The 72,089-nt window shown below is 42.6% G+C and overlaps 1 protein-coding gene across 2 annotated transcripts; it reads left to right on the forward strand.

Moving 5' to 3' along the window:
* The first annotated feature begins 1,739 nt into the window (after positions 1 to 1,739).
* On the forward strand, positions 1,740 to 56,770 carry fam110b (family with sequence similarity 110 member B). Of its 2 annotated transcripts, XM_044219815.1 has the most exons (6): positions 1,740 to 3,036; positions 3,140 to 3,395; positions 35,384 to 35,525; positions 50,378 to 51,049; positions 53,448 to 53,860; positions 54,403 to 56,770. In XM_044219815.1, the coding sequence occupies exons 4-6, from the start codon at positions 50,927 to 50,929 to the stop codon at positions 55,310 to 55,312; spliced, it is 1,446 nt and encodes a 481-aa protein (XP_044075750.1). In that variant the 5' UTR covers positions 1,740 to 3,036; positions 3,140 to 3,395; positions 35,384 to 35,525; positions 50,378 to 50,926; the 3' UTR covers positions 55,313 to 56,770. The 2 variants fall into 2 exon arrangements, with proteins under 2 accessions (XP_044075750.1, XP_044075749.1); XM_044219814.1 differs by having other exon boundaries at positions 1,740 to 3,395.
* Positions 56,771 to 72,089: the final 15,319 nt, after the last annotated feature.

A 72,089-nucleotide genomic window follows, 5' to 3' on the forward strand; every position in this document is an offset into this window, starting at 1 on the left:
ATACAGAAAGTAACATTTTTTTCTGAATATGTGTGTGTGTGTTGTTGATACATATTGATCAGCAGGATCCTGCCTCCGTCTCCTCGGAGGATTTTTAATGTCGAGCTCTTTGAAATCTGAGATCACAGAGTTGAACTTGTTAAAGGAAACCTTCCTTATTTCACTGAATGCTGTACACTGTAGGAGGAAGAGCGTCTCTGTCTCGCCTCACCTGTCCAACAGCGACCACATGTCTGTCTGTGTCTTCCTGTCTGGATGTCCAGTCTGTGGACACTGAGCCTGTACTTGGTCAGGATCTGACATTCTGCCAGTTCAGATACCTTTCTGATCCACTTTGGCTTTTAGTTTCTTCTGTCCAGTGTTCCAGATAGGTTTCTGTACATTGCGTTATAGTTAGCTTTCCTCTGATTGGTGTTTGGAAAGCAGTGCTGCTGTGAGACTGGTCAGAGTGTGTCAGAGGGTCTTTGGGATGGAGGGGGTGTCGGGGGCTGAATGTTAATTATCAGCGGCTCTCTGCCTGATTCTGCTCCACATGTTGGTGTTTTCTGTGTAAAATGTATCTGCAGAGTTCTGCATGGAGAGACTCTGCTGGATGTTTGTCCCGGCGGGTAACGCTGTGGTGACTGAGTGGACCCCATCCTTCACCACCACACAGCGCAGTGGGCTGGATGACACTATCAGATATTTTAAGACACATTTTAATTGGAATTTGAAAATTATAAAATGTTCTCTTAATTGCATTTAGAGCTGTTCGAGCTTTTTCTTTGAGTGCGTTCACGGCCATGTTGAAACTCCCTGATGCTGTTATGGTTAAACCCAGGTAGGTGTGACTCACACTGTGTTCAATGATAAGATTATTAATGGTAAACTGGTATTTGTTCTCCTGGCATCTGGGACGTTTTTGAAACATCATGACATTAGTTTCCTTCATATTTCCTGCCAGGGCCCAGGTCTGACAGCACTCTTCTACTACTGTTCAGTAGGAGACAGTAGAACAAGGTCATCAGCGTAAAACAGAGACTTCCCCTCTCTGTCTAGGAGGGAGAGGACAAGGGCAGCAGCACGCTGATCCAACTGCACAGCAGGTTCATCTATATACACATTAAATAAAGGTGCAGCCCTGACGAACACCTCTTCTCTGGGTGAAGGATTCAGTTTGTTTGTCTCCGATTTTACAGCACATGTATTTTCCAAATACACTGATTTTAGATCATACATTTTGCCCCCTATACCACAATGAGCCTCCCATATATGGGTTAATATATATGAGAGAGAGAGAGAAACAATGCAAATTCCACATAGAGCTTTAAAATGATAACGATAATACTCGTTGCAGCGGTCGTTGAGCAGGATCACGGGGCAGCAGGTGGCCCACAACCACAGATCACAGAAATACCTGCTGAAAGCGACAGGAGGAGAGGCGAGAGGCGAGAACGCACAGAACTAAATGAACTCTCTTCTATCAGCAGAATTAATAGGACGCAATTTAAGAATAAGTAATGATCTCTATTGATTGATTGAGCTCTATTCCATTGGTGTCACGTCATTTTTTCAAATGATGAGGAAAAATCTTGTGTTTGATTGCAAAAATCACAATATGATCCACATATTATTCAGTCCGGGCTGTTCCATGCTGGAGAAGCCATCGCTGGCATATTCAAAGGAAATGACTCTAACTTTGGGAAAACTTATTCCTGTATTTTCTATATATTAGCTTTTTTGAAAGAGTAGGTAACTGAGCTGTTTAACATTACATGGCCAAACGTATGCTAATCCGTAAGTTTGAGAGGTGTTTTTAAACTTTGGACAGAGCCAGGCTAGCTGTTCCCCCTGCTTCGTCTTTCTGCTAAGCTAAGCTAAGCTAAGCTAAGCATATCCTGACTCAGTACTTTGTACTGTTCCTTTAATACTCATGGCATCAGGTGTACTGTCCGAATACTTCTTTTGGGTGTTACTGAAGCAAACAAAGGCTGTAATTATATGAATTTAATATGCAACTGAATAGCTAATTGTGAATATGTAAAGCTGAATTGAAACGCAGCTGAATTGACAACATTGGAATATTTTACTTTGGAAACCTTGTGTCTGCTTGTTTGTGGTTTGAACTCCCCTCTTTGAAATTCCTAGAAGGTCCACAGAACCAGCTGAAGGTGTAGAGCTCGAAAGATGAGCTAGACCTGGATTGGGGACAGAAAATCGGGACATCTTCTGCATCCGTTTGTTGCATTTTGTTTTAACCTCTCTCTTGCACGTCCACCAGTTTTGTGGGGGGACCGGGAGCCTGCCCTTGAATTGGAGCGTTAGGGCCTCGTCCAAGCCCAGATCAACTTTGACCGAATTTAGTCCAATTTTCAAACACATTCCTTGGGCCTCATCATGACGTGAACAGAGAAACACAGCAGAAAGCTTTGCTCTTGGTTAGAAATGTTAAAAGTAAAAAAAACAACATCACGGTTTTATGTATTAGGCGTCTTCTGGGCCAGTGATCGGAATGGAAAGATTTGCCCTCGTTTGCCATGATAAACGGGAAGCTGCCAGTGTGGTCTGGCGAGCTGTCAAACACAGGACACGCACTGGCCCTTTAACGAATGGACCGCTCCATTCATATTCATAGGGGAGCACTCCCTGGCTAACCATTGCATGTACTCAAATTCCATAAGAAATGCAGAGAGCCGAGGGCAAACAGCGAGGTAAATCCTAACGAAAGGCCGGATATCAGAGTGTGAACGCTCACAGTCGCTGTGTGCTGCCGTGAAGGAGCAGTCGGGCCCGGGCTGCGCTCCCGTCCCGCTGCGTCCGTCCGCCTCAGCGCAGCGCCTGAGCTGCTGGCGGAGGCGTCAAGGCGCACAGCGTTAGTAGCATGACGACCGGAACACAGGGCGGCTTAACCTTCAAAACAAGCTGCGTGCGCGGGATTAAAGCTGTACCTGGCAAGCGACTGCTACGGTTTATTTCTAAACATGCTGGCAGCTTTATAATTACAGCCCATTCCGACTGCACAGAGCGTTCATTAGAGCTGCACACACTGCACATTTTGTAGGTTCTTGTCTGCCAACACCTGCTCAGTCGGTTTCAAGTGCTTCACTTAATTATATTTGCTTGAAATGGACCTCTCCTTTTCCTTTTTTGTTTTCCGTAGGAAAGACCAATGTCAGGCTCTCTTTCTGTTACGTTAGCCAACTCTTAACAAGTTACTGTAAGCCATATTCAAGTCACGTGTAGCCAAGCTCCGAGCGTTATTGTGAAAGTGGTGACCGGAAGCGGCCGCTCGTTGCCGCGCAGCTGACCGCGGAGCCGCTGGCTGGGAACAGGATGCTGGCGGGCCGAGCAGACGCACCGACCTAACGGAGAGAAACCGCAGCAGCATCCTTTGTTTTCTGGAGCTGGACATCCAGGTAGGACGGCTAACTCCTGTAGCGGGGATGCTAAGCTGGCTGCCCGCCATACCTTTAATGATTGAACCGTTACTGAAGCCGCTGACGATCCGCATGCCCTGTTTTTTGTCTTCATTTCCAGTCATGTCGAAAATATGGCCATTGTTCGGCTCTGTGTCACTCATACAGCAGCTCAGGCGCAGTGTTTGGACGCGGCATTAGTCCGCTTAGCTCCGGGGCCTGGACGCGGCGCTCGGAGTTCGGGTGAGGCGGTACAGAGCCGGCCTCTGGCTTCCTCGGCCGTGCTGCTGTTTCAGTGGGGGTTTGGCATTGCATTGCACCACCAGCAGCGCACGCGCGCGCGCACGCAGGTGTAGTCAGTGTTCGTGTGAACTTGTGATGTGCAGCTCCTGACACATGCCGGTCCGGGCTGTGCGGCAGCCTCTGTGCGAGGGCTGGACTCTAACGGTCTCTGGACTCAAGCGGTCTCTGCTCATACGGTCCTGCGTACGTCCCGCTCTTCTTTCTGGATGTGTACCGGGGCTGGGTACTCTCTCTGTTGTCAAGTCTTACACAGTCCAGTAACTAAGTCTCTGCAGCCCTGCAGGTCCGTCTATAGGTGGTTAGAGGCTCTGCGAGGCAGGGGATGAGTCCTGGACGGCTGCAGCGTGTGATCATGTGTACAGGGCCATGGATAAACCCTGGGTGACTCACAAGAGACTGGACCATCATCGGGGCCTGTGGCAGACACACCGAAGTGATGCCATCACAGACGCTGTAGGAGGTCTGATTGTTTTCCAGAGACCACCCAACACTGTTCGGTGTCACTGTCACTTCCTGGGAAACCACAACGCTCCCAAACAGTACATCGAAATGAAACTGGAGGCTCGGCATTCACTACATGAGCTGTCCCTCCAGGGGCCGACCTGAGAGCTGGTGTAGCCTCATCATATAAGGCCTTATGTAACGGAGGCCTCATCATGTCAGTTAATCGTGCTGTAGTGGTGCATACTTCCAAACAAATGTTCAGTGAAATCAGCACAAACCGGTCGACAGCAGTAAGCCTGGAGCTTTTGGAGCCACTGGATTTTTGGGGCCCTGGGGCCGTTGCCCGTTTTGCCCAGCTGGTAATCCTGCCATGATGCCTGGTCACAAAATTTTAACTAGGCTAAATATTGGATCCAACATTCTTTGTACTGCCTCTCCCAGCATGAAGGCTGAGCGATATAAACAGCAGAAATACCGCTAGCAAGAGAAATAGTCTAAATACTTAATTCTTATCATAATATAGGCTATGTCCACATCTGTCGTTTTTCTATGAATTTAATGTTTTTACCATACATCCCAGCCCTACCCTCAGTCTTTCGACCATGGCAGCGCCATGTTTGTGCAGCATATTCAGTTAAAGTGGCTGACTTGAGGACGGCTTCTGAGAGAGGTGGGCTAGAGACTGTTACCATGTGTTAATGTGACTCATTTGTCCTGAGCCATAATGATTTACATGTCAAGAAACAGCTGTGATTACTGATGGGGCTCATGTACTTTATAGCATAGTAGTATGTAGTAGATATTAAGAAAAAAATTATCCCTTTCCCTAGAGACACACTTGCTCTTAAGGGTAGCGTCAGACAGTGATGCCCAGACCTTACTGACGTGGCTCCAAAAAACGATGTATGGTCTGAAAAACAGTTTTAATGTGTAACAAAAGTTTACATGAAATGAAGTGTCATAGAGCTCAGATGCCCCTTAAAATAATTTTGGAATTCCCCGCTCTGTTCAGAGATGAGGCAAAGTGTAGGTCATGTATCAGTCCGTCCTTCGGGCCGTCGCAATAGTCGGCAAAAAGTCAACCAATCAGGGCTTAGTTGTCGCACTGACCGCTTACCAATGGCTTCTGTTGTAATTAGATGGGTTTTCTAACTAGGGTGAGGATGTCTGTATGAAACTTAGGCCCATACATGGTGATCACCAAAAGTCTGACTAAGCTGAAGTAAAAGACTGTGCCGAACCCAACGCCTAAACAGTCAAATGCCGAGTGAACGCAGCATAAAATCACACTCGTCTAATCCAAACAGCAGTAGCTGCACACGTTCCTGTCATCAGGAATATGAAAGGATGTGGTCTGTCGCAGGATGTGCTCCCACGGGAAATACTTCCATCATTCAGCTTTCTAATTGTTCCGCCATGACAACCGTTCATAATGAATGACTGCATTTAAAGTTCTGTCTGAACTCATTGGAACGAACTTGTATGATGCAGCATATTTTTACTACGTTGTAGTGTATCACCCACACCACGTTCAAGCCTGAACTTAGACATAGCTGCTGCAACAGGCAGCCAAGAAGTGACGTTAAACGAAACAAAAGCGTAAAAGAAGAAAGAGTTCCTATTTTAAAGCTGGATTCATTTAACCTGGTGTTTGTTAAAATACATGCTTTTTTACGCGTAGTTCACAAAGCCTGGTTAAGTTGTGCTCGGTTAGTTAACAGGGCACAGCCCAGCCCTTCACCTCATGTGGTCTCTCTTCCCTTCAGTCAGAAAAAAACTTGAATGAAGTGAATTCTTTCTCTCTGGCTGTGTATTTGTTTTTTGGTTATTGAAGCCCTTCGACCTAGTTATAGAGTTAAATGTTATGGAATTTTACATCAGGGCCACAGTGAGAACCTCGCTGCTGCCTGCAGTCTTGATGAGTAATGCTGGATAATTTAGTCTATGCAAACACAAACAGTCAGGGTTTTTCCTGGCTCTAACTGGAGCTTCGGCGTTTGGCCCAGGGCTGCAGTGTCGAGGAACAGTTGAGAGGGTTTGATCCATTTTTAATTTGAAGTGGTCATATTATGCTCATTTTCAGGTTCATAATTTTATTTTGGGGTTGTGCCAGAACAGGTTTACATGGTTTAATTTTCAAAAAACACCGTATTTTTGCTCAGACTGCACATTGCTGCAGCACCTCTTTTCACCCTGTGTCTTGAACGCTCCGTTTTAGCTACCGAGTGAGGCGTCTCACTTCTATTGGATCTTTGTTGGGAGTTGCACATGTGCAGTACCTAGGTAAGGACTACTAGCCAATCAGAAGCAGAGTGGGGCGGGTCCCGACTCAGCCGGTAACTATGGCTCCGGTTCAGCCGTACGTGTCCGAGCCTGATACTGAAACACAGGCAGCACAACCGAGACTGGAGCGAGACGCTTCACAGTGGTCCGTTATTCATTTGTAACTCATTTATCTTTCATAGTGCACGGTTAAAACGTTACCTGTCTCTACATCACAGTAACAACTTTATGCCCATTGGCTGCCTGGAGGGTATCTAACGTTATTTTAATGTCATATTTAGGTGAAACTGCTCAATTCGTGCATTATGAGGCGTGTTACACAGTGATGTAGATACGTTACGGAAGTAAAGGCCGGCCTGCAGTCGAGCTGTTTTCAGGCTCTTCAGGAGCAGAGCTTTCTGTGGGAGAGGGTAACGCCCTTTGGGGTGGACTTTGGGCTTTTTCACTTTACAAACATATTAAATGTACAAAAAAAGATAAATATCACAATAAAGGAAAGGGAAAAAAGCCAGAAAGCATAATATGACCACTTTAACATTGGGGGGTGAAATATATTTCTGAGTATTGTTACGCTTGACTGGGTAAAAAAAGCATGCTGTTTCCCCATGCATAGACTTTGTTTGGGGGGTCCACTGACATAGATTTCCCCCCAGCCAAATGTGTCCTCCTAGACGTCTGTGTGAAATTACAGACTACCAACATGGTTTATGTACAGTCATTCACCACAAACAAATCTTCATATTTACAAATCTTTTTCGGTTTTCAACATAGGTCAGCTTGCTGAGGAATTTTCTAGAATCAAGTCATTTTCTAGGGCAATGATTTATTCCGTCCCGTTAGAAAGTACACATTTAAAATAATTTCAGAAAACAAGGCAAACTGCACTGGGAGTGAAACTGTTATCGACGAGTGTGTTCAAAGATTCATCTTTTAATCTATAAAATGGCAGAAAATAGTGAAAACCGCCAGTCACAGTTTCCCAAAGTCCTAGGAGACCTCTACAAAGGTCTCGTTTTGTCCGACCAACGCTCCAAAAAACCCAAAGATGAAAAGAGAGGAAAGCAGCAAATCTTCACACTTGAGAAGCTGGAACCAGAGAACATATTTTCCGAGATAAATGACAAAGAATTAACCAGCTATCAAAATAGTTGTTTTCTGTCGATTGACTGTTAAATGAATTGACTGTTTCAGCACTGATTAGGCTCCACCCCAGTGGCTCAACTGTGTCTTTAAATTTGTCCTCAACAAACACTTGGGGCTCAGTCTGTAGGTTTTCATCAGGGTTTCAAACGGAAAAAGTTAGATTATTTAATAACAGTAATAAATACCTACAATAACGACAGCTTTTAACGATACTTTTCGCGCTAACACATTGCTGGTTTGGGTCTGCACACACCAGACGTATACTTGAAATCGGCTGAACGTGGTTCCTTCCCAGAAAAAGGTGGATTGCTGGGTACAGGTGAGTGTGGGAGCACCTTACTCGGGGGACCATACATGGTTTGGACATTTTGTGAGGAGACCCGGGCATGGCTTCCTACAGGCTGACACTTTCTTTATGTTGGCTGACTGAGAAAAGAAAAGGAAACTAATTCCAAGGCAGAGTGCAGTACATTAGCTAGCTTAGCACTTACACGGAGATGAAGGACGTGTTCCACTTTCCTTCCCTTTTTGCCTCTGTGTACCAGAGTAGTATAAGCAAAATACAGGCGGGCTAAATGGTTAGAGGAATGGATGTTCCCATCCAAAAAGTGCAAATTATTTTAAGCAAAATGTCAATAAGTCCATAAGAGCTGATGAGTGTTTACTGGTATTGGTCAAATAGTTTTTCTCTGTCCAGCCTTTTCATATTTCAGAAACTGAGATGGTGACCTCACTGCTTGTGAGGCAGGGGGCTGCTGACAAGAGACCCGCTGGATTGCTTTCAGTTGGATACGGGTTCTAGTTTAAATTGAAACGTTAAAACTACATGTAATGGCCTAAGTCAGATTGAGCTATGTTAGCATGTCTTCCTCCTCCATCTCCATCCTTACTTCCCTGGCACCATGAGGATCTGGACTCTGACACACTTGCACAGGATGGTGAGGGAGGGAGGGTTAGGGCTGAATACCTGGCTAACCCGTTGATGTATGGATCAGATATTTTGTTATTAAAAAATATTATCTGGGCCAGTCTTTCCCTGCTGTGAGAATCATGATGCGGTTTCTTAGATGACTGAATTTATTGTAGTATTGATCAGTTCTACAGTCAGTTTTGAAGTGATTCTAATCGTTTGCATCGTTGCTGTTATTTCCCAGGATTAGCCCAGTTTCACAGTGTGAGGTAGAGCGGGTGTGTGTGGGACAGCCGATTAAAGGTTTTAGCTGGTCGTTAGTGTGTGTGTGTGTGTGTGGTTTGCCATGTAATGTTTCACTTGAAGTGATTGTGTGTGTGTGTGTGTGTGTGTTTAAAGTGAGCATTAATAATGTGTAGGCTACACTAGGATTACTTACTTGCATTACTACACTAGGTGGCGCCCCCTGCAGGGATTCAGTACTTCAGCATGCAGAAACAAGGCCGTTCACATTGTTACATTGCTTTAGTGTCAGCTACTTCCAAACATGTATGAAGCCTTGAAACGATGCACTCCGCCTATTTTCCGCATCAAAATCACGTCGCTTGACATCGTCAGTCCCACTCAGCCGTTGTAGAAGGACAGAACATAACCCTGATGTCATCTGCGTTGTATCGAGACTACAAACTGATCATGTAAAACTTACTGTAACCACTTCTATTGCTACTGCTGTTAGTGTCACTTCTACTCCTATTGTTACTGTTCCTGTCACTGCTACTTAGTAGTAAGCATTGGTGACAGAAACAGCGTTTATTGGATTGGACGATAGAGACAGGAAATGTGTGTGCATCCAACCGGTGATCGCAGGAGCTTTTTATTGGCTCCAAACAGCCGATGTACCGCGGGTGGGTGGAGCCTCAGCTGAGATAAACTCCTCAAATCTATGGTTCACGCCTGTTTTCCGCATCTTCCAAACATTTCAAAGATTAGACCGTTCCACCAAAGACCTGAAAACTGTTATTCACACCTTCACCGCTGTCGACTCTTTGGCATCTGCAAAAAATCTCTTTCATATTTCATACCCTAACCCTGGCAGCCCTGCGCTGATTACAAAATCGTACTGATTATTTTTAAGGCCCTGAGGGGCCTCGCCCCAAGTTATATGTCTGACCTTTCAGTGCCTTATGTTCCCCCGTCTCTCCCTGAGGTCCCTAGCTGCCCATCTTCGTGTTCTTCCAAGGCCTGTCACAAACACCACTGACCCGGCCTGCAAATTTAAATTGTGTATTCTGTACTGCGACTACAACCTCAGTATGTGTATGTTTACACCTGTGAAAAGTAAGGAAATCAACCCCCCCCCCCCCCCTCATTGAATACAAAAGTTCAAACAGGCCTCTGTACAACATGACGTTAGTTCTAGGGCTGAAACCATTCAGATGATTTGCATCGAAGCTTCGTGTAACCCATATAACTACACACGCGCGGATTACAAAGAGGAGGAAGAGAGAGAGAACTGAGGGGAGAAGAGACAGGAAGTGTCCGTGAAAACTCTGCACTCTGTTGTAAAACCGAACCGGCCGACCACAACAGCTCGTCTCTGCCCGACGTCAGCCTCCACATCCGCGGCTCGTTAACAGCGTAAATCAGGGTGGTGGCTAGTTATGACCCTGTCCCTGAGTTAGCGGCGAAACTAAAATGCTGCAGTCAGTCTGTGAAGGCCTCAGCTTCACTCACGTTGTTATTATCATGATGTCACAGTTCCTGCTGCAGAAGCCACGAAGAAGACAGTGAAGGCTCACGTTACTGAGCTGTAGTCCGGCTGAAACTTGTAGTTCTTTAAAACCCAGAATGGAATACGGCCCTTAAACGCACCAAACGGGTTTAGTTCTGAGGTTTTCTAAAAAGGGAACCAATTAGTTGTTCATTCTAAGAGACTTGTCTTATTTTCTCTGTTGCATATTTACTATTTCTCTTTAATAAAGCAAAAGTATTTATTTTCCGATTACCTGATGGAATAATTGGTAGAAGACTCGATAGCGGCAGCCCGAATTACTTCATTACAATACAACTGAGAACACGAGAGCCACAAATCACTTCAGTTAGGAAGTAAAATAATCAAAATGCATTTTTGGATTGGCCCCATGGGGCCACTGGCTGATTCTGTTTACTGGCCCCGGGGCCATCGGGCGGTCCTTATTGTTGGACCCGGAAAGCTGACGGAGCCTTTGCTGTCCGGGCTCCTAGACGTTGGAATGACTTGCCTGATGAGAGGTGTGTCTCTGTAAATCACTTTAAAAACCTCTCCTTTTATGACAGCTTTACATTTGTCATTGTTCTAATGATAAAACGTTTGATCAGTTTGTTTAGATGTGTCTTATTGTAAAGTACTTTGTGTTTTTGAAAAGTGCTCTATAAATAGTTTGTAATTATTGTTATTATGATAAGAACCGTATTTTCCCCTGGTGGTCCGCAGCATGTAAATGCTCCTGCATCAGCAGTTGTCCCATCTGTCTCCCGCTCACTGACACGTGTTGGACACACTCTTTCAGACTGTGTGTGCATGAGACACCCTACCTGTCCGATGTGTCAGCTGGTAATTGGTAGAAAATGGGCATGTCACACACACACACACACACACACACACACACACACACACACACACACACACACACACACACACACACACACTGTAGGCTTTGAAGATGCTCATGATGGGTCACCTAAGGGTGAACGGGTGAGGACAAATGCAGGGATGGGGTGTGGGTATGTGTGTGTGTGTGTGTGTGGTGGTGGGGGGGGCTTCCAGATGGCTGCCCCAATCAGATTAGAGATGGTAAACCTTTCTACTTTGCCACCCGGAAAACAAAGGCGACTGTTCTCATCGCTGTGTCCACCGCGCTGAAGTGGACGCCACACGGTAACAGTAATTCTCCCGCCTTGAGATGAATTACTGAACAAATGCTGCAAGTAGTCATTGTCCGAGGGTCAGAAGAAGCCCCCCACCCCCCACCCCCACCCCCAGTCTTCAAAGCCATTGGCCTACATTACGGCAGCTCTGCTGGTGTGATGATCGTGGCATTAAGCTTCCATTTCTATGACTCTAAAGTGTTGCTATGTAACTTTTGAAAGAAGAAATAACACGATCTTCCTCTCACTAATAATACGTTGAATTGATGAATTCATAGAAAGACATGTCAGTTCAGTACAGCCCAAGGGTTTTGCTGTTATAACCTCACTTATGTGCTGTGTAACTGACTTTACTGAGTCAGCTATTAAGCAAGGCGTGCGGCACTACATGTTAGCACATTAACCATTTTAAAGCTGTGACAACACACAGCACAGCTCACCTGGACACCGTGTGCCGTTTCCTGCTTGTGGCCCCATTCCACTCGCTGTCAGTCAGGCCGCCTCATAGCTGATGAGCTGATTAGAAAAGTCATTTAGGTCTTTTTAAGTCTGTTGAACCAAGTCCGAGTCACGTCTCAAGTCTTTGACTTGCAAGTCAAAAAGCAAGTTTTTCCTTAATTACAAGAGCCCAATGGCCAAAACCACATTGTGGTGTTTCCTGGCTTTGATCTGCCACTTCTCAGCTACAGTGATCAGGCAGCGTGGTGCATTGTGACTCAGACTGGAAGCTGCTTGACTAGTGAAAAAAGAATTACTGGAAGTCAAGCTAACTGGCAGCTCTTAGCAGTAAAACCCAACAGTTGTTGACTGAACTTAATTTTAAGTTTGAGTTTTTTTTGAAGTTCAGTTGTTCAGTTGTTGAAGGCAAATCGTAATTAGTTGAGTGCACACACACACGCACACACACACACATATTGGGCTGTATTCAACTTAACTAACAAGGTTCCACTTCAGTTTTAATAGTTAGATTGCAAGATTAAAATTTCTCAGATATTTTTAGCACAAATCCCTCATGCAGTCGGCGGCCGCCCCTCCAACGTCTTGTTTGAAATAAAAAATAGGTTATTTCTAATAATTAGTACAAAAGACACATGAAAAATATATTAATAGTAATTTTAAATATTTAACAAAAAGGAAGATCTCTTTTAATAACTGAAAGCAGGAAGTAGCACATTAATAAGTGATTTGCTCGTCAGACTAGTTTTCACGTCTGCAGGGAGGAAAATAGGCGATATGCTGGAGAGGAGGGGGGCTCTTAAGCTACTGCATTATGTGTATAGACTAATGCATGCAACAGTTAAAGGCTGCTTTCTCTAATCTGAATTTAGAGTTTTCTCCATTTTATTGTGGTGCGAGCAGCTGCACCTGTGGAGCTTGAACTGGGACGAACGATATCACCGTCAGTATGTGTTCCTTTCTGCTGCTAACACATGTGCGTATGTTGGTGGAAATAGTCAGAATGTGTAGTAGGGATGCACCTTTCCAATCCACTCCACCGCTGTCGATTCTGACCTTATTCAGCCAGATATCACCACGTTACCAACGTCATCCACGCCGTTTTCTGTTTTTTTACAGCGGTGAGCTAACGTGCACTAAGCTATCACTAATACTTTGCTACTTCCTGCATGTGCTTCACAATAAATGCATTTTCATGTGAAGGCAGTAGTAGGCTTTTACTGTGAAACCGCAAGTGGTGCCAACAGCTTTAGAAGCCTGTAAAAAAGCTGAGAGAAGCCTTTTCTGTTTGTCGGTGAGCTGTAGTTACAGCCTCGTGTAAGCTTACATATGTTCAAAGCAGTTCCACACAGAGAGGGTTCCAGATTTTGGGTATTGCAATCAGAAGCACAGGAGGAAAAGTGTGGTTGTTTGCTTATGTCGCTCAGACAGCTGTAAAGCTCACCGACACTCACAGCAAGGACGATGCAAGGCTCTATCATGACCACAATGATGTGTTGATCCTGAGAACTGGTTTAGGAAGGACAAACCAGCTGTCCTTGTTGTGTACTGGGCACTTTTGCCTTCCCTAGTACATCACATCTAAGTTTTTCACAGTCACGTTAGCGATAGACCGATTCATTGGGCCGATTATCAGGCTGACACCTGCGCTCACGAGGCTGATGAACAAAAATGTCTGCAGGCAGCCTTGGTAGCGTGGCTGCTGTGGAATGACCCTCGTGAGTTTTGGGAAGTAGTCGTTTCGAGCCCTGTACTACAACGCTCCCGCATCCTGCTGTAAACGTTGGTTTCGTTGATTTCACCGTGGTCTTTTCTAAATGTTAACACGTTGCTCCTAAATGACAGCGAATCTAATCTAAAACCGTTCCTGGCTAGTTCAATATGTCATGTTATAATGTACAGAATAATGCAGTCGAATGACTGAACCCCGCTCTCCCTTAAATACCAGTGAGGTTCTGAAATCTACAGCATAACCAGTGGATTTTTCTATTTCATTAATGAATGAAAATTCCATCGAAAACAACACGTTACTGCTATGATAACATGTATATTGTGTTGTACCGTGCATGGAATAATGGCATTATGCATGACTTTAATTAGTTTTGATATCGGCATTATATTTGGGCCGTCAGCCGCCCTGCTCTCTGAATGTGGGCATATGGGTCGACCTCTACTCTGAATCCTCAGTGTTAGGTCGGCGTTGGCAAAATTTGCTTACCTAAGGCCTAAATCTGCAGTTGGTCATGACTTTGATTCTCTTCGTAGATTTCTTTTTATTGCTTTACTGTATTTAATGTCCATTGAAATGTGACAGCCGATTTAAACAAAAGAAAATGTGTAAAATACTTCTGTTCTCCTCCTCCGACCTGTTTCAGAAAAGGGGGTCTGGGATTGGAGGCCATCTTCTATTCAGCTCAGTATGTTTTTTCAGTGGAGACGGATGCTGCTGGATCATCCACGAGCTGTGACTTCTAGACAGGGATCACTGAAATGTATATGTTCATCAGAGCGTGTGGTGAGTTAATAACATTACATAAGAGGGATTTTTTTCGGTAACATCTGCTGTACAGAGCGGGACCTGAGGCTGCCGAGAACCTCAGCTCTGTAGTTTGCAGGCTCTTCGCAGTATCTGCACTTGGTCACGGATGTTTCCAGGAGGACTGGACTGTTGGACACTGACCCGGTGCTGGCTCCCCGGTCAGTGTTGTCAGGCGTTGGTTTAAGCTCCTGAGTTGCGGGGACTGTAGATATGAGGACTATGATATGCAGCTGATTTTTTGAGGGACTCCAGTTAGGGCCAGGCCCGGTCTTCCTGCTGCACAGAGGTTCTGCGTTATGGCCACAAATTAATTTACGAAGTTACACATCAAACTAAATAAACTGAGAATGTGTGACAGACCATACATTCTACACAGAAGGCAAAAGGCAAGGTAAAATTACAGGATTAAAAAAACACATTTTTGCAACAATGTGGTGATGTGCTGTTAAACTAGGAAATATAATACTATCTGTATTTAAAAAAACATTTAAAAACTGAGTTTACTGGCACAAATTCTAATTTACAAACTAAGGCTACAATATTAACCTCAATTTACAAGCAAGATTTATGAAATGTTGAATAATTTCACACAAAGCTTCTTGTCTTGACTCCATCTCAGAGCACAATTTGTTGTGTAGAATGTCCTGGTTGTCACAGAGCAGCAGCAGCACCAGTAGGGGACCCTCCAGCCTAAATCTGAAAATAGTCACGATACTGATGTGACATAAAGGAAAATGCAAATAAACTACAAATACAAAGCTTTGTCAACGGTAAGAGATTCGACACCCACATGAACACACTGCATCCCTGTTGGATGAGACTGTATCGAGTCTATGCAAAGTACTGTTTACACCTTGCAGTTGAATCAGGTGGCTTCAGACTGTGTAATGATGTGTTGTGTTCAACATCTCCTGCGTGTCTGTGGCGGTACAGTGTGTGTGTGTGTGTGTGTGTGTGTGTTAGTCCCCCTCGCTCTCTGTCTGACTCATTAGTATTATCCACCTTTGATGAGAGCCAGTTTAATTAATTACATATTTATTGTACACTTAATTAGAACTACACTGAATTTCTTAAGATGCAAATTAGAATCAGCAACAGATGGGAAGAAACGTGCCTAAATTCTTCTAAAATTGATGGATGTTCGATTCGTTAATTTGGGACAGTGCACATTAATCAACATCTGCCTGTACACGTGCCGAGTTAACCGAGATTTGAATTTGATGTGCGGTCCTTGCCATATTACTAAAATGGCCTTACCTGCAATAATGCCATGCAAGCCTGATAAAGGTGTTCTGTCAGATGAAGGAAGCTGAACATGCTTATTTAGGTTTCCTCCTCCCTCACCACAAGTAGCTCGATTTGTTCTTCCCTGTTCCACGTTGTTGCAGTTGATTTGAGTCACAAAATACTGACTGTATAAGGGTTAGGGAATCAGTCCAGTCCTTAGAAAGTCCTTACGAGTGTGTGTGTGTGTGTGTGTGTGTGTGTGTGTGGTGACTGGATTGAGGCCACCAAAGCCACAGCGTTCAGCAGGCTAACTGTCTATCTGTGGCGCTCAGAACCCGGCCCGGATTAACCTTCGTGTCGCCTCTGATCTGGTTAGCGGTACTTATGTCGCAGTGCAGCTAGCGCTGCCACTGATCCCAGAGCACACTTCAGGACTGAGCATGATGAAACTTTTTATTTCATGTACTGTTATTGTAAATATGTATTTGTTATACAATTATTACAATTATTTACAATTTTATTTCAAGGGCTGCGGTTGTGCAGTTGATCTCCTGGTCTAGTATTGCTCTCGAGTGTGTCACTGTTGCGTGACCTCGATCTTGTCGGTCTTGGTGATGTGTTGATGATTTGATGATGACAAGTTAGAAAGTAAATTATTCTGAACTATAAGTTCAACTCAAAATAAAAAAGTGGATACAGGCAAAAAGGCGTGAGGCGTCGGCAGGGAGACGGGGAGAACTGTTACGTGTGCAGCAAGCACTCACTGGTCAAATATCCCAATGTCACTTTTAGGCTAACTATATTTCTCTAAGTTAAGCTATGCAACTTGTGTGATAGTTAGGCCAGTCGCGATAATTACGTTTTCGACTTATCATACGATTTATGGATATGACCTCGACCATTTTTGCTGACCTCAGTATTGCCCGTTGTGTTTACATAAGAATGTCACTAACATGTTAGCCGACATGATGTCAGAATAAACAGCAGGGTTTTCCCTGCCGTCAGAAGACTTGGGGCGCAGCGCGCTTTAAGCCGAATGAACAGAAATAATAATATTTTCTGGTCGCACTGCTTCTGTTCTCTCGTCGTCTGTCCTCTGTGTAGGGTTTCACTGTGGGTGGGGCTCCGGCAGCTCCACCACACCCACCCACACACACACACACACACACACACACACACACCCACACACACACACACACAGGCTTCACATGGATTTGCAGTAGGAGTTTGGTTACTCTCTAAAGTCTCGCTGCAGTCATTGTAAATTTATTGGACATGTAATATGTATGTACATATTTGAGATTGCTTCTCTAAAAATCAGTCAGTCATTGAAAAGAATTAGCAGGGCTTGTGTTTGCCAGGCTGGCAACCAGGCATCAGCTTTTGGTTGCCGAAACTAATAATAGGGTTCCATTTTTGGTCACCTTATATTTTGAGTAATGAAGATACTACATAGCTCAATAATAAAAATGTGACATAAAAGAATCTTTAAAAGCTTTGTTACAGTAACTGAACCGAAGTTTGTGTTTTATCCGATACTTTACAGAATTTGAATCTTTTGTGTTATCAGTTATCGTGTCCATCCTTAATTCCTGGTATACAAAACACCAGCGTTCGTTTGTGATGGTGACGGGTTAGCCGAACTTTCTCCCCCGCAGTCAAAAAACTTAATTTGCTTCGGCATTGTCTCTAAAACAGAGTCAACGCACCAACGCACGTGCAGCGTTGTCTGGTTCCGACTGTAACAGCAATATTTAAATATCACTAATGCAACAAATATTAAAAATGTATTTATTTTGGGGTGCACGTTTTGCACCACTTCCCTGTGTGTCCCTCTGGGTGTCTCAAAGTGTAGCTGCAGGACTCCAGGAAGCTACGCTGTGTCTCTTTGAAGGGTTCTTGTTTTTTCTTTGGACGCGCACCGGACTCGCACAAGTAGGCGTGCGTGGAGAGAAAAAAATACTGGGAGAATCGCCGATCCTGCTTTTGATTTCGAAGCTTGAAATCGAAAAGTGGTTGCCACTGATGGCAACCAAAGGCCAAGAATTTTTTTGCCAATTTCTCAAAATGGTTGCTAATGGCAACCTGGCAACCGTTATTATCGAGCCCTGATTAGGGTTGTACCTGGTTTTAAGCTGGAAATCTGTTTCTGATCATATTCAAGGTAAGAAGAACACCGTGCCTTTACTGAATGAATTATTGAAATGAATCAATGAACTAAGATGAATGATTAGTGGTAACGATGACAATTGTTCCTCATTCAATCTGTTTATCGTAGTCCAATTTATAGGATATTCTAAATGTTGTTTTAGAGGCTTTTCTTCCATGACAAGAATACATAGTTATAGTGGAAAACACTGAAGCGACTTCATTTTTGCCTAGGGTTGGTGAAGTTGGTAAGAAGAAGATCTTGAGAGCTACTGACACCAGTCATGATTGACAGAGGATTAAATGTGTTTCGTCACAATACCCCATCCCTTTTGCTCTAGCTCCACCATTAGGCTGCATCCAGTAACGATTGTTTTCATCATTGGGATGATGATGATGATAATTGGACGTTTAATACTTTAGTCTGTACAATGTCTGAAAATAATGAAAAATGGCCATCAAAATGTTCCAGAACTCAACATGAGGTCCTCAGTTTACTTGTGAGTCTGACCAAAACCCAAAGAGATCAATTTAACAACAATATAAAACTGAGGAAAAACAACAGATCTTCACATTTGAGAAGCAGGAACCAGAGAATTATCGCCATTTTGGCATTAAAGGTGCAATGTGTAAGAATTTAGACTACTCTCCACCTGTCGAATTCATACTCCAAAAAAATAGGGGGCAGCATATCACATATCAGGTCATAACTGTTGTTAGCTAGTTAGCTCAATTAGCAGTGTTTGAGATGTTTTTCACATCTAGCGCGGTGAATTAAGGATTTATTTCAGAGTTGGAGTTTGTTGGAACAGTTTAAATACTAACCATGACGGTTTTGGTGAGTTTTATTTTGTTTCTGTCAGAGTTTGAAAGAAGTGTGTTTTACAGTTTAATAGTTCAGTGAAAGAGACAAAACTAGGTGTAAGAATAGTTCCTTTCTTGACATTTTGTGAGTTTATTTTGTTGTTATTAGTTAGACTAAAAAAGCTAAGAGACCTTGTGGAATGTAGCAAACTCGCCGCTCACACGCATCTCCCAGCTGAAACTACCTGAGCTATACTATCGGACTATCGCCTCTAGAGGTACCGAGTGGTATTACGAGACATGACGGGCCGGGGCTAGCAGGTTAGCATGCTAACTTCAGTAGATATCTATGCACCACAATACATAGACGTCTTTGACATAACGTCAAAACTGTTATTTCTTCACATTCTGTTGATATTTTTTGAATGTTTTACACTCTTAAATCTCTTAAATTCTTACACATACTTAGTCAAATTTTCAGTTGACTAATAATTACCTGACTAATAATTCTTATGACTAGTTCATATTGAAAGCACTGCTTCACAAAAAACACAGCCTCCTCATTCATTTCAATGAGACCACTGCATTGGAACAGCAGGGTGAGCTGGTTCGTCGTTCGACAAAGATTTTGCTGCAAAGCAATGAAACATCATCCATCAAGGCGACACTTTCCTGGTAGATTACTTGAACGGAAACTCTAACTATTGTTTAGCTTGCAGTCATTGCGACAGAGGATAAAATGATTGTCACTGGAGTTTCTTGCAGCCTAGTATAGGCTAGGCTGAGGGTTAATTCAGAATAGTTATAAAACTGTTGCCCGGATCTATGTTAGCGGTGTCATAACAATATGCACCTGCTCATCAATCTGAAACCATGAGAGCCTTGGCCATGAAAAAAATAATGCTTTGGACATGAAAACCCTGTGTTACCCTCCAACTGAGCAGACCTTCATTTAAGAACCCTGCTTTTTTTATTTGTGCAGAATCTTTCTATCTCTGGAGCAGATCTTAGAAATAATAAACTCAGTGGACTTGGTTGAAACCCTTTTAAAAGTATTTTTAGAATATTGTCTCTTCCTTGTTTGCTTCTTGTAGGGATTATTCTCTGAACTGATCTTAGCACTGCTTCCTCTGGCATTCCAGTTAGCATCACACTGCAGGTTCTGCAGGGCTACTCTTCTCTCTTCCTAGTCCTTTATTCTAGAGATGTCAGCCTCTGTCCTTCCCTGTTCAAAAGAGGAAGCAGAGCCAATTGTTAGATCAGAAACTAATCCCAAACAAGAAACATGGAAGAGACAATCTTGTCAAAATACCTCAAATGGTTTTTGAGCCTTTTTATTTCTAAAAACTGATTTGACTTCCACAAGGTGGGCTGGTGAATAAAAAGCTGTCCTTGACTATGGTGATTAAGGCAGTAGGGTAAATCTGTCTGTAAGATGTGATCTGTAGCTCTGTGGTAAACTCATTAGCTCGGGCAGACATCAGTTTCGCTCTTGTGCTTCTTACCTTAACCAGGGCTTCTTCAGTGCTCTGCTGCTGCTCCTCAGGGGTTGCTTTCGGAAGGTTTTAGCTTTAAGCTTTCGGAAGAAATTTTTAGCGACACATTCATCTTGGATTTCTTTTGAAATACAGCTTTTCTTCTAGCAGTTTCTTGACATAAGCCTGCTGAGCCCTGCATGCCGGCACATAAATGTGTACATAATATGATGTTAATGGTGGGCTAACTTTTAGCTTATTGTGAGGCAAGGAGGGGACCTACTGTTGCCATGGGCAACAATGTGTACAGTGATTGTGTGCTTCCTCATTCGTCACGTTGTCAAATGCTTGATAACTGTGTGGAGTTCCAGGAACTGCTCTTGTGGTAAGTCAGCCTATTTGAATGTAGTATGTAGAGGTACACAAATGTCTTCGAAGTGAAGAATTGTCAAACTAAACTTGCTCTGTAGCTTGGGAATCAGTCGTTAGAATGTAGGATGCCATGAAAAGCTTATTATGCACGTTTCTGCACTGTATCCCATGATTTCACTGATCAAGAATAGATCAAGCCCATCATTGTCCTACCGTGGTTCATTCAGGTTGCACTGTTGGTTTGACAGTGTCATTAGGTTTCATGGGAGTATTTAATGAAAGTAAACAGGTGTGAGCAGCTTTCATATTTTAAGAAAGACCAGATAATATATCACTTTTTTTCCTAATGAAATAGTGTTAGCCCGTATCATACCAGACCCATTAATTGAGAACCCATTTGTGTTTACAGTAAAGACGTGAGTATGACCGCAGAGCTGGTCCTCTTGAGCAGGTTAAAAGATTTCTCTGGTGCAGATGGACGTTAGCCACATTTTCCAGATGGGACTCGTTTGAAAGAGTTCTACAGATGCTGTTCAGTACCATTCATCATATGGCTTGTCAATGATTAATCACCTCCAAATGTCAGAGATTTCTATATATCTCTCAATCTTAAATCGGTAACGCACATGATCATTGTTAAGAAAAAGTATTTCCAGGCTGACAAATTAGAAAGTAACTTGTACTATAGGCTACATTCCAAATCAATGCACATGCTTTACTTTGTTCTCAAAACCTTAAGCTAAGAAGTTGATATTGTTTGTCAGATGTCTAACCTTAGAGTTTATCTCACCAAATGCTCTGTATGGATACTTAAATCTGAATGGGTTAGTGGAATTTTCTCCCTTCATCATCCCACACTTTGTCTTGAATAATTTCTTGAAGCTACTGATAAAAACCAGATGGCTGAGTTGCCACTTTGACTTGGTTTTTAAAAGTTTCGACACATACATATCTAAAACATAGCATGGGGTAATTCAGCGGTATTTGTCTTTTTCTGTTGTGGGATATGACATTTCTGTTATTTTCCTTTTTGGATTTCCAAAGATTGCTAGATAAGGGTAGAGGAAAAGCCTTGTCTGTGTATTCTACTGGCCAGTGGGGAACCAGGTACTTCTCTTGTCAGCCAATCCAATAATCTCAGCAGATGGAGATTCTTCTTACACTAAAGAACTAAACAGAAAAGCTGAGAGCAGTGGGCAGACAATTAAACTGCCACTTTCAGTACTCAATGCTGCACAGTTAGTGTTACTAATAAAGTTTTGAGGATACACACCCAGCCCTCCTTCCGTACCTGTTGCCTCTATCTTTAGCAGACCTGTAGCCAGAGGAAACTAATTGGATGGGCGTCTTTCCGAGGTAGGGTGAGCTTACGAGCATTTATCGATCATTAAAAATGCTATTTTCTTTTGTTGCAATGACCTTGTTAGACAGGATTCAAACATAAATTGCTAAATTAGTGCATTTGATTTTTTGTGAGGGTCTGCTGCACCTGTTGCATCATAATTCTCATGCAAGATTCACAATATTTACAATTCACAATTTGGTCGACTGCGGTATTTAAATTTGTCGTGTGCTTGTGGTTCATGCGTTTCCTAATCTATAGATGTTTTTTGTTTTTATAAATAAAAAATCTAACAAATACACCTCACCTACGATTATCATAAATATATTCTTCAGTCCTCCGCCCAGTTACAGTCCAGAGCAGCTGCCCCTCACTAATCTCCTATAACAGCTCAAGTCTCATGTTTTACCTGTAACACTCACGTTTTAGTGTCTTTGTTCGTCGTCTGTGCACAGGAGAAAACGTCAGATTTCCACACAGTTGGGTTATAAAATCCTAGCGCACCACGGAGCCTGTCTCCTGCCGGGCTGCCGCCAGTCAGTCACACTGAAGGGTAGAGGAGAGGAGCCGGGACCAGCGTCTGGTTCAGAAGGAGTTTAGCCGACTTCCCTGCACTGAGCCCCGCAGCAGCCAACGGAAACATGTCCCGCTGCTCTGGACCGCATCGCCTTCTCTGTTTCCGTTACAGGTCGTTTTGTAGTTAGGTCATTTTCAGACAAGACGTCAGCAAAGTTTACAGCCTGCCAATCTGTTACACCAGCCATAAACACGAACACAAACTGTGCTGTCTTACTTTGAACCAGGTGGTTTTTCCCACCTTCATCTGTGCAAAAACATCCACGTTATTAAAATCCCAGGCTAATCGTTGTCCATGTGATAGACCTGGACATTTTCGTGGTTCTCCCGGTTCTCAGTTCATTCTTCATATGATCTTGAAAACGAGGCCTGTGTGTCCAGTTAGTATTTTAAAACTCACTGGATTAGAAAAATAAGTTGGTGTGCACTACAGTCCTCCCCGTCTGTTGATACTGTTTTTCTGGCCCACTTTAACGCCCGCACCGCTGAGAGAGAGGGCAGAGACAAGTTGGCTGGCTCACTCTCACTTTCATTTGGGAGGCACAGTGCTCAGGCTGGGGGGGCCCGGCCCCCTGGCGCCCCCCTTATTAATGACAGGTCTGATCTTTAGCTAAGCTTTTGTCTTTTTAAATAGCTGCTACTGTGTTTCGCTTCCTGTTCGCTCTACCATGTTCTACTATCAGCTGGTTGGTTGCTGCTTAGCACCTCAGGGTGCAGCGTTCCACCTCACCTGACGCTGATTCTGAGACCTCGACCCAGGGTGTCTGTTGAAACAGAGTACCGATCTGATACGAGTGCGCTCTTATTCTCAAATTTGACATCTGTATACCCCCCGTGTGGAACTCATCGGAATAATTTATATGTTAGGTAATATTAGGCCAGGGATTGCTGTGGCACTAAGAACTGAGTTTCTATTTTTTCTGGGTATTTTTAATTGCAAAATGTTTTTACATAGAGTTGATGATACAAATTTAGTTTTAAAATGAGCGGTTTTCTTCAACTCTGAACATGAGCATTGGGAATATGGATCTGAGTATGACGAGCGAAGCATAGTAAGAACGTACAACAAACTGTCTTAGTATCTTAATCTCATGTTGCGTTGATTCTTCCTGTAATCTTTTGAGTCAGAGCCAGCACACTGGCAGTCACATGTTTTACTCATGTGCGTCGCAGCAGCCTCCATCAGTACAAAATTTAAGAAAGCATCCCATACACTGTCCAAAACTCACAGCCAGAACACATTAACACACTATCATCACCCGGTCTCGGAACAAATACCGCAGAGGTCCTCTGTGGAAAGAGTAGCTGCACCCAGGTCTCCAACCCTGCTCGCGCTGCCCTCTTGTGGTTGCTGCGTGCTCCGTTCCCATCCCACACAGTTGGTTGAGGTCCCAAGTACATGAGACTGCCAGACCACGCCCAACGCCCGTGATGATGGGCGTGGTAAGTAGAGACTTCCTCACCTTTACTTACCGTGGCGTAGGTTCAGATATAATTGCTAGCAGTGTAGTATAGATCGGTTACACAGGACATATGTAGGCAATGAAACTACATCATAACTGTCATATCAGGGGGACCAGATCCCGTTCAATAGAATATTATTATTATTATTAGCAAACCTAAATATAGGTGTAACATTAATAAATACACATTGTTACATAATGTGTAGAAATGAATTAGCATTTTCCATGTTTGTTGTGGTATTTAGTTATTTATTTAGTTACTTTTATCCACCATTACTGTATTACTGTACGTTTCCCCTCGTTCTCTGCCCCTCTCTCTCTGTTATTAAAAGGCCGACTTGCTCCACTCTGCCTTCGTGGGGATCTCGGTTACATGAAAATGTAATAATAATGCGCACACACACACACACAGCCTGTAATAAGATTAGAGAACAGTAGAACAAACTGGGAAAGTGGGGAGGGGGGGCTCCTCCATTTCTCATTCACAAATAGAGCCCATAGTAAGACACCAAAGCTAATGGTTATACTGCAGTCTGGGATTACACTTTTACACACACACACACACACACACACACACACACACACACACACACACACACACACACACACACACACACACACACACACACACACACACACACACACACACACACACACACTATCTGTAGCTTTTTATAACCTGGCAGGTCGTTGATTTCCTGTGGGGGTGTACAGATTGATGCATATATTCAGAACTCTGCTCCAGAGTGTGTATATGTAGGTGATGTAAATGTAGCCTGCGTGTGTCTGTGTGTGATTCACCCCTCTTTCCCTTACACAGTCCCAAAGCTCACTTTAGATGAATTAAAACCACAGAGACGCAGAGCCACCGTATCACCACAGTATCGTTGTCAAATCAGTAGTGATACCTTGGTATGATCGCCTTAAACCAGGGGTTTTCACAGTCTGACACTGTGGACCCCCAATCAAAACTGTTAGAACTGCGGCGCCCCAAACCCCACCCCGCTGCTGAAATTTCAAATTGTTAGAATTTTTGGTCTGTGTATCCAAAGGTTTTCAGCACAGGGCGGATATCTGTATATGAATGGAAAGGGGAGAGTGTGAGGAGCGTTCAGGAACAGAAGAACCATGCTCCTGACACATTCTCAACCTTTATACTGTCAACAACAAAAACATAAAGCAAATGTTTGTGTTGCACTATCAGCATTAATGGATTTACTCCTTATTGTTCTTCGTCTTACTTCTATTTGGGGGATAATCATGCTCTAAGTTTTGGAATTACAGTTCCCATAATGCTTTGGGGAATGTAAACAGGAAGTATCCTGTTGCCATGTATTCAGTGAGTTACCCTTTGGGCTACAACTTGAGCCCTGTTTTTAGCCTATATTTGTCCCCATTAGAGCAGCTGAAGCAGCTCCTGTCTGCAGTGGACCCGTGGACAGACAGACAGCTGTCTCTGGATCACTGTGAGACTGAAGGAAACTTAGAAACAGCAGCATTCTCAGGCAGGATTTATGGATGTTTATTCTTGATGCCCATCAGATATAATAATATCCTTGGAGAGTATAAAGGCCCTTTCAGACACAATGCAAAATGCACGCTGCGCGGCGTCGAGTGCTTTGCTATGCAACGCAAACCATTGGAAATAATGGGTTTCAGAGCGCAGTGGCGCCTTTAGTCACACTGAATCTTATCTTAACACTTATAATAATAATAATGATAATAATAACTTTATTTGTATAGCACATTTCATGCAAAGATGCAGCCCAAAGTACTTCCCAAGGCATATCTTATCAATAATAAATAACAAATGCAATAGAAAGAAGAAAGAGGGGAAAAAAACATAATATAATAAATAAAAATAATAATACAAATGTCAGACATGACACAGAGGAGTGTGATTTTTTTTTAATTTTTTTTTTTATGCGAATTGCGGCAATCGGGAGTTAATAAAAGTAGCTTATGAGCCGTGTTTCACAGCCACTGCTGCAGCGCCGACTACGGACCGTGTTGGTGAGCGGCCACACCACTACAGTTTCAGAGTAACCTCACACCAGGCTGAAAAGCAGTGTTTGCTGCCTCCTCTGGTTGAAAGTTTCAAGCCTGTTTCACCTCAGACCACACCCAGCATCACTGCTGGGTCCATAGTGTGTCTGCATCGGACTGAACACGTGTGCTGAAACGTATTTAAGCCTATCACGTCTCATGTGCTTTATGGTTCACACCCACTGAACAGAAGGATTCTTATGCATTCTGGTACTGAGCGGCTGAAAACTGCTAATGTCTGTAATGTAACGAATGTTTCAGCCTGTGCATGTATGCCTCTCCCAACGTGTTTCCATCACAATAACACACTAGACCTCTGATTTGAAGTATAATCTGAGAATAACTTGCTAACATGAAGATGAGTCGAACATAGGCTGCCGGACGAAGAGTAGATATTAACTAATACAACTTCGGACAAGCTTTATATACATTTTAATACCAATAGTCTTGTCTTTGGAAAACATGGCCACCGTGTCTCGATGAGTGGACGATGGAGTGTGCATGACGTGCTCTGTGGGACAGGTCAGAATCTCTGCCACCGCCTTCATTGCCTGTAAATAGTAGTGTAGAGTCTTGTCAGTGACAATCCTGTTTGGTTTGGTAACTGTGCTAACATGATCAAATAAAATCCTCTGTGTAGCACTTTAATTAACACATTTCAATCTCGCCCAGCAACAAGAATACACTTCCTGCTCTTCTGTTTTCTGTTATCTATTCCTGCTCTCCTCTCCGCTATGTAAACACCAATGGTTACATTTTCTTCAATAAAACACAGTCATTGAAAGGACAAGACAAAATACAATCTGCAAATGACTGCTAACACAATCTCAGCCTTTTTGATGTCTAGCTCAGTTGGCCTTGTAAGTTTATAATTAGTAGCTCTAACCTTAATTCTGCTACACACACACACACACACACACACACTTGATATGATTGCAGAATTGATGAATCCAACATGGGTTTTAGCTGGTTGTCTGTTGAAAGCACAGTTAGGTATCATGATGATGTAACTGCATGCTCAGCTCGATTAGAAGAATTTAGGAGAAATATCAGTATCGGTATCTGTCACATGGGTTGAACCCTGTTGGTGGGGCCCTTGCTGTGGGCTCCTGCTCTGCAGCAGTCTGTCCACATCAGCACATGCTGAGAATGTGTGGGAGGAGAACAGGAGGAGGGGCAGATTAGCAGAGAAACACACTAAGGTGAGATGATGGGAGGATAAGAAGGAGGAGGATGGAGAGAAGGACAGAAGAGACAACGATGACTTTGCTCTGTTGTCTCTGTGGCAGTCAGCATAAAGAATTCATCGCCTCTTGTACGTCTGTGTGTTTGTATTAGAGGTGTTAATGATTAATAACCATTAACAGTTTAATTGATGGCAAGCAATGAGCAAAGTTTGCAGAATCTCAGGTGTCTTCAGTCTTTTTTGGCTGATAAAGTGCAGTGTCATCACCTGCTCACCTTGACGATGCGATGCCTGTCTTAACTAGCTCGCAGGCTTCACTCCATTGCTGGCGGTCACAATGAGCTTTTGCCCAAATAATATTTGATCATGAGCTTCACTCAAGGCTTGCAGTGATCAGCAGACAATGTCTTGTGCTCTTTTCCTGTGCACAAGCGAACCGCACCAGAGTTGACTTGGAAGTTGACCCAGATGGTCTAAGAGTCCAGAGTTCAAATGACAATGTTCTCAACAGACTAACCAAACCAGACCAAATCTGGCAGAATTCGGTTAAATTGCACTCAACCGGTTAGACCTCCGTGGGCTGAAAGAAGAGCTTTTCCGACTACAGCGCGACATGTCATGCTTGCATTTATTTATGTCTCATTTCTTAAAAAAGAAAACCATCTAAGCACTTGTACAGTGGCACTGAACAAGCTCTTACTTGTTTGTTTGGAAGAGATGCACTCATGATTTTTGTTGCTGTGGACAGAAGTGTTTTATACTAATGCAAAACACTATTTGCCATTTGGTAAACACGATTATGAATTTCCTCAAACTGACAAGTAACATAGCTTTCCTGTTGATGGTGTGTAAGAGGCAGAACTTCATATCTACAAATCCTGTCTCCCTTGGTAGGATTAGTAACCCTACCTTAACCCTTATAGTCTAATATATCACCATAACAGTTACAACAAAATCATTGAGTGTATCTTTAAAGAAAATAAAACACATCAGTGAAAGAAACAGGACAGGGAGGGTATAGAAAGAGAAGGATAGCTCAGAAAGCCGTGAATAAAAGAAATCAAAAAATGTTCAAACAGAAAGGGAGGTTGAACAGCAGCTACAAGCTGGTCCAGAACACTGTGTTGAATAGGACCAGCTACACACTAGTGATGTAATGTGAGTGTTTAATACTGGTGAGTCAGGCTGGAGGAGCTAGACTTCCAGTATCACTGAGCTGGAAAAGCCCCCGTCACACACACATGCACATACACATGTCACTGTAAAACATAGATGTGGAATTAATAGTTTGGACAGTTGTTGTTGTTTGCTGTTGTAGCGCTAACATTGCCTAGATGAAGCTGCACTAACCAGTACTTTTTATATCAACAAATGACTGTAAAATGTGAAAGGATGACTCGTAACTACAAGCCCATAGAGAATTATCACCAACTCTGCAGTTCCTCTCAGCACCGCAGAGTGTTTTAGTGTAGCTCATTGTTTTGGTTTACAGTATATTTACTATTTACCATGACCCCATGGTAAGGGAGGGAACAGGTAAACACATGTAAAAGAATGTGAGAAGTGATGAGAAAATGCACAGTAGTCAGATTGTTTTGTAAAGTGAAAGAGAATCACATATTATTTATATCTTTATTTTATTTATATATGTATTATTTGTAGGCAATAATTGTGGAAATTCCATAAATATAGCTCTCATCAAACATAGATTTGAAAGTGGCTAGGGTTAGGGCGCATTTGAGATAATCAGAAAGTTGTTTCAGCAACAAAGCAGCTTCACCCTGTTTCGTTCTGACTTGAGGTTCTACCAGTTGACTGCGTCCTGAAGTTCTAAGGGCCCTACTGGATTTATATTCTTCAAGGAGATCAGAAATGTATTTTGGCCTTGTAGATTTTTGAGTGATTTATAAACTAGCAGCAGCACTTCTGTTCTATTCTATAAGTAACTTGAAACCAGTGTAGTAATTTAAGAACATGAGTAATGTGCTCAGTTTTCTTGGTTCTCGTCAGAACTCTGGCAGCAGCATTCTGAAGTTGTCCAACTGTCGTTTTGGGAAGACCAGACAAGAGGCCGTTACAATAGTCCACCCTGCTGTAAATGAAGACATGAATGAGTTTCTCTAAATCTTTCTGGACATGAGACCTCCATTTTTAGTTTGAGATGGTAAAATGCTCATTTAGCTGTTGCCCTCATGTGGCTGCTGAAGCTCAGATCTGAGTCTATTAAAACACCAAGATTGATAACTTGGATTTTCGTCTTTATAGATCTGGTAATAAGCTGAGCAACGTGGTAAGCAACGTTATTGTCATGCATGATTTGACCTAGAGGGAGCATGTACAGGTTGAATAATTGTGGCCCAAGAATGGAACCCTGGGGGACTCCACATGTCATGGTGACCCATTCAGATTTATGATCACCAATGGCTACAACATAACCTCGGCTTTCGAGATACGATCTGAACCAACTGAGGACTGTGCCAGATAATCCCCCCACCTTTCCAGTCTGTCAAGAAGTATTTTATGGTCTGAATCCGTATTCAGACAAATATTATTTAATAATAATACTTATTATAGAGCACTTATCAAAACAAAGTACAAAGTGCTTCACAGAGAGAGAAATAAAATACCACAGTGAATGATAAAATATAAAGAAATAAAATACATAAAATACACAAAAGCAATAAAATAAACAGACAGCTCAGGTGAGATCAGGATATGCTTCTAGATAAAAATGTGTTTTGAGAAGAGACTTAAAAAGACACTGACTCAGACAAGCTAATTTCTTCGGGCAGGTTGTTCCAGAGCCTCAGGGCCGTGATGGCAAAAGCTCTGTCCCCCTTAGTTTCCATCCTGGACTCAGGAACAGACAGGAGACCCTTGCCTGAAGATCTCAAACTACGTGAAGGTTCATAAAGGATTACGAGGTCCAAAATATAGTTGGAGCCAGGCCATGAAGAGCCTTAAAAGTAATCAATAAGATCTTAAAATCAATCGTAAAACAAACAGGGAGCCAATGTAAAGAGGCTAAAACAGGTGTTATGTGGTCGTACTTCTTGGTCCTGGTTAACAGCCTAGCAGTTCTGTACAGTCTGCAGTCGTGTCAAAGTTTTTTGATTAAGACAAGTGAACAGACTGTTACAATAATCGAGGCGTGAGGAGATAAAAGCATGTACAACAGTTTCTGCATCACTAAGATTTAAAATAGATCGTATTTTTGCAATGTTTCTGAGGTGATAAAAACATGATTGGACAAGCTTAGTGATATGTTGCTCAAAACATAAATTGCTATCAAACAGGCCACCAAGATTTCAGGCTTGATATGTTGTGACAAGTTACCAGTAGATGGCAGTATTTGTTTAGTAATGTGTTGGGGGCCCAATAACAAGGATTTCAGTATTATTTGAGTTGAGCTGAAGAAAATGTATCAACATCCAGTTTTTTATGTCAGACAGGCAGTCCTGCAGAGAACTCAGCGTACTAAGGTCAGTGGGCTTGACAGGGAGGTACAACTGTGTGTCATCCGCATAGCAATGAAAAGAAATCCCATGTCTGCGCATGACATCACCCAAAACTGCATTCATTAAAAGGTCATTAGTGACTTTGAGAAGGGCTGTCTCAGTGCTGTGGTGCTGATGAAAGCCAGATTGGAACTTTTTAAAGGTATTATTGTTTTCCACAGCAACAAGAAGCTGCTTAGATACAAGTTTTTCGAGAATCTTGGAAATAAAAGGCAGTTTGGAGATTGGGCAATAGTTATCCAGGAGGGTGGGATCTAGCCCAGGTTTTTTTAGGACTGGCTGGACACAAGCAGTTTTAAAGTAATCAGGTACGCAGCCAGTAGACAGTGAGCTGTTAAAAATAATTAGCAAATGGGGCGCAATACAATCCATAACTTCCAATAAAAACCTAGTTGGGATTTTGTCCAGCGGGCTGGAGGATACTCTCATAAGAGACATGATGTCTGCGAGTTCAGGCAGAGTAACAGCAGAAAAATTGCTCAAAGAATCCCTGAGCAGGTGATCCACATCTAAAAAGGCAGGACTGGGGGTGATACCAGATCTTATTAACTCCACCTTTCCAGCAAAGTGCAAAAAAAACTTTTCACAATCAGCATCACAATCAGCAGAGGCACAAGGAGAGGCTGGGTTAACTAACTGATCCACAGTCTTAAATAGGAATCTGGGGTTGTGCTGATGGGCAGAAATAAGTGCAGAGAAATGATTTGTTCTTGCATCCTTCACCATCCTATTATAAAGGAGTAATAACTCTTTCATGGCCACAAAGTGGACCTGGAGACCTGATTTCTTTCATCTGCGTTCTGCTCTTCTGCATTTCTTTTTACAGCTTCGAATACTATCATTTAAGGAGGAGCTATGAGATCTAAGGTTGAAGAACACAGGGAGTTAAAAGAATCGACCAAATCGTTGGTGTTGGAGGAATCGGGAAACACATTCCCAGGAGAATTGAACAGTGTACAGAATTTTAAGGCACTATGCTCATTAAGGACGTGTGTGTACTTAGAGCGGGATAAGACAGTACTGGCAGCCTCTAATTCACAGTTAAAAACAATGCATAGGTGATCAGATACAAACATGTCCCTGATTTCCACAGACGGCGTTTTCAGGCCAAAAGTAAAGACTAGGTCTAAGGTGTGGCCAGTTTTGGCCAGACACATGTTGTTGAAAGTTAAAAGAGTTAATTATATTTAAAAAAAATCCGCAGCAAGGACATTAGAGGAGTCATCAACATGAATATTAAAATCACCACAAAGAACAATTATCATAATTCAAAACAAGACTGGATAAAAACTCAGGGAGTTCCAACAAGAAGGAGCCAGCTGGTTTAGGGGGGGGCGATAAATAATAGCAAATATGACCGGGGGCCACCAAGTTTAAACATGAGCACTTCAAAGGAGGAAAAATTGCAAGCTATCAGATTACACTTTAAATGCTTCCTGTAGACAGTAACAAGGCCCCCACCTCAACCACAGACCCTAGGGCGGCTAAAGCAGTCATAATCTGGAGGGCACAATTCAGCCAGCTGACTGTGATCACCAGGACGTAACCAGGATTCAGTTAAAAACATGAAATCTAAATCAGTAGAAGAGATCAAATCAATGTGAGAGGGATCTCACATTAAAAAGTCTGTGCTGGGTCAGAGCTGAAGTTGAGACTGGAGGTAGGGTTCTGGCCCGGATCTTTATTAAGTTATTATTATTGCTGTGTAGGCTGTGTCTGTTTCGTATTAAGGACCTATGCAAAATTACCACAGGAATGTTAAAAGTGGCACTAGAGGGATCCGGGCTTTAAATAGCAGCACTATGATCAGACCACAAGGGGGAGTTAGTGACAGCAGAGGGTGCGTGGCTGTTTATGGTGGGCAGAGAAGAGGAAGAAGAAGAGCGAGGGGAAACAGGTGATTTAACACCTTTACCCCCGCCTGCTTTTAACCGGATGGTATGTTCTCTGTCTGTCATCGCACGCAATTGGTCACATGCACACACACATCAACACAACGTTCAGTCAGTGCGTGGAGTGTGAGTGGCCGAGCAGTGTGGAGAAAAAATGGACAGCACAAGAGAAAGAGAGAACGAGAGAAAGAAAAGGTAGAGCTGAGAGGGAGCGCATTAAAAGAAGAAAAGTGCCGCTAAATGCTGTGAAATTGCAGATATCTTTACGTGAGCAAGGGATGTGGTTGATGTTTAAAAAAGAAAAAACAGTTACCGAGAGCTACCAGAGCTTCATGATGATCAATGCAAGTCCAGTCAGAGCTCTGAGGAAATGCCAGGTGCAAAACAATCTCTCCAAAAGTGCACAAAAATGATACATGTGAATATTTGTTCCTATATTTATTATCTCAGCAATTAACTTGGAGAGTAGTATGTTATCATAACTGATCGACATGATGGCGAAAGCCATGAAAATAATTTGCCCACGGCCCACGACGGGAGGGCTCTGCAGCGATAAATAAATGAACCTTGAACTTGACTCTTGGAATAGTATATCCAAGAATAAACCGAAATAATCGTAAAAGTTCTTTAACACTTTCCCCCTCACATTTTTTTAAATTGAGAAAGAAATTTCACACTTTATCACAATATCATCATAGAGGGTATGTGAGGATATCACCATAATAGTAGTCACCATGGTCACTCCCTCCGTGGCAAACAGGGAGAAAAACTTGTGCTGAAATGATAAAGTGCTGGTGTGCAATCGACTGCGGAATCAACAGATTCAGGAGAAAATCTGCTGAAGACTAAAGAATGTGAAGCGCAGAGTGTTGCTGACTTTAACAGTGTGCAGTTCTTTTCCTACTTATGAATGTACAGTAGCAGGACCACTGCTGTTGGTGTGTTTCTGCTGTGTAGCTGTAGTACAGCTAGCAGGTCATTTGGTGGGACTCCAGCTCCCACTGAGTGACCATCTGGACCACTGAGCTCTCGCAAACACAAGCACTACAGTGAGTCATTAAAGTAGAACCAATCAGTGCAGGGCCAAGTGATGATCTCAGCACGTAAAAGAATTGGATTTGATGAAGAGTAAAACCAGGAAAAAATTTACAATGACTACAACTGGAAGGAAAACCAGACATTAACCATAAAGCACAGGAGAACTAGAAATTGAATGAGCCAGTAAGAGGGCTCAGTGATGTGTAAAACCAAGTGGAGGACTGGAGGGTGAGCAGAACCAGTTAGCAGAGGGTTTGAGACTGAGAGGAGTGTTGACTTAGAAATATGAACACTTTTTCTGAACCATGATACCTCATCCGAGATTGGTTCCAATCAAACGGTGGTCCACTTTGTATGAAGTCAATATTGTATGCAGCCCATTTTAGTAATTGTGCTTCCTTCACTTGTGCTCATGGCTCCACCTGCCTGTCCGTTGTTCTACATTTATCCTGCACACTTCAAATTGGGCACTGAACATAATTTCCTGGCAGCATTCGTAAACGCCTGCACTTGAGAAAAGCATTATGCACACAAATCACAGAATGAAAACCCCCCAAAATGGTAAATGAGTATGAGAGCAGACTGCAGAGGTTGATGGGGGATGTTTGGCAGTTTATTTGAGGACTGGTTCAGCCAATGTTTATCTAGAGTAGAATAATTGGTCCTAAATGGCCTGAAATTCTCACATTTGATCCTGATTTTATTGTCACACCAGCAAATCCATTCATTTCACTTGAATTGACATGATCGCTGCATCTGCTCACACAGTAAATATAAGAGTTCTTGCATCAAGCTCGATTTCTGCATTTCTAGTTTGTCATGTGCATTGCTGCTTTCTTATCTGTAAATTCTTTTTTCCTTTTCATAAATACTCAACATTATCACTGTTTTTTCTTCAATACACCTCACCTACGATCATCATAAATATATTCTTCAGTCCTCCGCCCAGTTACAGTCCAGAGCAGCTGCCCCTCACTAATCTCCTATAACAGCTCAAGTCTCATGTTTTACCTGTAACACTCACGTTTTAGTGTCTTTAGTGGCCTGCTCTAATTAACTTACTTTAGCCCTGCAAGTTTCAGCAACACTTATTTTGGAAGGACACACTAAATCATCTCGCAGTGTCTCTTTCTGGTGTCACCGGGGCCTCTCTTTGCCAGGATTTAGGAAAGCAACAGGCATCTGAAAAGATTTTTATTTCATGAAAAAACGTGACGGATTTTTCCTGGGATGTATCACTCCATCCACATGAATATACTGTACCCCCTCCATAAAACAATCTAAGCCTGTCACAAATGGGATTGTTTATTGCATCTTCAAATAATACATATACACAATCAATTACCTGTGTCAAATATCAGGGACAGCTGTGTAATATAATGGCTCCAAGCGTGGATCAGACATAAAAGTGGTTATGGACGCTTGATCTTTGTGCATGACACACAGAGCCACACAGGGCGTGGCAGCAGGCCAACCTCTCCTAAATCCTGCAACGGACAGGATGGCTTTGCCATGAAGCAGGACTGAATATGTGAAATTCTGGGCCATTCAGCACTGGTTTCCTACTCTGAGACACTCGATAAGTGCAAGCCAATATCTGGTGAATAATCAAATGACTTTCTCTAACTCTGACTGTAGCTTTTTTGCTGCTCGTTTCTCCGATGTGTCTGTATATCTCTCCCTGGATTGTCTCTCCTATGCCCCCTGCTTACTTCTCCAGGGAATATAACTAGCTTCGAGAAAGACTTCACCTTTAGGGACACTGCCATGTCCTGAATCAAGGCAGCACCACTGTTTTAGAATTGCCAGATATTCATTAATTGTTAATCATTTGGTTAATCATTACACAGAGACTGACAGTTGCTTTGGATGATTCATTCTTAATGTTTTGTCATTTGTGTTTCTTTTATTGACAGCTGTGACTCCCACTGACAACCTGCAGCACCTGGAGGAGAGGGGGGAGGCGTCCAACAGCCAATAGAGAAAGCTTGGTGCATAGAAGGAGCCAATAAGCTTAATCAAGACCATTGTGCTAGCCAATAGGACAGCTCCAAACTGGTAAAACTTTTATATTTCAAAACTGGAGATGCTTTCTCTTTTTGTGTATTAACTAATACTGATTAAAGAAAAGACAATGCTGCATGAAAACCAAACCTAGACCAAATGAAAGAAGGGGAAGTAAACAAGACATTCCATTTGCTTTCAGTCTACAAGAAGAAAGTCATTTCAAAGTTTTTTCTCTTGAGTGTTAGCTTTGTAACCATGGCAATACCTCAGCAAGAGAATCCTCTAGTAATTAATAGGAAATGATGTCTTTTAATTACACCCATATCCATGAACTCAAACAGTTACTATCAGCACACTCACAAATGTTAATTAAAAGACCTTTTTACCAGACATTTCCCAGGAACTAAGGGGCTCCAGGTACTAAATTAGTATCTACATCAGGAACTACAAGAGCCTTTTGTGCATTTCTGTTTGTGTTTCCGCCGCATCTAAAGAACCATGACCACTCAGCTAAATAAGAGAGTAAATCAGACAGATGTGAGATGCATTTATTTGCACACGATGAGACAGCAGCACCGGTCCTCAGGTTGTTCTTTGTAGTGACTGTGATGTTTGAATGAGTGATGTTTGAGTTAGTTATGCTTCTGTTCGCCTTCTGGAGCAGCTGCTAGACTTCACAGGGCATTGTATCTGATCCAGATACAATCCGACTTTTCTCTTTAAAGTGGCACGCCACGACTGACACAGGCAAGGGAATTCTGGAGTCTTATTCTGGGAGATAAGACCCAGCGAAAGTCTCTGTCTTGGAGCTATAGCTAGCTACTTTGGCTAAAAACAAGCGGGTGCTAGCTAGCTGCAGAAAGTCCAGTCTGAGTGTAGGGCAGCCACAGTTGAGCGACAGTACAAGGCGTTCATGAATGAAACAATGATAGGCTGTATTTCCAGAAATCGTACAAAAAGCTCAGCAAGGAAGTAAACAAACCGTCTTCAGTTCACATCCGCCGAACCTGTGCGTCTCGTCCTGCCAGTCTCTCTTTATGGCACTCTTTTCCAGATTAGTTGGGAAGTCTACCAGATAACTTTGTTTAAAGAGTAACTTAAAACTCTTGCTACTATAATCAATGTGACTGAAGCTGGGCTTATACTTGACACAAGGGGTTAACAGCAGTCCCCCTGTAGATATCTATGGCATAGTCAAGTCAGGTTCATTTTCTTTATATAGCCCAATCACACATTTTCCTCAGTGGGCTTCACAATCTGTACAGCACAGGACGGCCTCTGTCCTCAGACCCCCGATTCAGATAACGAAAAACTCCAGGGACAATGTTAGAAAGCTCAGGAAGAGCAGCAGAGCAGGGATCCCTCCCCAGGACGGACAGACAGGAAGTAGATGCCGTGTGGACAGAACAGACCGACATTAAAATTACAGTATGGACCATCATGATGACAAAGTTCTGAAGAGATCGTAACATATGTGAAGATTATGGACCCGGGAGGGCGTCGGCGACTTGAGGTGTCGCCACGCAGACCTGAGTCACATGACCTCCTCTCCACCACGGAGACCTGGAAGAGGACAGACCACACAAACACACAAGCCCAGCACTCACACAGAGAGGAGAAAGGAAGAGACACAGACAGCCAGGGGACAGAGGGCGGTCCCGGGACGGCCGATGGTCCGGCAGGAGAGAAACCGGAGCGAGACAGAGACACGGCTGTGCCTGTGGGACACAAACAAGCAGAGGGTTAGAGAGATGCAGTGGTTTTCAGAACGTTTACAGGACGAGCATGGACTCATAGAGTCACTGAGACAGTGGTAACACCTGGTAACAGGTACAGCAGCTGACTGAAGGTTAAAGGCCCCAACAGAGTCTCAGCGTCTGATGTCAGCAGGGACGTCTGAGAGCAGAGAGCACGGGACGGGACATGAGGTTTAACGAGGTCAGACAGGTATCATCAGAAGCACCTTAAAGTCTGATCTGACATGGAGAGGGAGCCAGTGGAGGGAAGCTCAGATTGGTGTGAAATGGTAAAATATTCTAGTCTTAGTTCAAATTAATGCTTCATCCAGACGTGATTAACGTCTGGATGAAGCAAAGGCGTGAATCAGGTTCTCCGCATCAGCCGAGGACAGAAAAGACCTCATTTTAGCTATTTAAAGGCATAGATTTAGATTTATAGTCCAGTTTGATATCACCACCACAACACTGGACAGATGTAGGGTTCCTGATCAGGCCATAAGGTGTTTTAATGATGCCCTCCTATCACAGCGTGACCGTGGGAAGGCCCGCCTCATTTCATCACTGAATACAGACTACTGCTGTGTTGGGCTCAGGGTGATTCAGATTACTGAGCCTTTCTTCAGCGTCTTTAATGTTGTCTTCACTGGCAATAATCTCCACCCACATTGGAAACTTTCAGAAGAAAAAGCAGCCAAAGCTGACCAATCACAGGGTGGTATCTGGACTCTAGGCTCCAAACTGTTCTAGTTTTGGTCCTACAGCTGTTATTGGGTCACTAAATTATGTTTTGCTATTTTTTCAGGTGAGAAACTCATTTGGGTTTTGAACATGTGGTCACTTTATTAAAATAATGCTTATTTGAAAGTTTGCTTCAACGGTTTCTGAGATGTGAAGACCCGCCAGCCCCTTCTCAGCAGCCGGTCGTCCCGGGCACAACGCTTCTTTCCCATTGTATCTATCACAATGGGAAAAAATCTAAGGCATCTGTGTCCAAATCATTTGTCAGTGTTATATGTTTATGTTAAAAAAAGTTACTATCAGCCAATATAGCTTACCAAATATCAATATCACATTTTAATCATTTTAAATAACAGTATATGGCATGACTAGCTAAAACATGTGGTGACTCTGCCATAAGCCTGTCGAGTGAAACTCCAGCAGAAACGGCTCAGGGTTCAAAAGGTCCCGCAGGAGAACACTCACTGGAAACAGCGCTTGCTGCCTGTGTGAGTGAATGCTGTACAGAAGTGTTGACCAGTCACATTTGTGGAAACTCGCCTCCACCATTTCCTTTTTGACTAAACTAAGACCTGTACACGTTTAAGTGGAAGTGTTCTAGAAGTTCCCAGATTCCAGGAAAAGTTCCTGTGATGGGCCAAAAGACTAACCAGAGTTCATGTGAACTTTCTCATACACTTTACATCCTTTAGTATTTGTATAGAGTGTGTGTGATTCAGTGCCTACACAATGCAAGTTTAAAGTTGCAAGCCTTTTCAATTTTAGAACTTCTGATAATGTGTGTGCATGAATTAGTAATTAGTTCCCTCAATTTAATAATTCCCACAAATTACTTATTTTGTTCCCTTGCATTAATAATAATTAATAAATAATTAATAATTTAAAATTACATTACAGCCATTATGTGTATACATTTTATGGGATTATAATATCTTTCAACTTATTCTTATGGCAAAAGTTTTAGTATGCAGAAAAATGAAATGATCCCAGAGAAAGTTGCTGCATTCTGTGTGTAATTACATTCATCTCGGTGTCCCAGACGAGAGTGGGGTGGGGAGGGCACCCTTCACATGCTGGCATTTGGCATGTGAGTGGTACTATATATGTTCTTGTGCATGTCTCATTAAAAAATGGCATTTTAAATAGTTTGGGGGGTTTGCCTGTACAGATGCCAGGGGACGATGGGGGCATGTGGTATAGCCCGACTGATACTGTTGTTTTTTCTTTGTTTTTTTTGGCTGATACTGATATCGACAGTGAGAGTTTTAAAAAATTCTGATAATAGTCAGCCAATATTAGTTTAATAGAAACACATAACATGAACACAAATCTTTAATAAGGATCCTTACATTTGTTTTGTTTTTTTAAATTGTGATCAAGATATGCAGAAATCAACTTGTCAGCGCTCTCTGGTGGACAAACAATGTAGTGGAGACACTGTTTCTAAATGACCACAAACATATCTTTGATAACTCATTTCTTGTTGCTAATCGGCTGACGGATAGCCCGATACTTATTTATCAGTGATTCATTTTTACTGAGAATCGACCTTTTTCACAGCAGACATTTTGACTAGTCAAAGCAGAAAAACAACAGGTGTAACTAATAACATCAATAATGGCTGCATTCCATTTAGGTGAGCCAGTTCCAGGGTCTTGTATTGTGTGTAAGCTGACTCATTGGAAATGACTCACTGGCACGTTTTAATGGAACAGAGCTTCATTTAATTAGTAACACCGGTGCTTTTCCTGCTATGACCAGACAGCATGTCTGTTGAAAAGGCCTGTCACCAGAATACTGAAGAAATTCATATGTATTCATGTGTATTCATATGCTGAATGAAGTAAATCAGGTAGCTGATGTGCATCTGTGCACTTTACTCCTCAGTACCTGTCTACTGGCAGTAGTAACAGCATCTTGTTCAGGCTTGTGTAAATGAGTATGTGTGCTCACCAGGTTGTTAAAAATGGGAAACTCAACATTTGAAGGAGAACACTGAAGTGGGAATTTGGCGTGACCTGGCTCCTGCTGCTAAGAGCGTGGTTGGTTTCCCAGCAGTACTCTGCAGCCTCTGCTCGCCATGCTGCTAACACGGGAAATAGAAAGAGCTAGTGTGTGCGTGTGTGTGTGTGTGTGTATGTTTTCTATTGTTTCTTGGCTGTATGCCCAGAGGTGATACATGGGAGAGAGACCTAAAACAAGGGGAAAGAGAGGAGGTGGAGAGCGGAGGAGAGAGAAACTAAAATGACATTGTACACAATTTCAAGATGCTGACTCATGCATGAACCTGGATAAACCAGGCCATTACGATATATAATCCCAAAACCAATTACCATGAACCGTACTAAGCTGGTTCAATCATTGGTTTCATTCATCAATGGGTTCAATGTGTCTGTAACCAAAGCAATGCTACGCAATGTGGTCAGTGGACTTTCGCTGACAGTCACCCTCAAGTGTAGCAGAGCGAAGGGGCGAAGTAGTCGAGGACGAGAATCAGACAGTAAATGTGTATATAAGAGTAGATGGAAGCTACCGCTATGGCCTGCAGGAAATTGAAAAAGAAATCTCCCCACAACCCCCACGGCTGCTGCTGGACTACGGTTAAAGATTTGCTGCCCTGGGCACTAGGGCTGGGCGATATGACCCAAAATATATCTCACGGTATTACAAAAATAAAAGGGATACTCCACTCAACATGATTCTACCTCTTCTCACTCTATTGGCAATGTAAGGGAACATATCCTAATGATTAAAAAATGGATATGTTTATTGGCTCCAAATAGGAATGAAAATGAGGTTTTGGGAGGAGTAGCCTGCCCCATAATGTAGGTTCATTAGTAAATGTAATGTGATTCATTCTCAGAGTTAGATAACGGGTAGGATTATCATCTCAACGGCATTTATTTGGCAGAAAACCCAAAGTATATATTAAATAAGTAATTAGTCAGTGTACCACAGGACACCTCTATCAAGTACATTCACATACAGCAGCAACAGACACATACAGACACATACAGCGGCAACAGACACATACAGACACATACAGCGGCAACAGACACATACAGACACATACAGCAGCAACAGACACATACAGACACATACAGCAGCAACATTCACATACAGACACATACAGCAGCAACAGACACATACAGACACATACAGCAGCAACATTCACATACAGACACATACAGCAGCAACAGACACATACAGACACATACAGCAGCAACATTCACATACAGACACATACAGCAGCAACAGACACATACAGACACATACAGCAGCAACATTCACATACAGACACACACACAGCAACACATACAGCAGCAACAGACACATACAGACACATACAGCAGCAACATTCACATACAGACACATACAGCAGCAACAGACACATACAGACACATACAGCAGCAACATTCACATACAGACACATACAGCAGCAACAGACACATACAGACACATACAGCAGCAACATTCACATACAGACACATACAGCAGCAACAGACACATACAGACACATACAGCAGCAACATTCACATACAGACACATACAGCAGCAACAGACACATACAGCAGCAACAGACACATACAGACACATACAGCAGCAACAGACACATAGACACATACAGCAGCAACAGACACATACAGACACATACAGCGGCAACAGACACATACAGACACATACAGCAGCAACAGACACATACAGACACATACAGCAGCAACAGACACATACAGCGGCAACAGACACATACAGACACATACAGCAGCAACAGACACATACAGCAACAGACACATACAGACACATACAGCAACAGACACATACAGACACATACAGCAGCAACAGACACATACAGACACATACAGCAGCAACAGACACATACAGCGGCAACAGACACAACAGACACATAGCAGCAACAGACACATACATACAGCAGCACACAGACAACATACACACATACAGACACATACAGCAGCAACAGACACATACAGACACATACAGCAGCAACATTCACATACAGCAGCAACAGACACATACAGACACATACAGCAGCAACAGACACATACAGACACATACAGCGGCAACAGACACATACAGACACATACAGACACATACAGCAGCAACATTCACATACAGACACATACAGCAGCAACAGACACATACAGACACATACAGCAGCAACATTCACATACAGACACATACAGCAGCAACAGACACATACAGCAGCAACAGACACATACAGACACATACAGCAGCAACAGACACATACAGACACATACAGCAGCAACAGACACATACAGACACATACAGCAGCAACATTCACATACAGACACATACAGCAGCAACAGACACATACAGCGGCAACAGACACATACAGACACATACAGCAGCAACATTCACATACAGCAGCAACAGACACATACAGACACATACAGACACATACAGCAGCAACAGACACATACAGACACATACAGCAGCAACATTCACATACAGCAGCAACAGACACATACAGCAGCAACAGACACATACAGCGGCAACAGACACATACAGACACATACAGCAGCAACAGACACATACAGACACATACAGCACATACAGACACATACAGACACATACAGACACATACACATACAGCAGCAACAGACACATACAGACACATACAGCAGCAACAGACACATACAGACAGCAACAGCAACAGCAGCAACACATATCACACAGACACATACAGCAGCAACAGACACATACAGACACATACAGACACATACAGCACATACAGACACATACAGCAGCAACACACATACAGACACATACAGCAGCAACAGACACATACAGCAGCAACAGACACATACAGACACATAGCAGCAACAGACACACAGACACATACAGCAGCAACAGCACATACAGACACATACAGCAGCAACAGACACACATACAGCAGCATACAGACACATACAGACACATACAGCAGCAACAGACACATACAGACACAGCACAGACACATACAGCAGCAACATTCACATACAGACACATACAGCAGCAACAGACACATACAGCAGCAGACACATACAACATTACAGACACATACAGCAGCAGACACATACAGACACATACAGCAGCATACAGACACATACACATACAGCAGCAACAGACACATACAGACACATACAGCAGCAACAGACACATACAGACACATACAGCAGCAACAGACACATACAGACAGACACATACAGACATACAGCAACAGACACATACAGCAGCAACAGACACATACACACATACAGACACATACAGCAGCAACAGACACATACAGACACATACAGCAGCAACAGACACATACAGCAGCAACAGACACATACAGACACATACAGCAGCAACATTCACATACAGCAGCAACAGACACATACAGACACATACAGCAGCAACATTCACATACAGCAGCAACAGACACATACAGCAGCAACATTCACATACAGCAGCAACAGACACATACAGACACATACAGCAGCAACAGACACATACAGACACATACAGCAGCAACATTCACATACAGCAGCAACATTCACATACAGCAGCAACAGACACATACAGCAGCAACAGACACATACAGCAGCAACAGACACATACAGACACATACAGCAGCAACATTCACATACAGCAGCAACAGACACATACAGACACATACAGCAGCAACATTCACATACAGCAGCAACAGACACATACAGACACATACAGCAGCAACATTCACATACAGCAGCAACATTCACATACAGCAGCAACAGACACATACAGCAGCAACAGACACATACAGACACATACAGACACATACAGACACATACAGCAGCAACAGACACATACAGACACATACAGCAGCAACAGACACATACAGACACATACAGACACATACAGCGGCAACATTCACATACAGCGGCAACAGACACATACAGACACATACAGCAGCAACAGACACATACAGACACATACAGACACATACAGCGGCAACAGACACATACAGACACATACAGCAGCAACAGACACATACAGACACATACAGACACATACAGCAGCAACAGACACATACAGACACATACAGCGGCAACAGACACATACAGACACATACAGACACATACAGCAGCAACAGACACATACAGACACATACAGACACATACAGCAGCAACAGACACATACAGCAGCAACAGACACATACAGACACATACAGCAGCAACAGACACATACAGACACATACAGACACATACAGCAGCAACAGACACATACAGACACATACAGCAGCACAGACACATACAGACACATACAGACACATACAGACACAACAGACACAACAGACACATACAGACACATACAGACACATACAGACACATACAGCAGCAACAGACACATACAGACACATACAGCAGCAACAGACACATACAGACACATACAGACACATACAGCAGCAACAGATCAGACACATACAGACACATACAGACACATACAGACACAGCAGCAACAGACACATACACACAGACACATACACACATACAGCAGCAACAGACACATACAGACACATACAGACACATACAGACACATACAGCAGCAACAGACACATACAGACACATACAGACAGCATACAGACACATACAGACAGCAACAGACACATACAGACACACAGACAGCAACAGACACATACAGCAGCAACAGACACATACAGACACATACAGCAGCAACAGACACATACAGCAGCAACAGACACATACAGACACATACAGACACATACAGCAGCAACAGACACATACAGACACATACAGCAGCAACAGACACATACAGCAGCAACAGACACATACAGACACATACAGCAGCAACAGACACATACAGACACATACAGCAGCAACAGACACATACAGACACATACAGCAGCAACAGACACATACAGACACATACAGCAGCAACAGACACATACAGACACATACAGCAGCAACAGACACATACAGCAGCACTTGTGGTCTGCCTCTGTCACCAGATTCATCACACATTCGCAAACATATTAAGTCGCATCTCATATCTACTGCTGCAAATATGATTGTATAAGTGAGCACTACGTCACAGCCACCTACAAAAGAAAGAAATGTAATCTGCCGTTAGGTGAACACAACGGGTGGAAGCGTACGGGAACCAGTTAGTTTGATAACCAGTTGGGACATAACACCGGCGAAAGCAGAGGGAGCTTTTGTGTAACAAAGCCAGCTGAGCTAACGTTAACGGTGCAACATGAAGTTCCACAAAAACAAATGTGAAAAAACAGTTTTGCACATTGGCTTCAGAGCAGGCTTAATGCTCACACAATTTCTCTTGACTGTCCCTCAATATTACAACATTAATCCAACATTGAGTACAATAGACGCTAGCCACATTAGCCCCACAACATGATAATGCCAAGTTCAACAGGCTAACCTGCAAAATAAACAGTGAAGCAACATAAAAATGGCAAAACCTGAAGCTTCCAAGTTCTGATTCGATAACGATCCATCCTTGAGCTTCAGTTTTGAAGTGAATCCTGCTTTGTACGGGCCCTTGTAGCAGTCCAAAGTAAAATGGTTAACTTAGCGCACACACAAAAGAGTTTTCTGGTTGTTGTGGGGACATTTCCATCAAAAATGACGTTAATCCACTGGGTCTTCACTTCCTCGGATGGTGGGACTAGATGAATACTTGTGTTGGTTTTTGCGGCCAACAACAAAAAAATCGGCGGCTTTGCTCATAATGTTACTTTCCACATCTTCATGTGCACAACACCGGAGTCGGTGTTAGCGAGGAAAAGTTACTGGATCTAACTCCAGTTCTCGCAGCACAGTAAAGCACATTAGTTTTAATATGCTAAAACATTTATCACAGTAATGACGGTATTGCAAAATCCGTGGTGTGACAGAATGTGACACCAGTGATGGTGACAAAACCAGTATACCACCCACCCCTACTGGGCACTACCCCCCAGGGATCTGACCTGGGAACACTGAGATGAATGGACCAAAAGCAACACAGACTGCAGTAGTTTTCACCTGGAATGTCTCATTTTTCTATCCGCAGAAAATGCTACAAGCTAACATAAGCACATAGAGGGCACTTGTAAGGAATAAAACATGCAATCCAAATACATCCAATGCGAGTACTTTGGGTGCCTGTCTCAGCTATCCTGCAGCCCACATCTGATTTCTGGTAAACAGAATAATAAGACATTACAATTCATAAAGCCAGAAATGAACAACAGCCAAGTGTTCTTCGGAAAGAATAAGTCTGCAGGCATCTAGGACTGGAACCCTCTCTCTCTCTCTCTCTCTCTCTCTCTCTCTCGTGACTATCATGTGTTAAGAGGGAGAGAGTGTGTGCGTGTGTGTGTCAGCTGATTTTTAGCTTAGATTTTTGAAAGTGAGAAACTAATCACGTGTTTTTCCCATCTGCTAGAGCATGGTATGTCAAAATGAGTTCAATTCAGTATAGTATAATACTAATAAGAAGAAAGAAGAGATGTTGTAGAAAATGTTTGTAGGATATTGCAAGTAGACGAGATTTACTTTGTCCACCTTTCTCTTCCTTTCTCTCCTTCCTCTGTCTGATACTGTGTTCTGCAGGAAATGAGCACGACACATGTTCCTAATCCAAATGAAATCAGTCCTTTGGTGTGTGTGTTTATCTGTGTTGTGTGTTCGTGGTCAACTAGAAACATATGGCCCTGTTCAGTACTGGAACAGCAGAGTAATCGCATAATACATTACACTCACAGATCCTTAAAAAGTTTACAACCTTCATACTACAGAGAGTTAATTTATCTGATGCTTCAGGCCTCTAACAACAGAATATGGTTACAGTATAGGAGTTGGTGAAAAAACTGACAAAATCGTGATTCTCTTTTTCTTCGATTCTGAATTGATTCAAAAATCGAACAACAAACAAAAGAAGCCAAACAGGAGGGTACAGTGCAGCACCCGGCCGGTGTACAGCACACACACACTACAGTTATCTTGTAGTTCATCTTTACTAAAGACAAGCATTTGGGCACATTTTGGATTAAATAACTTAATAATCATGACCTGTGATTGTGGATTAACATGGTTATATGATTTTGCATCATTATAGACTGAATACCAAAGTTTAAACTGTAGAACAGACATTGGTTCATTACAATACAACTGAGAACATGACAGCCACAAATACTGATAAAAGCAAATAACTGAAATCAGAAAAAATTATAAACAAAAGGATAACGTGTGTGCGTAAGTGTGAGAGAATTCTTCAAGACAAGGCTTCTGAAAAAATAGCTCTAAAGCTCTGTGATAAGGAAAGTCGCATGTAGGGAGCCCGTTAATGCTGAGGCGAATACAGGAAGCCAGATGGTCCCCCTGCAGCCTGTTCCTCAGGTCAGTCTTCACCTGTAAATACTGAATTTGTTCCAATATTTGCTACTGACATTTCCCAGGATCACCCCCAGTACGCCCACAAGTGGGGAAATTTTGACAGCGAATTGATGTAACGTTATGGCGAACTCATTGCTTTCGGTGTGTGTGAGTTGGCACAGTGTGGAATTTAAAAGAGGATACTCCCTTTGATAAAGAGGAGTGGCCTACCTTTGAGCTGTTCCGTGTCGTCTCTACTTCTTCTCTGAACTTTGTTGTAATAGGTAGTTAGTGAGACAGGCAGCAGAGCCTTCGTTGCAGCCAATTACAAGGTGTGTTTAACATCATTATTGGTACAAAGGGTAAATGTAATATTGCGACTATACAACAGTTACCAACAAAACAAAAGATATAATCAAAATGTATTTATATTGTTAGGCAATTCACTCTCAAAATACAAAAACTTTTTGCTAGTGTTAGTCACATCAGTAGAATCCTACAAGAGTACCTAGCTGCAGACACAAAATGGCGTCGTTTTTGCGTGGCAGGCCTTACTGTAAAACACAACTTAGAAACTTTATTCAGTGGTTTTGGTTAAAGTAGTGATATGGGGCACTTAATTTGATTAATTTACTGTTTATCAGACCACAAATGAGACAACAATTAGGTTGGAAAAACAATAGACACCAGAGCGGAGTGTTTCTTGGGGGCGGGCCTCACTGATTACTGTACAAAAACACAACTTTATTCACTATATTTTGGTGGAACTGGATCATATTTTATGGGGAAAATATTTTCTGTTTTTCCCTCTGATGTCCTCTGGCTGCTCTGCCTCAATTCTTGGTGATTTACGGAGTTTCCTGATGGAAAGATACCATCATCAAAGCTCAGCTAGCTAGTAGTAGTAGATTTTAAATTCTGTTCTGGATTTTACAGGGAGCCAGTGCAGAGAAGCTAATATTGGAGAAATATGATCTCTTTTCCTAGTTCTTGTCAGTACACATGCCGCAGCATTCTGGATCAACTGGAGAGTCTTAAGAGACTTATTCGGGTCGCCGGATAATAAGGTGTTGCAGTAGTCCAACCTAGAAGTAACAAATGCATGCACTAGTTTTTCGGCATCATTTTGAGACAGGATGTGCCCGATTTTTGCAATGTTACGTAGGTGAAAGAAGGCAGTCCTTGAAGTTTGTTTTATGTGGGAGTTAAAGGATAAATCCTGATCAAAGATAACTCTGAGGTTCCTTACGGTGGTGTTGGAGGCCAGGGCAATGCCATCTAGAGTAACTATATCTTTAGATAATGTGTCTCGGAGGTGTTTGGGGCCACGTACAATAACTTCAGTTTTTTCAGAGTTTAACATCAGAAAGTTGCAGGTCATCCAGGTTTGTATGTCCTTAAGGCATGCTTGAAGTTTAGCTGATTAGTTTCATTTGGCTTAATCAATTCATATAATTGGGTATCATCCGCATTACATTGAAAGTTTATGGAGTGGTTCCTAATAATATTGCCTAAAGCATATATAAGGTGAATAGAATAGGTCCAAGCACAGAACCTTGTGGAACTCCATGACTAACTTTGGCGTGCACGGAGGACTCACTGTTAACATGTACTGTTAACTGTTGTACTGATGAACTGAGATCGATCTGATAGATAGGATTTAAACCAGCTTAGTGTGGTTCCTTTTAATGCCAAATAAATGTTCCAGTCTCTCTAATAGGATGTGATGGTCAATGGTGTCGAACGCAGCACTAAGATCTAACAAGACAAGTACAGAGACAAGTCCATTGTTCGATGCAATTAAAAGGTCATTTGTAACTTTCACCAGTGCTGTCTCTGTGCTATGATGCACTCTAAATCCTGACTGAAAATACTCAAATAAACTATTGTTATTTAGAAAGTCACAACTGATTGGCAACTGCTTTCTCAAGGATCTTAGACAGAAAGGGAAGGTTAGATATACAGTGGTGTGCAAAAGTGTTTTCCCCCTTCCTGATTTCTTATTTTTTTTTGCATGTTTGTTACACTTAAATGTTTCAGATCATCAACCTAATTTAAATATTAGTCAAAGATAACACAAGTAAACACAAAATGCAGTTTTTAAATGGTTATTATTAACGGAAAACAAAATCGACGCTACCAGCAGCTATGTGTGAGAGGCACAAACTGGGGCTACAGTTTTCTGTGTTTTCCAGTGTTCTGCTATTTATACTTGGCGCGGCAGCTGACATACGAAATAGACCTGGAAGTCTTGCCTATTTCGTCACGGTTAGGGAGGGGCCACAGAATTCAGCTGAACCAAACTTTCAAATCCAAGCAGACACATGCAAGCTAATTTTAAACAGAAAAGGCAAAACTCATTATCTAAACTCAAATCATGAATATTCACAGCAAATTTCACTGAAATCTTGTCTGTTGTTTTTGAGACATGTTTCTCTAACATAGCCGCGGACTGCTGTGTGTTACGTCTTCATCCCTCCAGGTACAGTTTGTGTGTTTGTGACTTAGTGAGATGGTGCCATGATGAAGAGGTCTTGACAGGTCCAAAATGAAATGGACCTGTAGGAAACTCATCGAGCATTAATTCATGACTGCAGGTGACCACAAAGAGGTTGAGTGGGCAGCTCCCAGTGGGAATGTTGGCTGTTTCTAGAACACAAACTAGTGTTCTGTACTTTATCCTGCACAAATAAACATTTAAATGTTTGTGTTTATGTCATCAGAAATTATTTTTCTATTTATTAATCATCAGGTACTTTGTGTTCAATTCACCTTTCTTTACACAGTGGTACATTGTAGCATGAACTACACAGCCAATAGGCTGTGTGTGTGTGTGTGTGTGTGTGTGTGTGTGTGTGTGTGTGTGTGTGTGTTTAGCAGGTTATATGGTGTGTTTATATGTGCCTATGCCTGCTTACATACTGGGATCTAAGTGTATTTGTATGTCCTAGCTATTCCTGCTATTGTTGCTAGGTGCATGATGTCACAGCCTAACTCTAACCCCATTGGCTGTTTCTTTCTCTCTCTCTCTTTTTGCCTATTTCAGATAGTGTGGCGAGCTTAAGGGAGAGCTGAAGCGAGGGTGGAGAGGCGGCGGGGCTTTCCTTTCCCACCATCCTCTGGTTTTCCTTCGGCCCTGTGGAAGCACTCATCCACACCACTGCACTGAAACGCACTCATTCCCCCTTTCCATTCTGTCACTGCACTCGTTCTCTCACTTTCTATCCATCTAACTGTCCATCTTGTTTGATGAATAGGTCAGTGGAACCTAAGCACCACGAACCAGTAGAGACCTTTTAGTAAAGATCAGTGAAATCAGTTGTTTAGGTTGTAGAGCTGCTAACCGAGATCATCGTACTCAGGCGATGCAGTAGTCTATTTGAATAGTACTTCACCAGCCCCCCAGCACAGAGTCTGGCTCAGTCCCACAGGGTCCCACAGGTGATGAGGAGGGCCAGGAGATTAATCTCTTTCTAGACTTTCTCTACTCTACCTTGTGTCTTCATGTTTTGGGGGTCCTCCGGTGCCCCCACCCTCTGTCGACCCCCCCGCACCCGCTGCCACCACGGCCGGCCACCCCAGTCGCCTCGTTGTCATGCCGACAGAGACACTGGCTCCAGCCCTGCCAGATAGCAAGGCTGCTGGCCCCGCAACACCCTTCAGTTCCACCGTGCCCCTCCGCATCCTCAATAAGGGCCCTGACTACTTCAGGAGACAGGTACTGTTACATTCCTCTGCAGAATCTGCTGTAAAACAACTAAGGCCGTACCTGAATCAGAATGCTTTGAACGTTCAAGGATTTGTCTCAGTCTGGACTGAGTCAAGGAGAAGGTGGGCAATATCACAAAATATGGTTTCATTATTAAGAGACTAAAGGCAAAATCGTAAAGTGCTTTGTTCGTCAAGGTAGAAAAGCGCTATATGCATGCACTTCATTTACCATTTACCATATTTTATTCAAGCTCAAAATGAATTTTCTAAATAAAATGCTGTGTCTTAATAACCAGTAGATGTCGCAAATAGACTACATTTAGCTACACAGAGCCATTCCAACTAGACAAGACCTGACTATCAAATGTGTGGAGCAATTATATTATGCATTAGTTAAAAACAGTCTACGTCATTTTGTCTCCTCTTTTTTTCTTTCATTATGGTTTTTATTTTAATCACCTCTTTTTTTGTCAACGATATTGTATGGAGATTTAGTCACAGTTATTGTTTAATGAAGTCAGTTTCGTCTCGTCATGTGTTTGTCTTCTCTGAACTAACAAGGCGATTAGCAGAGCTTTAAAACCGAATACACAACTACACGTCATCTACACCAGCTGTGGGAAATTCATCAGTCCTGCCACATTATCTAATCCACTACTGTGAAAACAAAGGTGTACATTACCCAAACTGTCCATTGTACACGTCCAGAATATTTTGCAGAGGTATTTCCTGGGTCAGCTTTGATCATCCTGAGAAGCTGTAAGATGATTAAAAAGAGGACTCCATTTTACATGTAAAAGTCAATTTACTAGTCTCACAGAGTACAACTCAGCCTATGAAAACAATGTATGATGTCTTCTGTGGCTCTGGAGGGAGCTCCACTTGAGTCATCTCAGTTTTAATTTTAAGGACTACAAGTTTATAACAGAAAGCCTGCGTTACAAACTGGGGACATGGAGTTTGAAAGACGTGGACACTAACCAGTTAGAGAGGGTCTAACAAAAGATGCTATGGAGTTGCAGGATCCAGTGTTTTTGGAGCTTGACCCATAGTAAGGACTAAAAGTCAGAATCTCTGTCTCTGCTGCTTCAGCTTCTCTTGGGAACTGTTCTTCTACAATTCTGTCTCTCACAAGTCCCCAAACTTTATAGTGAAGGAAAGGAAGGAGGAAAAATAGAAATTTTGGATCTAGTACGGATACAAAAGCAGTGCTCTCTTTTTCCAAATTAAAAATGTGTCTAACACTTCCTCGCTGCATGAACTTTTGGGATCATTCTTATGTAAGTTAACATGAGGCTGTAACTGTAACACATAATTTCTTAACTTTAAGTGCAGACATTCATACACCATCATTCTTTTTAGTCTTGTGCATATTTTAATGGTTCTAGACCGTTTCTGAGATTGTGTTGTTATGATGTTAGTCTGACCTGAGGACAGACACAGCATCTCGTTCAACTTGTCTAACACATGAAATACACGCAGCCCTAAATATGCAACGTGCAGCGCAGTGCAAACATTCACTGAGGACAATGTGCTAAACAGGGCCGAGCATATACAGAGGTCAGGGGAGTTCATCGTCCGGATGGTTGAAGGGAAGTTAAGGTTTTTTCGTGAGCCCGGGTCAGTCCACTTTAGCCGCGCCAAGCTGTGGAGACGTTTCCACTACACCCTCACAGCAGCGGAGGGCCTGCTGCTGCTCCATATTAAAGGGTTTTCACTGGCGAACCAGCTGGATGCTTTTATTATGAAGACATTACAGGAAATGCAATGTGTTTGTCACCAAGTTAGAGTAGCTTCACTAGCGGTGCTATTCTGCTCTAATCAGCCAGATATGGACATATTCTGCGCTATTCGGTCAACAGATCAGCTTTAAATATCGCAGGGAGGAACATTACAAACAGAAACAGCCGCTCTTATTCTGGTTTGTGACCAGCATACCTCCAACACGTCATCAAGGTACACAACTTTACCTTGGTGTGTGGTCTATTCACAGCATGGCTCGGCACGACTGTCAGCTGTAGATACATTCTGTGAACATGGTGGCTCGGTGGTAGTGCTGTCGTCTCACAGCGGGGAGTCCTGTGGTTTGACCCCTGCCTGACCGATTGAGTCCTTGCGTGTTCTCCTCATGTCCTCATGGTGCATCCGTGTCCAATGTCCAAAGACTTGCAGGGTTAGGTGAAACTCTAAAATAGGTTTCATTGTGAGTGTCAGTGGTTGATCTGTCTACTAGTTTTAGCCCTGATAGGTTTCCAGCCTGTTCTGGGTGCCCCCTGCCCCTCTCCTAATGTTGGGTTTGCTCCAACCCTGGATACGCAGGGATGAGCAGATAGGAGACGTGTAAATATAGAAAATGGTCGAGTGTTGTATTCATTAACATATATTATTTTTAATCTGTGTCTCAGGTGGAACCTAACCCAAAGCGCCTCAGTGCTGTTGAGAGGCTAGAAGCTGACAAGGCCAAGTATGTCAAGAGCCAGGAAGTTATCAACGCCAAGCAGGAGCCAATCAAACCACCCGTGCTGGCCAAGCCTCCTATCGGTCACGCCCTCCTGTCCAAGAGAGGCTCTGGGATTGGTGGAGGAGGAAATGGAGGCGGGATACCTTTCAAAGCATCCAATAACAACGCCAAGTCAGACACATGTGCAACAAGCAGCGGCAGCAGCAAACGGGAGAATTTAAACCTGGAGATCCTAAAAAATCTGCTAAACTCATCGTCCTCTTCAGGAGCAGGATCTGAAGGTCTAGGAGGTGGAGCTAAGAGTGCTGTGATGATGAGGTCGTCAGGGGGAATGGCCAGGAGTTGGACACCATCAGGGTAAACTACTATGCTATGCTTACATCTTGTGTAAATTACTGCTTTAACATTTAGGCAATGATTATGAGCTGCTTTTGTGTTCAAACATGTCTACTGCAAATGGGTCACCTTGACTGAAATTTCCCAAATGTTCCCAAATGCTCATTGTATATCCGATGTATCCTTGTATATTTTACCTAGGCAATAACATGGCTGAAACACCTTGAGGTAGAAAGGCAGGGGGAAAGCTAGAGGGATGCTGGAGCAATAATCTAACAGAGCTGTGAGGGTGGTGGCAGTATCACTGGTCATGGGGTTACCATGGGCACCAGTCTGGGTTTAAATGCATTTTTTGAATTTGTGAAAGAGGCAAGTCTAAGCTTAAAGGTTGTTTAGTTGCTCTTTATGTCCAAAAGTGTGCAAGTGCGGGGAGGTACAGTATTCGAATTCAGCCTGTTGTTTGTCCACACTCTCTGAATCAGCCATCACCCCACACTTGATTTTGTCTTGACACCCTTTTCTACTGCATTGCATGTGTTTATCTTTCTGTTTTCTGCTCCTAGAATGCCGTTAACCTACCGATCTACAATGACGCTTAATGAGCAACCACCAGACTCAGCTCCCAGTCCAAGCACCTCACACTCCCTCCGATCCTTCTCCCATTCCCTGAAGGTCCCTCCAGTCAACAGCGGGGGACGTCGCAGTCCACAACAGGGAGGAAACCTCAACCTTAGCAGACGAGTCCTGGACGAGAGGGGAGGTGACGGAGGAGTTATCAATCGATCTCGCTCCCCACTACCACCATTGCTCACCTCCCACTCCTCCTCCGACCTCCTTCGCCTGTGCAATGGCAAGCCACTCCGCATGGCGCGATCCAGCAGCTCCTCAGCTCCACCTCTCCCTCCAAAACCCAACCCTGCCTCCCTCCCTCCTCCCGCGCTTTCCTTGTCGCTGCCTCCCCCTCGTCCAACTCCATCCCCCTCGCCCTGTGACAACACCACCCCGCAGTCGCTACCTTGTGATTTCGGAGACCCTTCCAATACTTCAACCGATCCCAACCTGGAGCTTGAGCTTGGTTCATCCGTGGCTCGTCGCTCCTCGCTACACAGATCTAAATCAGACCTGTCAGACCGGTACGCCCGGGCTGGAGCTGACGTGGAGCGCTTTTTTAACTACTGCGGCATTGACCCCGAGGAGCTGGAGGCAGTCGGTCCGGAGAACTTTGCACGGGCTAACTCTGATATCGTCAGCCTGAACTTCCGATCAGCCTCTATGATCTCCTCCGACTGCGACCGGTCGCGGCAATCCTCCAACGATGGACTGTCAGACGCGGACGAGGGCGAGGACGAGGACGAGGAGGCCGGGGAGCGTGTTCCATATGGTATCTCAGCTGTGGAGCGAAATGCAAGAGTCATTAAATGGCTGTACAGCATCAAACAGGCGAGAGAAACGCAAAAAGTCTCACATGTTTAGGACAAGCACTACAGTGGATTGGATGTACTGTAAACTACAGACAAACTGCCCCATGTTTCAGAATTGATCATTGGACCAGAATTTCTCACAGGTTTAGAGACTGTGATCTTGAGGCTGAACTGAAAATTTGTCAAAATGTATAGATGGATGAATGAATAGAGGGAAGAGAAAGTTTGAAAAAATTTAGTTTAGAAATGAATGAAGAGACGAGGAAAAGGACTCTAATCCTCCTCGGTTTAGAACAACATGAACACAACAGAAAGGAATAAAACTTGGACAGTTATATGAACAACATGTGCAGTCTGGAGAGACAAACAAACACAGGACATGTATGAAAACGAACTAGTTAATTTCTCTATGGACACTGTATAATTACAATTACAAAATACAATTTACACAAAGTGCAAAATGCACTAGGATCATCCAAGGACCCATAAAGTGTCCGCCTCGCTACAAAGGGTTATAGGCCTTTCTCACAGAGAACATTTTAGCTTGTCAAACACAGATTTGACTAACATTACATTTAGGCGTAGCCTGGTTTCAGACCTCTGCATCATCGCCCACATCTCTTGATTTGTTCAGCGATTCAAATAGATCTGGTTTCGTGCTCATGCACAAGTGTTGACTAATCAAAGCATTGTAAGTGGGATTATGAATGGGACATCATCTTCCTACATAGCTACCTAGCTACATCTGTAAAAAATACCAACATGTTGTTGTAAGTGGACTTACAGAAATAATAACTCTGACTGGGAATCCACATTAAAAGTGAGATGTAGCGTTTTGTCTGTTCAGTCCACATGGACTGCAACCTACGTTCTGCCGTCTCTGTCCTCAGAAGCAGCTGTCCTGTCAACAGCTCCTGAGGAGCAGAGAGGACACCGGCCAGCCAGGCTGTCTTCACCAGGCAGTCGCACACGTGTGTCTCTGAGTCAGTGTGGATTGATACACGTGATAAAATCGAAGCGTTCATGTTCCGTGCGTCGGGCGAGTGACAGACGTCAAAACGCTTCTAAAAACGCTTTCTATGTGGATTGACCTTAAAATCAGCGTATTTATTCGATCGATGTCAGGGCTGTCACTTTGTCACAAAATCAAGTTGTCTCACTGAGTGAAAAAGCTAACAGGTGACTTCAGATTTTGCAAACAGCTTTACTTTTACCCACATTTTTTACATCTATGGTGTCAAAATTCTTCCTCACATTACTTCTCAGGTGGTTTGGTGTCATGATTATCCGTTCAGCACTTCACTAGTTTCCTCCATTTTGTGTTAGCAAAGAGAGCAACAATAGCCTAGTTTACTGATAGGTCAGAGCCAGGAATGCCTTCTGCTGCAGTACAAGGCAGGGCCTGTTGCACTTATAGACTGAATTTTTAATACATTACAGATCAAATATACATTTTTTATCCTGCGATTGAACGGCACTTTGAATTTCAAATAAAAAGTGACATCCCTAATCGGCTTAATGTTTGCCCCTCATAGCAACTGGTACCATAGTTTCTGTGTAAACTGAAACGTGCTACTGATTGGTCAGGGCAAAACAAAATAACCGCCCACCCTCAAAATGAAATGGCAATTCAGTGTGATTATCAGACTCTTTTTGCCTTTGGCACTGTTCATGCTGCTTCACAGACATGGCTTACGAGCACATCTCAATGGAGATGAGACACCACTGACATCATTAGTTCCACGTGTCCTTTTCCTGCAATGACAAGTCAAAATGTCCACCTTGAGAAAGGCCTATGTCACAGTGTTGATCTCTCAGTTTAAACAAACTTTGAAAAAGGTCCTGACATCTTTGAAAAATACATACTGAACTCTGTCAAAAAAATTAGAAATCACTTTGGAAAGTCAGTGATGCTAGTACACTGCGCAACCGTAATGAGTCAGCTCAGTGAAGTTACTTGATACAGGTGACTGTTAAAGGAAAAATGTATCAATTCAGCACTAACGTAATCAGTGAAAAAGATTAGATTATTAATGAATCAAGGTGTTAACTATGACACTGCAAAATGTTGAGAAACTCAACATGAAACAAATGGTGGTAAGCTAGCTTTCACTAAGCTTTAGCTCTTGATAAGCTAGATATTGTAATTGCTAAATGAAGGCCTTGGAGTGTGTGATTACTGAGCGATGAAGGAAACAGAGGACATTGACACTGAGTGGTTTGGACAGATACGCACATAATATAAAATAGAATCTCTCAAGCATACTTATCCATACAGCATTAAGGTTACTTATGCTGATTAACAAATTTGTTATCAACCTGTTCATGTCAACCTACAAAACACTGGAGAGTTTTAGTGTCATGTGATATGGTTATTCAGAGGCTGTTCCACACTGATGAGAACCCTGACATTTATCATTCAAATGTCGAATACAGGCAGAGCGGCTAAAGCTCCTGCCTCCCAATAAGGAGATCGTGGGTTCGTAGGATCGATTCCCGGACCAGACCAACATCACACAATCTCTCTGGGTGGAGTCTGCATGTCCTCCCCGTGTTACCGTGGGTTCTCTCCGGGTTCTCCGGCTTCCTCCCACCGTCCAAAGACATGCATGTGTAGGTTAATTGATAACTCTAAATTGCCCGTATTGAATGAATGTGAGAGTGAATGGTTGTCTGTCTGTCTGTGTCTGTGTTAGCCCTGCGACGAGGTTGGCCACTGTCCAGGGTGTACCCTGCCTAAGGCCCAAAGTCACCATGGCTCCAGTCACCCGCGACCCCTAACGGGGACCAGCGGTAGAAAATGGATGGATGGATGGATGTCGAATACAGTGCACATGAATACATACAATGTTTTAGCATTAAAAGTGTGAAATTTGGTCAAATGGTTAAATGTACTAAATATTGTATAAGGCATAATGGATCAAATGGCTGTCTTGGTGCCTTTATGGATGAAAACTAAATGTGAAAAAACATTTTTGTTAACTGAAATAAAAATAAAAATGAGGCTTTACGAAAAAATTATAACTAACTGAAACTGTATTGTGGGTTTACAAAACTAACTAAAACAAACTAAAATTATAGAGAAAATGTCCTTAGTTTTCGTCTTTGTCAATTTATTTCATATTATGCAAGCCTAGTATTTCAAGTGGATATGAAATCTATCTTCCAGTTTTTTTAGCTGTCCCCGTTTCATGGCAGCTGTCGGAACCTCACGGTCCGTGATGTGTTGCCAATCCGTCCACGCCACGGCTGGCATCATGAAAACTAAAGAAAAATGCAAAACTACTAATAACCTAACCTTTTTGGTTCAGTTCAAATGGACTCCGGTGCGTTTAGGCTTGTGTGAACGTTGTCAAACTCGGACCAACTACAGACCAAAGAACTGCACCAAGACTGCTGAGGTGGTCTCAGGCAGCTTCCAACCAAACTTTTACGTGTTCATTTGTGGTGCAAACTGCTAGTAGATATGTGTTTTTAGCATGAATTCAGATAGACTGATAAAGATAAACTGCTGTTAAATATATATACGATCCATATGCCTTTTTAACAAGTCCACATAGCGTTGGCTATGCCTTTCACTTTACACAGTCAACATTTGGGAAGACCCATCATGCTGTTCAGTTTGTATTCCACTACGAAAGCGAAAGCTAGCTAGCCCATCTTGCTAATATTAGTGCTTCCCACTATACATTACTTTTCGTTAAGGTTAAACGGTTGTGTTTATATGTCACAGTTGCGATTTGAAAGAGTGGAATTTTCAAATCAAGCGACTGTCAGTTTCTCCACCGATGAAAACAACTGTTGCTGGTAGGTTCAGTCAGCAGTAACTACTTAACATCAATTCTGTGAGTTTGCCAAACTACCAGACACTCTTGGCTATTGTCTGGTCAATGTACTCTCTGCATGCTGGTGTCGGTATTATGTGCTTAAGATGGTATGTGAGAGTTTCCTTGATGAAGAGGCATCACTCTTTATAATGGATAGAGAGTGGTCTGTGTCTTTATTCTCTTCAAAGAGACAACCCTCCAGGGGGAGTTTTTCTACATAAATGATCTACGTGATCGCATCATGTAGTTTTCAGACAGTTAGCCGTTATCAAGTCGAGTTGTGGTGATGGTGAATGACCAGACTGCCTAAACTCACAGACACAAGTAGTTTATCCCTGGTCACTTGAGTGTTCAGGTATTTTCCCTGATCCATCAGGAAATACCCCCCTCCCCCGCCCCTCATTTCTACCTGTCCGTGACATATGAGGTCCAGCTGCAGTCTCGTCTAATAGTGCTCAGTATCAATTAAATACACAAATCGGGTTCAGTGAAGTGCAGCATGACCTGCTGTCAATCCAAATTATATTTTCCTCTGCGGGTCCATGTCACTCTGATGATGCAGGATGACATCACCAAAACTGTCCAATGAATGAGTTCCCAGTCAGTACATATGACATCATGTTTACTCCTCTTAGTTGATTTGTAATAAGTCAGTGAGAACATGAAACGGACCACAACTAAAAGACAACAATGCTTCATTTTTATCTTTTGTGCAAAGCAAATGAACCAAACTACAGGTGTTAAAGTGGCCTAAATGTGCCATCACTTCTTCACTTGTTACTCAGTGAAATGTCTTACATACATCCACACACAAATCTGTGGGACAATTCAAAAGTTAAAGAACCAAAAAATTCCAGAGTACATCACATGAGTCATGAGTTTTACCATCATAGAAGTTGCCTTCAACAGAGATGATCATTGGCAGTCTGGGATAAAAAGAACAGCGCCTCAAGCATTTCCCAGCAGTAATATTACAGGACACCAAAACTCTCCTTTCAAAAAGAATGTTAGTAAAAATATGGGATTATGTAGACCAGCAGGCACTACAAACCTACACTGAAAGCAATACAAATGAAGCTGTCTGTTCACTATTACAGTACAGTTTAGCATGGGAAGGTGGAAGGGAGATCGTGGTCATTTTATATGCCAGCACTCTCTCCAAATGCCACTTGAGATTTAGGGTGTTTATAGAACAGTATACTGTAGATCGCATCCTACGGCCACACACAGGAGGAACTCCAGCAGTGCTTCTGCATTACGTCAGGATGAACACCTTGCCGATGCCCTCAGCTCTGCTTTCTCTCTCTCCACCTCTCTGTCTGTCCTCAAAGCCAGCCACAGGAAGAACCCCGTTGCTTTACCCTTGTGCGTCCCTGATAATGACGGGGATGCATTACCGAGTTCTCCTCCACCCTTACCCTTGTCTACATGTCTGCACGTCGTTGACATATCTCAAGGCCTGAAGCCATATGGGTGTGAATGCAGCGCCTCAGTCAGTGTCTACCAACTGTCAGTGTCCCCACCACCTCCCTTCACCTCACCTTAAACCTGTGGTGCAGGTGTGCTTCAGTATGTCCAACTACAGCGTCGACCCTGCTGGGCTTACTTCACTTTGCTGCACAATACGCTGTATCAGACAACATCTGAGGCAACTGTAGTCCCTTTCATTTTGACAGGTATATGGTTTGGAATGCACATGGTCACAATATATTGTGTAGTGGAGGGCGGGATAAGATGGGCCACATTTTAGTGAAATATATCTAGTCCTTTGATACAGGCTTGCTGTTGTCTAACAGCCCATTAGCCAGTTAATGTAGCTATGCAGTTTCAAGAACTTAGAGTAAATGCAACTGTGAAACATTAAATACAGATTGAAATCGGGTTGTTCAAACCACCTCAGGACATAGTGCGAGCAGCTTTCAAACAGATGTTGAAAAAGTGTAAATGCATCTGTCTCTCCAAGACGCATAGGTAATCTTCACTGTGCCCAAGTGTAACTACATCAGTAGGTGTTCTGTGGAAATAGACACTGACAGGGTCCTCCCCTGATGGATAGTTATTAGCTGCCAAGATAAACTGGTGTAACTCAACTGCTACATTGTACAAAGTAATCCTCCTCTAGCATTTTTGGCAATTACTAAACAACATTAAACCACCTTCTGGACAATCATAGGACTGATCCTGAAGAGCAAGACAGCTCCAATCACATTTGTGATGTGGCCAACAGAGACGCATATGTGTAAATGAAAGTGCTAAATCACATCTGGATTATATTTGGATATGAGACATTTGAAATAACAATTGTAATACATTCCTATTTAGCTGAGAATATGGACAGAAAAGTATCATGTTTTGGCTTTTCAGAAAAGCTTGTTGGAAAAATACTTTTTAAGCACGAGTACACACCCTGTGGCTGGTTCCATTACAGGCTCGTCCTCCATGACACAAACTGTTCATCATTGTCAGCAGTGACTGGCTCATCTTACAGTGATCTCACCTATATGTTATGGCTTCACAGATACATTTCATTGCCAAAAATGAAATTTTCAAAAAGTGGAACTAAAACAAAACTGAAGCCTGTCAACATGCACCCCATGTTTTCAACAGGACACATAGCAGACCTTTGTCTCCCTGTTCTGTGCTCAGTTAGCAAGCCTTTGCTACCTTGTAGCAGCTGAGAACATGCATCTGGTGTTGCATGGAACTGACTATTTTCAGGTTCAATATCGTTCACAAGAACTGAAGTGGCATACAAAGTAGAGCAGGATGTTCTGCTGACGTAGTGTATTATACAACAGTACTCCTGAAAAACACTTTGAATCTCTGAAAACGTATTAGTAAGTCACAGCTCACCATTGAAACCAAAAGTGATCAGACTCTTTGAAACGGCATTTTGGTCTTACAATACTAAAACTTGGGATTAAAGGATAGGTTAGTGGAGGTTTTTTTACTTTCCAAAACAGACAATCCAACAGTGAAGCCCACTTCACACAGTGATTGGTCAGGTGTTTGGAGGTCTGAAAGCAGGCAGGCTGTGAACTTCTCTTTAAACCCTTTCATTCTTCTTCACACAACTACTTCATCACTTTTTATCTGCACAACCAGTAAATGCCTTTGAGGAGAGACTGAAAGTGTGCACCATTAGGCCTTTTCCACTACGAGAACTTACTGACCTGTAACCTGGAGTTTCCCATCACCTGAACCTGTAAGACCAGGTGAGGTCTTGGTTCTAGGCTCTGCGTTGTTTTCCACTGTGTTTTACTAACCAGAACATTTCAGATGTGTCATTGAAAAGGCGACAGTGTATGGAGACACCGGGACAAACGTCATCATTTTTAAGCACTGCTTGGTAGGAGAGTGTCCCGAGTGCAGTTCAGTTGTGAGACAAACAACAATGGAAGAACTCCCCTCACTGTGCAAACAATCTACAGTTTACAGGATAAATGCAGAACATTGCAGCAAAATACACCTGTCAGATGTTCTGAATCAGAATATTGCCTGTATATTGAAACACACATCTAAAGTCCGGCGTTATAAATTACTGTGTTTGCCAGCTGTTGCATTCCTTCCCCCCGAGGACCTGGAACTTGGACTTACTATCAACCTCCTGTGCAGAGCTGACATTTAGGTACATGAACTCACCCCCAAAGCAGGGAGAGTACAGTGAAACAAAAGCAGAACCTGTGATAATGGCTACACCTTAAGTTACAGGTCGTTAAGGTCCTGTAGTGGAAAAGGCCTAAATTCGTACAATTCATCACATCTCCCCCCTGATGACAGGCTTTTCCCCCTGCCTACAAGTGGTCATTTGAGACATACTGAAACCTTTGTTGGTCACTGTAATCGTTCTCCGTCCCATACTGGCCTCAAAGTTATCCCTTACTACTGTGACTCCAAAGGGGGACAAAACCCACAGTACTTGATCCATGTCAAAATGCATCCTGAACAGCCAAAGTTAATGTTTCAGCAGTCTACGAGCCAAATCATCGTATTAATCATTGTCCTGGAAGTGGTGTGTAGGTTTGTTTAACAAGCAACCGCTGACTGTGTAAGCAAAAGGAATTTCGTACTATTCAACTCAATTTTATTTATATAGCGCCAATTCATAACAGAAGTTATCTCATTGCACTTGAGCAGGTTTAGACCGTACTCTTAATAATATTATTTACAGAGACCCAACAAATCCCACCATGAGCAAGCATTTGGCGATGGTGGCAAGGAAAAACTTCTTTAAAGAGGCAGAAACCTCGAGCAGAACCAGACTCAATGGTGGGCGGCCATCCACCGCTGCCGTGTTGGGTTACTAAAGCGAAAGCAAAGTTGGAAGATACCCAGTTGATATGACTAAGTCAGACTGTTGAAGACTCATATTAACTGACAGCTGAACTTTAGAATCCACAAGGACTTTCCCCTTACAGTGTGGTCACGCCATAAAGGTTAGCATTTCATGGCTGACAGGAGGAATAATTACAGTGACCACTTCTTTAAACATACATATGGGCATGTGTATATTGTATCAAGACAAACCTGTCCAGTGCAAACGTATCCTAATGAAATACTCATATACTCACACTCAATACTCAAAATCAAACAGCATTGTGGGAGTTGTCGGAAACTTTGGTACATTTTTGGTGCATCCTTTCTTCCTAAATTAGACTAAAGTGGAAGTGAAGTGAACCCAGCTGGGAGAAAGACCCTTCCCCCATCTCCGAGCGCAGGGCTGTGCTAGCATGTTCCTGTCCAATACCCTGATCTGTCATTCCCATGTGTCTTCCCAGTGACCTTCCCTCTGGAACCCAAGAAACCCTGCTGCTTCTCACTGTCAGCATTAACAAAGACAATATTGTACCTTTCTGGCAGCATCATCATGCTTCAGTTTCACTTCTGTCTACATGGTGTGTTGTTTGCTGTTTGTTTTTTATCTTTGGATTGACAGAGTTCTTCTGTGGTATTTGCTTTGTTTAATTTTTTCTTCTCTGTGTAGATGCTGTAAGAAAAAACGTATATATTTGATTTTAAAAAAGCAATGTGTTGGATTTCAGTTTTCCCTCTGTCTGAAGGTTTATGTGTTACAAAAGATTCTGAACAAAAAAAACCTGCTGTTTTTGCTCTTTGCCCTCGGTACAGAACTGCCTGATCCCACTGGGCAGGATTGTTTCAGAGACTTAGTGTTGACTGTTACATTTTGCTTGATTGAAAAAAAAACGTGTTCATGTTTAGTTTCTTTTGATAATTTCAATAAATGGCTTCTTTTGCCATTTCTTGCCACTAATGTTTTTTGAAGTATTAATCCCTTAAAGAAGGACTGTAACTTTTGCTGAACAGCGGCCTCTCTGACCACGAGTGGCAACTACAGGATAATGGCACATTGAATTTCACTTTATTTCCAAAGATTCTCTTGAGTCAAGCTGAATCCAAATGTGCACCCAGTGACGTGTTCATGGTCACCATGTCGAGTCTGCGAGGGTGCAGGGCCCCGATGGGATGAAATGCAGGGACTTGAGACCTCAAGTGTTTCCATGGAGTTGAATTGAAATTTCTGAACCTGTAACTCATATCAAAATATTTTTCTGAATGGTTCTTAAAGGTACTGATATTGACAACATATGCGTGGTATGTGCAAGGTCTGCTGCAATATATAGTATTTTATTATTATTCTTTTACATTGTCAGATCCATATCACTATGGATTATCTATCCGTGGTAATTTTCCGAACAAGTCTGCACCCCAAGGCAACTCTCTGGAAGTCTGCAGTAAGTCCACTTGAGGCTCCTTGTGGACTTGACGAATCACAACAGACCTAGGCGCTTCCCAGGAAGTGCATTTCAACCATGTGGATACAGCCCAAAAATTGCAAGAGTCATGCAAGTACAACATCATCAATAGTAAATGGCTACATTTACTGTATATAGCGCTTTATCCAAAGCGCTTTACAAGGTTTTTGCCGCTCAGTCACGCACACACTCACACACAGATGGCAGCGAGCTGCAGGGTGCTGGTCTGGCCATTGGGAGCAATTTGGGGTTTCAGTGTCTTGCCCAAGGACACTTCGACATGTGGACAGGAGGAGATGGGGATAGAACCGCCAACCCAGTGATCAGTGGACAACCCGCTCCACCTCCTCGGCCACGACCGGCCTGTTTTCGGCACCCAATGAACAACTTTCATTGGAATGAGTGGGGTGCCATCTTTGAACAAAGCATCCAGTTCTCTTACAGTTCTCTAGAGACAAAGATCAATCACCGCGTAGTTCAATACTGAGCAGCACAACACTTCATTTGTCCTGGAAAAGGCCGTCACACTCTCAAAACATTTAACCTGTCAAAAGTAAATAAGTTCATCAACGAGTACATAACCGCCTCCAAAATAACACTGTCATTATGAAAGAGGACACTAAAATGAGTTTGTCATTTCTCTTTGAAACTTAAATACAGTAACCCAATAATAGTCAAATTTCCCGACAGCCAACTGAATAAACTCATGTCATACAAAGACCAGTTTCAACAGGCTGTTCACAGGTTTCTCACTGTCAGTGTTCACCTTGCTTGTATGTCTCCTATTCACAGTAAGTACCTTATATGTGACAGTAATGTAAAATGAAAGTACAGTAAAAACAAATGTCTCATTACAATTCAATTCAGTTTTCTTTATGTAGCGCCAATTCAGAACAGAAGTTTTCTCATTGCACTTTTCCTATAGAGCAGGTCTAGACCGAACTCTTTATAATATTAATTACAGAGATGGGAGAGACTAAACCATGGATGCCTTGCGGGAAGACCCACTCCTATTCTGCCTCTGATTGGCTATACCGTTCCAGGCGTCTGCTAAAGCCTAGCTATGATGCTAACCGGTGCTACGAACTAGACAGGCCCAGGAGGAGAGCGACTCAGCCACGGCAGCTCAGGGTTTGTTCCCATAGCACCAAAGCAGCAGAGAGAAACTGCCGCAACAGCAAGCTAGCGCCTGCCAGGGTACAGCATAAGTTACCATAGTGACTGAGCTTGAACTATGTTGAATTTCAACATAGTTCCCAATAATAATAAGCCTGGCTTATTTGGTAAACTCGCTTTATGGTACAGCCCCCAGGCTGAGCTCACTGAGTCTGTACATCCTCAATGTTTTCCTTAGCTTTTTATCAGCTGTAGTGCTGGCACACAAGGCCAATGTATACCAGCTGACTGAGGGGACTTCTTCTGGTTCCTCCTGACTTTTTAAAGATAGTGACGTGAGTGAGGGTCACTTGTTTTAAGGTGTTTTCAATGGTAATGTTCAGAGGGAGCAGACCTAATTCTGCCTTGCCAGCTGTGTGCACTACATTCCTCTGTACACTTACTAGTATATACTATACTGTTTGAGGAGATACCATATTTCACTACCATCAAGTGCTATTGGTTCAATTACTGTAGCCAGATTTGATCTCTTTTTACTGATCTTTTAAAATGCTTTTGTTGCCATTTCTTTTGTGCTTTCACAGCCAATTCAAAATTTCCTGTTGATGTTATTTTATTATGTGTAGCATACAAGAATGTTTCCAATGGTTCTTTGGGTTTGGGGCCTTTTCTGGAACATTTGATTTTAGTACCACACAAAGATAGACCTGGCAATGTAGAAATTATTTTTCAGTCAGTCCATTGATATAGTTGTTGAAGAGTGTAGGATTCAGTCCACAGCCTTGTCTAACACTGTGGGACTGAGGAAAGAAGCCACTTCTGTTTGATCCAGTTTTGACTGCACACTTAACCGTTTGAGTACATGGACTTGATCAGATCGTATACTCGTCCACTGTATTCCACCTTCCAGCATTTTACGAGTAAGACCTTTGTGCCATATAGAATCAAATATGGCAAAAATATCTTTTTGGAAATCCATAAAACACACAAATAATTAGTTTTTCTCTTTGTGTACATATTAATCAATTACGGTGTGAAGCGTGAAATGTGCTTTGATGTTCTATGTCTAGGTAAGAATCCAATCTGGCATTTGTTCAGAATATCGTGTTCTCTGATGAAGTTTGGAATGCCAATGGGCTCCATTCTGTCACCACTTTTAAGTATAAGCCATTCGTTCCAGATTTCAGGAAGTACCCGACATGAATGGCCAATCAAAATTCATCATTTCATTCAATACATTATCTGAACCACATTACTGTTGGTTCTAAGTTGTTGTAGTTTTAATTCTAGCTCTTCTGTGATTGGGAAGTCCAATGTTTTGGTTTTGATGTTTTTATGGTCTGTTCATATTGCTCTCATTTTCATTCATCAGAATTTAAAGGGGCATCACTACAACATTTTGTCCATATAGCTCCATTTTGAATAGCTAGTTCGTCATGAGCTTTGTTATGTAATGGTTTCCAATTATCCCAGAATTTGAGTTAATTGATTCCCCTATTCTAATTTGCTATGCTATAGCAAATAAGCATGTTTTTGCATGTTTTTATATTTTAGTGTATGTGTGTAAATCTTGATGACAAATACTCTCATTGTCAGGTTGTCTGTGTTTTTGGTTAGACAGTTTCTTTCGTAGGTCTGCACACTCTGAGTCATGCCATTTAGGTTGGTCGCTGTACAGGTGTACAAGTACAGGTGGCTTGAAAGCTTTATAATAACTATCATAAATAAATGGTAAATGGATAGTTGATTCAACTTTATTAATAGTTATTTCACTGTTAACAAACAATGATAATGAATGTTTACTAATAATTAGTAATGCTATAATTTATTTTATCATTATTTTGTATAATAAAAAATAATTTGTTTAAAAATTCTATATTGTTTCATAGCTGATAAGAGAAGCGCTTTGAGTAGTCAGACAGACTAGAAAGGCGCTATATAAGCTCAGTCCATTTACCATAAGAGACAATAATTATATTCTGATTACATTAGCATTACTAATAATTAGTAAACTTTAATAATTATCCTTTCAGTCTTAACAGTGAAATAATGATTAATAAAGTTTAATTAACTATCAATTTACCATTTATTAATGATGGTTATTACAAAGTGTTACCCAAAAGATGATGAGGGAATGAAATACAGGTGAGGAGGTGGGCGGGGAAGGCCAAGCCACTGCAGAGCAGATGAGGGAAGTGGGTGTAGTTGGGTGGGGCTGTCAGGTGATGGGGAAAGGAGGGAAAGTCCGAGGGCCTCTGGTGGATGGATGGAAAATGGCAATGAAGGTTGGGAGAAGTGGGAATGGGACTAGAGGTCAGGGACAGAGAAGCAGATTGTGACATCGGTGGGACATGTGGCGAGGTGTGTTCTGCAGATGGGAGGCAGGGCTGCAGCCAGGGCAACTTTTTAACCAAGGTCCACCAGCAGCCAGTGGTGGTTACGGAGAGAAACTGTTTCCTGCAGGCCTCAGTAGCTTCCATCTTTTCTTAGATGCACAGTTAATCTGTCTAGTCTGATTCTCTGTTTCATCATCTTTTGCCTCTCCATCTCCTCTTCCTCCTCTCTGATCTAACTATCTGACATTAAAGGTCTTTGGGCAGATAAGGTGATTTCTCTATGGTTGTAGTCCCTCTGCTGCTTCAATAAAATAAATAATAAAGCCAAATACTTACAATGGAGTATAAGGGTCACACTGAGGGATTTCGAGAATAACATCATAATATTTTGAGAATAAAGTCGTAATTTCAAGAAAAAAGTCATAATGTTACGAAAAAAACATCATAATATCACAAGAATAAAATCACAGATTGGAGAAATAAAACAGTTAGGAAAATATATTACCAGCAACCAACAGAACGGGCGAGAGTACAGTCAATAGCAGCCTGAGCCTGCTTCTGGCAACTGCTGTTTGTCTCAGCGTCTTGCCACACACAGGTCAACAGGTAACTTTACTTAACGCTAATCATCTCATCATTAAATGTTATATGTGGTTATATGTTTAAATTTTATTTAATGATTTAATGTTAAATCCTTTGAAGAATAGAGCTGATAGGTCTTCTTTCTCATCAGTGTCAGGCCACCGAAGAGCACCACATCATCTTGGATTTATTCCTCTGCTCCAGGGATGGATTGTCTTGTCTGGGCAAATGAATTTCTTCAGATCTTTTGGTGACCCTTGTCAGCTCTGTCAGCTGTCTGATGGTTGAGTGTGCAGAGCATTCTGGTATTTATACACACTTGGGCTTAGTGTTGCATCATCACTCTGGTAGGCCCGTCCCTTTCTTGGCAGCAGTTACTTAACTCCACTGGGGAAGTTTTGACCTCCTCATTTCTCCTCTTCAGAGAATTTCTCCCAGGGCTGCAGCACTGTGATCTATTTTAGATTGTGGGCCCTACTGGCTTATGGGCGGCTGTGGCTCAGAGGTAGAGTGGGCCTTCCACTAATCAGAAGGTCGGCAGTTTGATCCCGGCTTCCCCGAGCCCACATGTGGAAGTGTCTGTTCAGCAATATGAAAAATACTATGAACTTTTAAATGAAATTACATGAACAAGCTGGTGGTGGTGGAGACCATATTTTTTACAGTATATGAGAGCAATATATATTCTGTATTAAGTCAGTGCTTAATACTTCTAGAGATTCATCTAAAAATGTGACTTTTCCTGGAGCAAACTGGAAAGAGTGTTTTAGATTCCCACAGCAAAGGCCAGGACTGCATGGATCAATCTATTGCACGGCTGACTGAGCTGCACTTTTTTCGAGGACAGGGACAGGGAGCCACTTTGGAATATCTATTGCTCAGTCTAAAGGATGTTATTAGAACCTCTCAAATGGAATAATTTTCCCTCATTTTCAACACATTCAGTTTTTGTATAATACACAGGAACATGTAACGGGAGGCAGACACCATCTCCACATTTAAGAGTAGGCTTAAGACTTTCCTCTTTGATAAAGCTTATAGTTAGGGCTGACTTGGGTGAGTCCTGAACCATCCCTTAGTTATGCTGCAATAGGCCTAGACTGCCGGGAGACTTCCCATGATGCACCTCTTTCCTCTCTCCTCCTCTCCCTCTCCATCTGTATGCATTTTTATCCCATTACTGCATGTTACTAACTCGACATCTTCTCTCTCCCATAGTTTTGTGCTTTCTCGTTTCTCTCCTCTCTCCTTCTGTCGCTTTCAGCAGGTATTTCTGCCTCCGGAGCTGCAGAGTCTGGATCTGTGGTTGTGGGCCACCTGCTGCCCTCAGTGTTCCTGCTCGAGAACTGCTACTACAGTTGTTGTTATTGGCTCTGTTACTGACATTATTTTTCCTATAGCTGTCATTCCTATTATTACTAATTTATTAATATTAACACTACAATTACTATTCCACCATTTTTTTTAAAAAAAACAAAAAAAGGGTGGTATTTGCATTGTGCCTCCCTCTCCCCCACCCCCAAAACCCTATTCTCTCTCTCTCTCTCTCTCTCTCTCTCTCTCTCTCTCTCTCTCTCTCTGATGGCTGCCCACCATTGAGTCTGGTTCTGCTCGAGAAGAAGAACAAAATGAAGACTTTGGAGTGGCCTAGTCAAAATCCTGACCTGAATCCTATTGAGATGCTGTGGCATGACCTTAAAAAGGCAGTTCATGCTCGAAAACCCTCCAATGTGGCTGAATTACAACAATTCTGCAAAGATGAGTGGGCCGAAACTCCTCCACAGCGCTGTAAAAGACTCATTGCAAGTTATCGCAAACGCTTGATTGCAGTTGTTGCTGCTAAGGGTGGCCCAACCAGTTATTAGGTTTAGGGGGCAATCACTATTTCACACAGGCCCATGAAGGTTTGGATTTTGTTTTCCCTTAATAATAACAACCTTCATTTAAAAACTGCATTTTGTGTTTACTTGTGTTATCTTTGACTAATATTAATATTTGTTTGATGATCTGAAACATTTAAGTGTGACAAACATGCAAAAAAATAAGAAATCAGGAAGGGGGCAAACACTTTTTCACACCACTGTACGTCAATAAATACCCCACTCTTGAATTTTGAAGCTTTTATGTGTCTTAAAAAGGCGGTTGCTAACAAGTGGCTAAATGAGACTACAGAGATTGTCTGGGACATTAAACGTCATCACGCCCAACACGAAAACTCATCTACTCAGTAGTCTGCCTTTACAGCCTTGTTGAGTCAAGTTTGTGTGATGTATTATACATCCATGGTTTATAGTCGCGCTCTTGTAAATTGTTCTAGGTCACGCTAAGAGGAAAGGCATTTGTAGAAGTCAAATCAAATTACAAGTAGGAAGCTTGTGGTGATATTGAAGTCATGCGACCGTGGTGTAGTTCGTTTATATGTTAGCTTTTTACTTCTCCTGATTGCATTTACGCTTCAAAAATCATAGAAGCAGTGTTCATTTGTGAAGATTATCTTGCTGGGGAGAACGGGGTAAGTCGAGACAGTGGGTAAAATGAGCCACCCCCTGTATCTAGGTAATCATAAACAAAAGTAATCATGTGACCACAAATTAAGGAAGTATAGTTCACATTAGTCAATTAATCTAGGACTCAAGCACATGGAGAGAGTGGTAAGTAAACCAGATCATGTTACTAATGATATCAGTCTTCTGTGTTAATTAAAATAGATACTTTTTGGACATTATTCCATGTCAATTTAAGTCAGTGTAAGCTACAAAACAAGGTCATAAACTTATTATCACATAATTGTGGATGTGAGCCACTGTGTGGTTGTGGGGTAAAACGTGCCAGTGATGTTGGGGCAAGCTGAGTCAATGGCTCAATTTACCCCCAAAAAGTTTAAATAGGCTACACATGTACAGATTAGGTATTATTTTCTGATATTCTACAGATAAGATCAAGATGGCAACGTAGTACAAAAGAAAGACAAATAGAGGCTCAGCTTCGTTGAATGATCTAAAGAGAGCAGCAAGGCAAATGTCAGAGGGGAGGTTCATTCAGTCTGTGACAAAGGACCACACGATAGACAGAATGACACTGAAGAGGTATATCGACAAAACAAGTAAAGGAGAAGTTCCCAGAACAGGTTATGCCAGACAAAGCTCCACAGATTTTTGATGATAACGTAGAGTGTGAACTTGCCAGCCACATCA

The sequence above is a fragment of the Siniperca chuatsi genome, linkage group LG13, assembly GCF_020085105.1.
Source record: "Siniperca chuatsi isolate FFG_IHB_CAS linkage group LG13, ASM2008510v1, whole genome shotgun sequence".
In the NCBI taxonomy this organism is placed as follows: Eukaryota; Metazoa; Chordata; class Actinopteri; order Centrarchiformes; family Sinipercidae; genus Siniperca; species Siniperca chuatsi.

Coding starts and splice junctions, on each gene's coding strand:
- fam110b (XM_044219814.1), top strand. CDS start 50,927: ATGCCGACAGAGACACTGGCTCCAGCCCTGCCAGATAGCAAGGCTGCT. Junction 51,050..53,447: donor CTGACTACTTCAGGAGACAG/GTACTGTTACAT, acceptor TCTGTGTCTCAG/GTGGAACCTAACCCAAAGCG. Junction 53,861..54,402: donor AGGAGTTGGACACCATCAGG/GTAAACTACTAT, acceptor TTCTGCTCCTAG/AATGCCGTTAACCTACCGAT.